Source organism: Bidens hawaiensis, unplaced genomic scaffold (assembly GCF_021521415.1).
Source record: "Bidens hawaiensis isolate Kalapana, Puna unplaced genomic scaffold, B.hawaiensis_p1.1 tig00006961_1, whole genome shotgun sequence".
NCBI classification, from domain to species: Eukaryota; Viridiplantae; Streptophyta; class Magnoliopsida; order Asterales; family Asteraceae; genus Bidens; species Bidens hawaiensis.
In genome coordinates this window covers 197,023-269,111 of record NW_027491477.1, presented here as the reverse complement: position 1 = coordinate 269,111, position 72,089 = coordinate 197,023, and the positions used below count along the sequence as shown (strand labels likewise).

General features: G+C 36.4%; 4 protein-coding genes and 1 pseudogene across 4 annotated transcripts; 4 read left to right on the top strand and 1 right to left on the bottom strand.

Annotated features, from left to right (window-relative positions):
• Window positions 1-220: 220 nt before the first annotated feature.
• Window positions 221-6,452, top strand: LOC143633985 (kinesin-like protein KIN-5D). The gene is made up of 24 exons (XM_077102185.1): window positions 221-353; window positions 481-539; window positions 722-889; window positions 980-1,109; window positions 1,564-1,719; window positions 1,810-2,286; window positions 2,378-2,475; window positions 2,555-2,711; window positions 2,800-2,869; window positions 2,960-3,036; window positions 3,101-3,154; window positions 3,238-3,318; window positions 3,400-3,511; window positions 3,604-3,690; window positions 3,772-3,947; window positions 4,037-4,198; window positions 4,305-4,412; window positions 4,480-4,638; window positions 4,976-5,059; window positions 5,144-5,349; window positions 5,417-5,518; window positions 5,614-5,723; window positions 5,807-5,958; window positions 6,043-6,452. The coding sequence occupies exons 3-24, from the start codon at window positions 732-734 to the stop codon at window positions 6,193-6,195; spliced, it is 3,069 nt and encodes a 1,022-aa protein (XP_076958300.1). The 5' UTR covers window positions 221-353; window positions 481-539; window positions 722-731; the 3' UTR covers window positions 6,196-6,452.
• A 29,864-nt stretch (window positions 6,453-36,316) lies between these two features.
• Window positions 36,317-41,214, top strand: LOC143633959 (putative respiratory burst oxidase homolog protein H; annotated as a pseudogene).
• Window positions 41,215-42,257: 1,043 nt separating this feature from the next.
• LOC143633998 (uncharacterized) lies at window positions 42,258-45,471 on the top strand. The gene is made up of 3 exons (XM_077102194.1): window positions 42,258-43,076; window positions 43,781-44,323; window positions 44,439-45,471. Exons 1-3 carry the CDS (start codon window positions 42,258-42,260, stop codon window positions 44,538-44,540), a joined length of 1,464 nt encoding a protein of 487 aa, XP_076958309.1. The 3' UTR covers window positions 44,541-45,471.
• Window positions 45,472-48,740: 3,269 nt separating this feature from the next.
• Window positions 48,741-60,026, top strand: LOC143633984 (enoyl-[acyl-carrier-protein] reductase, mitochondrial-like). Its single transcript, XM_077102184.1, has 9 exons — window positions 48,741-48,835; window positions 58,515-58,646; window positions 58,742-58,885; window positions 58,956-59,058; window positions 59,151-59,250; window positions 59,337-59,413; window positions 59,502-59,580; window positions 59,649-59,767; window positions 59,847-60,026. Exons 1-9 carry the CDS (start codon window positions 48,790-48,792, stop codon window positions 59,938-59,940), a joined length of 894 nt encoding a protein of 297 aa, XP_076958299.1. The 5' UTR covers window positions 48,741-48,789; the 3' UTR covers window positions 59,941-60,026.
• A 1,427-nt stretch (window positions 60,027-61,453) lies between these two features.
• On the bottom strand, window positions 61,454-64,097 carry LOC143633982 (mitogen-activated protein kinase homolog NTF6-like). The gene is made up of 6 exons (XM_077102183.1): window positions 63,924-64,097; window positions 62,810-62,939; window positions 62,585-62,722; window positions 62,163-62,495; window positions 61,895-62,078; window positions 61,454-61,797 (listed from the first exon to the last, which is right to left on the bottom strand). The coding sequence occupies exons 1-6, from the start codon at window positions 64,094-64,096 to the stop codon at window positions 61,607-61,609; spliced, it is 1,149 nt and encodes a 382-aa protein (XP_076958298.1). The 5' UTR covers window position 64,097; the 3' UTR covers window positions 61,454-61,606.
• Window positions 64,098-72,089: the final 7,992 nt, after the last annotated feature.

The window sequence follows — 72,089 nt, the reverse complement described above, 5'->3', positions numbered from 1 at the left end:
CATAATTACACTATCTGATTCATACACTTAGCATGTTAATTTAACTTTCATGTTAGCTTTCTCTTACATACAAATTAGATTTTAAACATAAGAATAATAATAATATTAATTAACGTGTTAAGTCTAACGATCTCCGTCAATTTGGACGGCTGGAGCCTAAACTTGAAACGCTCCATTAACGGCATTATTATCTTTTGAACAGCTCTCTCTCTCTCACTCACTCACTCACTCACTGTGTGTTGTGTGTGTATATTCATCTTCACATTAAAGCATCACCATTTTTATTCAACAAATCGCTTCTATTACTCTCTCAGTCGGCAACATTTGGTCCAGTCAACGGCCGGCTATTCCAGGTTTCACGCACTCATTATTATTATTATTATTATTATTATTATTATTATTATTTTCACTTCTTTCATTCATTTATTCAATTCTTTCGATCCGAAGTCAATGCGATTCAATCGTGCCAAATGTTTTCAGATTTGAATCCAGTTGAGTTGACTCAGTGACTTCAACCGTAAACTCGCCGGTGAATAGAGGTATATTATTATTATTATTATTGATTATAAGCTTATTATGTTATTTATTATATATATACATTGCTTTTAGGTAAATAAAACCGATAGCGATACCGGATCTTTCTGATTATTATTATTATTATTATTATTATTATTAGTATTATTGTTATTGATTCATTCACATTCATGATTTGAGTGAGTAGGTTATTAGGTATGGAGAGAAGAGGGGGAAATGTGGTTCAAAACTCACCGTCAAACACGCCGAGGTCGGTTGACAAGGCATCGAGAGATATTAGGCCGGCGGAAGGAAATATGAATGGGAAGCATGATAAGGAGAAAGGAGTAAATGTTCAAGTTATTGTAAGATGCAGGTTTGTAAGTTTGAAGTGAAAGCGTGTTTGAGATTTGATTTTGATTGGTTTTACGAGAGTTGAATGATTGCGGTGTTTGATTATGTGTAGACCGTTGAATGAGGATGAGATGAAAGCGCACACGCCGGTGGTGATCACATGTACTGAGAACAGGAGAGAAGTTTGTGCGATTCAGAATATAGCTAATAAGCAGATTGATAGATCATTTGTGTTTGACAAGGTAATTCTATTTTCTCATCTCGTTTATGCTTATTCTCTTTGCTAGTTTAATATATTTACCCAAGAGGTTGTAAAGTTGGAGATGTGTCATATGTGTAGATTATGCATGTGCTGGCATTTAAATTTGGAGATGGTCAGATCATCTTATACCATAATTTTCTTTTGTAGTTTGTAACCTAGTTTTCATGTAAGAAAAATAAGAAATATACAGTGAAGTGTTCTGTCAATCCATATGATACAAATGTGGTCACTGGTCAAGGGTCAATGCAAACAATTTTTTGCTGTCAATGGTTAACGCTTGATTTACAATGTACCTATTAGGTGCATTGTTAACTGGGGATCAATTTTGTTTGAAGATGCAACAACCTCTGGACCTTATATTAATAACATTGCATGATAATTATGTCTCTGATAATGTTTCGAAGAGCTAATGTGGAAATTCTTGATCTCTATAGGTCTTTGGTCCAAACTCACAACAAAGGGACTTGTATCATGCAGCTGTGTCTCCCATAGTATTTGAAGTTCTTGAAGGATACAATTGCACTATATTTGCTTATGGCCAAACAGGAACCGGGAAAACATACACAATGGAGGGAGGCGGGAGGAAAAAGGTATTTTTATGTTCCAAATGAGATTAGAAAATCTATCAAATTTCTGGTCTTTGGATTTTACTGAACCGAACAACTTTATATTCTGTCTAGAATGGGGAATTCCCAAGTGATGCAGGTGTTATTCCTAGAGCCGTACGACAAATATTCGATATATTAGAAGCTCAAAAGGCAGAGTACAATATGAAAGTCACATTCTTAGAGCTGTACAATGAGGAGATAACTGATCTCTTAGCTCCTGAAGAAACTTCAAAGTTTCCTGACGATAAATCAAAGAAACCCATAGCACTTATGGAGGATGGAAAGGGTTGTGTTTTTGTAAGAGGTCTCGAAGAAGAGATGGTGTCTACTGCAGATGAAATTTATAAAATTTTGGAAAAAGGTTCTGCTAAAAGACGTACTGCAGAAACCCTTTTGAATAAACAAAGCAGTCGTTCTCACTCAATCTTTTCTATCACAATTCACATTAAGGAACGAACCCCAGAAGGTGAAGAAGTTATCAGATGTGGCAAGCTTAATCTTGTTGATCTCGCTGGTTCAGAGAATATATCTAGATCTGGTGCTAGAGAGGTATACACACACTTCACGATATTGTTCTTTGTTGTAATAATAATTATAATTACAGATAAATGCATCACATTATAATAATCTTTTGATTCAGGGCAGAGCAAGGGAAGCTGGTGAGATAAACAAGAGCTTGCTTACACTTGGCAGAGTCATAAATACATTAGTTGAGCACTCAGGTCATATACCCTACAGGTATTAACTCTGTTGGATATAATATCACAACAGTTGACAGAGACATTATTTATTTAAAAAAATATGTTTTTAATGACAGGGATAGTAAACTAACAAGGTTGTTGAGAGATTCTTTGGGAGGGAAAACAAAGACATGCATAATTGCCACCATCTCTCCCTCTATTCATTCTTTGGAGGAAACACTCAGTACTTTAGACTATGCACACCGAGCCAAAAATATTAAGAACAAACCAGAGGTTAGTGGTTTCGAGATTGGTTGTTTAATCAGTAGAAAGATTATGTTCCTTTAGCAAGTTTTGATCGTTTGTGTGATTCTTATTTCAGATTAATCAGAAAATGATGAAATCTGCAATGATGAAAGATCTGTACTCTGAAATTGAACGGCTCAAACAAGGTTGGAGCCCTCTACCTGTTCTTCTCTACTCTCTCATTAGGCTAATTTATGTTCTACACTCTTACGTGGTTTGACTTTTGAGTTGACCAGAGGTCTATGCTACTAGAGAGAAGAATGGAATCTACATACCAAAAGACAGATATCTACAGGAAGAAGAGGAGAAGAAGGTACACCCCCGTTAAGTTGTAATATTTATTATTATTATTTTTAATATCTAATTACTTTCTCTAGGCAATGGCTGAAAAAATAGAGCGGATGGAACTTGATGCTGAGTCAAGGAGCAAGGTACAATTAAGGCTAATTTAGTCATTTCCCCGTTTATATATTAATAAACATGACTGATAACTGTAATCTACTACTGTAAACAGCAATTTATGGAGCTTCAGGAACTTTATAATTCTCAGCAGCTAGTGAATGCAAATTTAACTGGGAAGCTTGAGAAGACAGAGGTATAATGCTATTTGAGTTTTCAATACATTAAATCTTCAGTTTTTAGGAATGAAATAATCATATTTTTACTACACCTTTAGATAAAGCTGCAAGAAACTGAAAACTCATTGTTGGATCTTGAAGAAAAGCATAGACAAGCAAATATAACAATCAAAGAAAAAGAATTCCTTATCATAAATCTTCTCAAATCTGGTAAGCATTTTCCAAAATCTCACTATACATCAGAGGTTTCTTAATAGACATGCATCTGAACAGAATTTAAACGGTTTTATAATGCTCATCAGAAAAAGCTCTTGTTGAGCGGGCATTTGACCTTCAAGCTGAGCTGGAGAACGCTTCATCAGACGTGTCTAAACTGTTCACCAAGATTGGTATGCAATACCCAAAATAAAATAAATATATCAATTTCGCCAAAAATAATCCTATTTTCTGTAACATGTTTGTTGTTTCAGAACATAAGGATAAAATAGAAGATGGAAACAGAATTCTTGTCCAACAGTTACAATTTCAGTTAACTAACCAGCTCGATATCTTGCATAAAAGTGTGGCAGCTTCTGTTACAAAACAAGAACAACAATTAAAGGGCATGCAGGAAGATATGAAATCTTTTGTATCAACCAAGGGCGAGGTATGTTTTTTTTTTCATTTCAGTTTACTACACAATAACTTATATATTTAATTATGTGATTGCGAATATTTAATTGTGTGATTGTACAGGCTACTGAAGAACTCCGACTTGGTCTAGAGAAGTTGAAATCATTATACAGTTCTGGTATCAAATCTCTGGATGATCTGGCAAATGAACTTGATGGAAATTCACAGTCAACACTTGGATGCCTTAATTCTCAAGTTTCCCAAAATTCTTCTGCTCTTGGGGATGTATGTTCTTATCTTGATTTAATCATTCTCCAAAATTGTGTTTTTTACTTTCTATAGATTTATTCTTTAATATATTGACCTGATGTCATCCACAAATTTTACACAGCTTTTCAAGGGCATTGCATCAGAAGCTGAGGAGTTGCTTACTGATCTCCAAAACATTCTCCGTATCCAAGAAAATAAACTAGCAACATACGCTCAACAACAACGAGAGGTTAGATTTTTATCTAACTAGCATAACAATAGGATTTTTTTAATCTGTTTTCTAAATTTCCATATAGGCACATAGCAGAACTGTTGAAACCTCGAGGGCGATATCTAATATCACAGCAAACTTTTTCGTAACCCTAGACATGCACGCAACCAAATTGACACAAATTATCGAAGAGGGCCAGACAGTCAATGAACGGAAGTTATCTGAACTAGAAAGAAAGTTTGAGGTAATGACTATCTTTGACATTCAGTTAAACAAACACCACTAAAACACTATTTAGACACCAGTGGCGTGTCATATAGGCCGTATGACATGGAGAAAATGGCCATATGGGCCGTATGACATGGCAAAAAATGATCATATGGGTTGCATGATGTTTTGACTAACAAAGAAATGACTGATTTGAGCACTGACAATCCCATATGACCATATTTTGCCCTGACATATGGCCTCCTTATGACCCGTATGGCCTGTGTGATGTGAGAGGTGGGCTGGTATATCTTAAATACTAGCTTTTTTTTTTTCTGAAAAATGTTTTCGTCTTCTCATTTATATACGCTCAGGAGTGTGCTGCAAATGAAGAAAGACAACTGCTAGAGAAAGTTGCAGAACTGCTTGCAGGTTCAAATGCCAGGAAGAAAGAACTGGTATACTTTTTTAGATTTTTTAGCATCTAAAGATCATTGAGCTTATCTATAATATTTTCTGGCATTATTTTGACCAAATTACAGGTCACAACAGCAGTAAACGGTCTAAGAGAAAGCGCAGCTAGCAAAACCAACAGATTCCAGCAGGAAATGGAAACCATGAAAGAATCAAGGTGTTCTGTGAGAGCTGAATGGTCAGATTACATTAAAAAGGCTGAAACCCATTATATTGAAGACACCACTGCAGTTAAAAATGGAAAGAAAAACCTTGACGAGACTCTTCAAAATTGGTACATCCCCTTATTAACACAATTGTTAACATTTCTAAACTTAATTATTAATTTTTCATTCTTGTAGTTTGCAAAAGGTGCAAATGGGGTCACAACAATGGAATAGTGCTCAAGAATCTTTACTCAGTTTAGAGAAAGCCAATGTAGCTTCAGTGGATGAAATAGTTAGGTAATAATAACATAAGTGCAAAAACACAAACTTTAAACCGTTTTTTTATCGTAAATTTTTACATCTTATTCGTATTTTTTTTTTACTTTTTGTAGCCGGGGACTAGAAACCAATCAAAATTTGCGTTCCCAGTATTCAGTTGCAGCATCATCGACACTTGAAGATACAAATGCTGCAAATAATAACCTTCTTTCCTCAATTGAACGTAAGTATAATAATCATATTTCTCCTGTTGAAACAAACTTTTACCTAGTTTTAAATTTTCATTTGTAATACAATAATTTGCAGACTCTTTACAACTCGACCATGATGCATATCGGAATCTTGATTCCATGATTGTTCCTTGTTGTGGAGAACTGAGGGAACTTAATGGCGGACATTATGATAAGATTGTAGAGATTACAGATCATGCAGGAAAAACCCTCCTAAACGACTACACCGTAAGTTTTTTTTACATTCTAGATGACTTCCATTTTTTAAAATAAATATATAGTAATATCATTGTGCTTTATGGTAACTTTCAGGTTGATGAACCATCATGTTCCACACCAAGAAAGAGATCATTCAATCTACCAACCACCACTTCCATTGAAGAGCTGCGGACCCCACCGTTTGATGAGCTTCTCAAATATTTTTGGTCAACTTCAAGGCTACCAAGCATCTTGAAGGTGGTGTGAATTCGACAAGAGACTCGCGGCACCCGCTCACTGCTGTTAACTGAGAGAAACAAAAAGAAACAAAGCAAAATAAGAATGGATTTCATAAACCTGGTATAGTGTACATATACATATTATTTATTAAAAAAATATTCATTGTTCATTGGATGAGATTTTAGAATAGATTTAGATTTAGGTTTGAATGTTGCGAGTTGCCGGGATGTTGTATTGTTTGTTACTTTAATACGGTTTTGGTATAAGTTACTGTAGTTTGAATATAACCATCTTTTAAGACTGTTATAAAATGTCTATTTATTTATTTATTATTTGATCTTCAATCAATTTCTTCTAAGCTGCTCCAAGCTCGAAACCCACTTGTTCGAAATCAACTTGGTTGTAAACAAATTGAGCTTGAGTCGTGGTAAGTTCTCTCATTGGCTTACTCGTTTCTTTGGCTTGTTTGTCTGAGTTTAAAGTAAGCACAAATTTTAATCTCTTATAACTAACATAGCCCGCTTTACAATCCAGTATCCAAATTTCAATGTTTAAGTTAAGCCTATCGACCATTCGGATGTTTGGTTTTATCATTAGTTGACATCAATCATGTCTTTTAATTGCATGTGAGCAGCGAGTTGCGACGAGCCGATGAGCATACACCACCTTCTTACTTCTCAGCCGTTGCTACAACAAGCAACCTTCTAGGGGTGGTGTAAAGATAAGCATCTGATTCCCTTCTTGGAGAGGTCTCAGGTTTGAATCTTGTTTCAACTGTTTTCCTACGATAACCTTTTGAAGACCACCTATTCAGTGTAAGCTGTGATTTACCTGATCTCGTTGATTATCAGGTTATTGATGGGGTCCTATGAGTTTTCTGGCAATGTTTCTCATGGTATTACCAAAAAACACTTGAGGTGGATCTTTTTCAGGTTATGCACTAACATATTACTTTTTCATACATGCCACGTATTTTTGTTGATGATGATGTTTGCTTGAACTTTTTGTTGATGTTGCTACTTGCTCAAACTTATTTTATTTTTTGTAATTGGTATGTTACTCTTGGACTCGGGTTTTATTCCTATTTTATACATGTTGGTTATAAAAATTGAGGCTGTTGAATTTTAATGTATATTGATGTTTTTATGGTCGGTGCTACACATGGAAGTTATTGATTTGTATAACCGTGATGACACTGCTTTTTTTGTTTAGTGAAATAATTACACATTATAGATTTATTAATTTGCAACTTATGGTTCTCACATAACTTATGATGTAAGGATGAAAAAATGTACTTTAAATGTTTTATATTGTGTGTTTTATTTGTTTATATATATCGAACACAAGTACTTTGATTAGTTTTATGTTTACAGATGATCGGAACTAAAAGGAGCTTAAATGAGCTAATTTGGAGCATTTAGGATGGAGTGAAAATGGAAGTAATGATATATGATATGATAGAGAATTGAAATACGAAGACGTGGTCGCAAACGGGGACGAAAACGGAGTCGAATGAAGATTTTATGAAGAAAACGGTGTTTTGTTGTTGTAGCCACCGTAAGGCAGTGACCAGACCCAGGCCGTAGGCTACGGTGGCCAGACCGTAGTCTACGGCCGGGTCTGACGAGAAATCGTCTTTATTCTTGTTTTTCTTCCATATTTAAGCCCAATTAAACCCTAGGTCGAAGATTCTTCGTACCTTAACATCTTTGGGCGATTTTGGGGTCATTCTCCACCATCCTAACACCTACCACTCACCACAATTATCCATGTTCTCATCATCTCAACCAAGAATCAATATTTCCAATATGCTTATGCTAGGCTAAAGCTTCTGTGACCATCTTCGGGTGTAGGGTTGTGTTTGTGGTTAGACTTTTGGTATTTTGAACCTCAATATTTGATTTGGATTTGGTTAATCATTCGGTTAGTTGAATCTTTACGTTTGTTTGTGTGCTTAAGTAGTTTTTCGTAATTGAATGCTTAAGATTGTATCAATTAATTGGTTCGAGGTTATCAACATTTAGGATTGAGTTCTTATCGTCATTGACCCGTTTATCATTAATCATAACATTGATTTCATTCATCAATACCTAAATCTGGTAATCAATTAGGTTATTATTCAGCTGTGCCAATTGTTCGGATTAAGTTTTGATAATCAACAGAGCCAAATATTTAGTCTTTTGCTTATTAATTCAAACAAAGAGATTTCCAAATAGGTTTAATTACTTGTCCAGCTTGCTTCACAACCTGAAACCTGGAGATTGGTTATTTTCTCATAATTGTTTACAAAATAAAGTAACATTGTTTTTGCTTAACAAACCTTTCAAACCGCTTGACATTGTCTGTCCACTTAGTTTAATATTTTATAAATTATGAATTTGATTAGCACGTTCCACTGATTCCTTATGGAGACGACCTTACTTGCCCTTGCTAGTAAATGTATGTTATAAATATTTTTGATTGACCTTTCGACATCGATCAACTTACTATTCATTTTTTATGTGATACAATCCATTGATGCAACTAGGTCTGTAAACGAACCGAACGTTCAGTGAACAGTTCGTGAACCGTTTGGCGGAAAGTTCGTTTATTTATTAAGCGAACGAACATGAACAAAAAATTTGTGTTTATTTAATTAAACGAAAGAACATGAACACATGTTCCGTTCGATCATTTATGTTCATAAACGTTCGTTTTTATTTATGCTTGTTTATTTATGTTCGTTTATGTGTTACTAGAAAATAATTAATTATTATTTGGTTGAGTCATCTAATTAAATGTTTTATATTTTTTAATTTGCATTCATTTTAAGTGTTTTCATTTATGTTCGTTTATCTTTGTTTAGTTCTGTTCCCTTAGATTATAAACAAACGAATATAAACGAACACAGATGTTCTTTTTTAAATAAACAAAAAGGAACATAAATATTTGTTCTTTTAAATGTTCGTATTCGTTTAAAGTTAAATGAGCGAACACGAATATGCCCTTGTTTGTGTTTGTTCGATTCATTTACAGACTTTCATTATTCACATTGATGAATACGCCGGTCTCAATATCTAGGCTTTGTTGATTGTATTTATATTCGCTTGTGTTCGTGAACCGTTCTTGAACACATTCATGTCCTTAATGAATGAACACGAACATAAAATATCGTTCGGTAAGTGTTCGTGAACACATTATTTCCTTAATGAACGAACACGAACACGAACAAGGCCTTGTTCGTGTTCGTTCGGTTCCTTTACAGCCCTAAATGCAACCTTCAAGCCACATAGCTGCTAATGTGTCGTTTATTGTTCCTTTTGTTTATCTTACCCTTGCTTCCGTCCCAAGCGTGTATCTGCGTCAATTCCAACAGGCAGTGTTGCAGGAGTCGCTAAATGCTAGTCGGGCTGTCGGCACCACCTAATGAATCGGATTGGAATTTTTATCACATCAATATAAATATAATACTTAAAAATAGTTTAAAATTCATACATTTTACCATTAATATAACAAATCTAGTACTTCAAAAATCAAGCATTAATATATTAATAAAAAACTTAAAATACTTCAATGATCAAATAGTTCAAAATTCATCATTTGGTGGTTGATTTGTTTAAAAAACATGATGGACTATTGAACCGATTGGGCTGACTTGGACCGATTTGACCTGATGAGACCCGATTTAAACTGCCTAGCGCTTAGAGGGTCTGACTAGCCAATATCCAAGCATTTGAGGACCGCCTACAATGCCAATCAATCATCAAATACTAGTTAATTCGTTTCATGAAGTTTTAGGCTTTTTCTTTAATTTTGCCTTTAGTTTAGAAATGTCTAATCTCTGTTTATAGCTTCTTATGTTTATGGAACATTGTATTATTTGTGTGTTGTACTGATATTATGTTCTACACTTGAATCAAAGATTTCTATGGTGATTGTAGAATTTAATGGGTTAAAATCATCCGATATCACGAGATTACTAAAAATGGGTGTTTTTGAGGTTTTGAATTCAAACTTCATTTTTGAAAATTGATGTTTAAGGTTGTATAAAATCATATATGAAGTTATTAGACTTTACTAATTACTAATGATGTGTATACTAACCAAATCAAGATTTTAGTTTTAAGGATTGCCAATTGGAATTTTGATTATTCAGTTTAAGTCCACAAGTTGCATTTGGAATTATACATTTTTCACCAAACAAACATTTGTTTGAAATATGGGTGAGTAGAAAACCAAATTAATCGAACTGAAACCAAATTAACTGAAAAAATCTAACCGAAGCATGAACTTACAGTGAGTTTTTTGTTTTTTTTGAAAACCCAAATTTTCGGTTTTGGTTCGGTTTTTTATTTTTAAAAAATTGACCAAACCGATTGATGGTGATGAAGATTATGAAGAGTGAGACTAAACTTTGATGATACATAAGATGATGATTGAAAATTAAGACTAAACTTTTAGCGTTTTTATTTATTAAGAATTTTGTTGAAATTTAAACTCTAATAACTTTGTATTCATATGGTTCCTTGTAACATACATCTATTTTTATTTTTTTAATTCAATATATTTTTGGTACTATAATAGGCTCTTGTAAGATTAAAATCATAATTTTTTTTCTTAATTATTTTGCAATGTCTACATATAATTCAACAAAAACAACCATAACCGAATCCAAACCGAAAATAACTGAAAACCGATCGGTTTGTATATTTGAAATACCGATGACTTCATTCCAATCCATCTTCTGTTCCTTCATGTCAAACGTTACCATAGTGATGTCAATTGCTTTCATTCTTCTATCACATAGTATCACTCCATGTTCATCAATGTAATTGGATATTTGTTGTATATGTATTGTTTGATCCAGTTGTGTATGTGTATGAAAGAAAGTTGAGAGGGAGTCACTTTTATTGTAATTGAATCACACATTATGCATTGAATGTTAATTGGTTATTGAATTCATTGTGTTCTTATTTATTAAGCACCTCAAATGCTATTATGTTAAATGATTGAATTCAATGTATTATTTTTAAATTACCATATTTAAAATAATATTTATTAGGCTAGTAAACCGGACATTGTGTTGCAACAGCGAGTTAAGGCGGATTCAGTGGGTATTGGCTACGTTAGTAAAAATATCTTAATAAAACCTAAAATATAAATTTTTTAATTAACATATAAAAAGATTAACTTACAAAAAAATCAAATTATTTAAAACGATGTTTATTTGGTCGGTAAAAGTCGGGTGTCGTTAAAATCTGAGCATTGAAGCATGGACATTGATAAACCCTAGTGTAACGACTGCGAGTTGACGTAAATTCCATTAACTTTTAACGGAAATTAAAGTTAGCACCTAACATTGTTACAAAATTAAAACCTTAGTACCCATACCTGGAACTTTCAAACCGTAGTACCTAATCTTGTTACTTTAAGAAAAAGTCAATGACTAAATTTGTAATTGTGTCTAAATTAAAATACAAAACTCGTCTCATTTTATATTGACATTCATGACACATGATATTAAAAGTTCGATAATACAAAATTTCCAGCAATTGATGTAATCCATCATGACCTAACTTAAATAAAAAAAATAGAAACATTATTATGTCACAACTCACAATCACATACATAATTTATCAAATTCTCAAAACCGGATCCTACACCGGACAAGAGTTAATAACTGGAGTACGTTTATATATTGTTATCTATGTAGTCATTTTGTTACCACATGCATGGCCGTGGAATTATTATTAGTTTCAAGAGACTCCGAGTTGTATTTGTTTGCCCATGTTCACTTGCTTCAACCTAAGTATTAGCCCATCTCAATAAACAAACATATTATATAACACTAAACATCATATCATGCATTTGTTAAAGCACTGCCGTCTTCTACATCCATGCAAACGGCAGACAACCATGATATGATGAAAATGCAATTGTGAGTCCGTCCATAATTAGCCACTCTGGCTCCTGTTGTTGTTTTTTAATCTTTCTTTGACGAAAAGAGATTAAAAAAACAAAAGGATACTATGGTCTTTTCTCAAGACACCAACTATTCTAGAAGTTTCTTCGTTTTGCTACGGCCCATGAGCAGGGTCACATGTTACATAACATAAATATGTAAGGACAAAACACGTCATCATTTATCATCTACACGTTTGCGCCTCCCAAAGTTGAATTCCTATTTTCTAACATACGCAGACAAATCCAATTCATATATAAATAAACTTGTCTTTGCTTAATGCTTTGTTATATACAATCTTTGCATATTTTCATTACAAGCCAAACCTAGCAATCGATATGGCATTGGATAACAGTTATAACTCATGGGCCGATCAGTGGGACACTAAATCGGAGTACACGTACCCGCAAAGTAACAAGAGTAGCACAGTCAAGAACAAGGTTGGAGATGGCTTCGATAAGACTAAAACGGTCGCTATGACCGGGATGAAGAAGGTTAAAAAGGGAACGAGTATCGGGATCAACTGGCTCAAACAAAAGTATAGCAAATCCGCTCAAAAACGTTAAGATTGATGATTCATCCGTCTTTTACGTTTTGGAACTTAATATTGTACTATATTTGACGATTAAGGTTTTGTATAGAATGATGGATTTGATTTATTCATGTGTTGTTGCCTTAATTCATAGTATTTGGTCAAGATGCTCTTCGAAACAAATATGATGGAGGGTGATATTTGTTATGTATATTTTGAAGTAAGTCTTCATGTAAATTTTCTATCTAATAATGCCATTCTTATATTTCTTTTGGAATGTCTACATATAATTGAACAAAAACGACCATAATCGAATCGAAACTGAAAATTACTGAAAACCGATCGGTTTGTATATTCAAAAAACCGATAGACTTCATTTCATTCCACCTTCCACTCTTTCATATCAAACGATACCGACGAAGTGCGTTCGTAAAAGTGAGGAGGCGACTGCGTTGCGTTAAATCTGTCCCCATCGAAATCTACTTTATTGTTATTCCAGCAATAAAATCGGATCTATGTTTACTATGCCGCTGGATTGACAACGACCGATGGTGGATGGTGATTGGATATGAATACAATTAAAGCTTAGGTATACCCTTAATTCTTTTTTAATATTATTATTGCATCTATATTATGTTATACTCCGCAGTAATTAACACAAGCTCCTAATATCTGCTTATATTTCTTTTTCATTTTATCTATTATAAATTAAGATCACTTGTAATTGTTAGGGGAAACGAAGCAATGGCCTCATCATCATACAAAACGGCGTTGTCTACAGAGTGATCCGGATGGGCGGTGTTGAGCTTGTTTCGAAGCCCACAGGCCATTACGTGTGGTCTAATAGTTTTTTGTGTATTATTTTTATTTACAATATAAATGTATATACAAACCAACTAAAAAAGGACATAACCAAAAAGAGTTGTTTGATACTTCTAAATAATCGTAAAAATACTAATATTTAATGGTATGAATGTTTCATATCATTCTTTAAAATGCATATCATTTTTAAATTACTTACAACTAGATTTTATACAAACCTTTACAATTTATCTAAAAGACTCAAAAACATTTTAAAGTTTTAATAGTTTATTTAAAGCTAATATGATTTAAAATTCATTTTAAAAGTAATAAAAAATAGTTAGCTAACATAAACTTTATGTCCGTATGACCGGTATGTATATACTAATATGCAAATAAACTAGCTTTAGAGCCCGTGTCACACACGCGATAATCTAAATTATAAAATTACAAGTAAAACAAATAATTACATAATGTATATGAAAAAAAATGTATTACATCTATGTTTGTATCTGTAGTATGTGTACATAAATTGAATTTATTTATATCACAAAATAATTTTTTTTAAATGAACTTAATAAAAAAATACACGTGCAAAAACGTACTTGAGAATGCTCTTTCTATTGAAAATTTCGTTCTTAGTGTCATATACGTATAATTGAAAAAATTCTGGTTATGAACCAATTTCGAAAATAAGACTTCTCATACGATAGTAGTTATAACAACTCAACCTACTTACAGAAGGAGTTTTACTTTTATTGGTATATTTATAAATTTACCACCCATCGAAGAAAAGGAGAACATTATATTGTTACGACATATGTTTTTCAAGAACTATGTTTTTCTATGCTAAATCATGAATTTTTTTTGGTAAGTTTCAGGGGCTTCCCGACTCTGTCATGACAACATAAAAATAACATGTTAGCCCATTCAGTTTTGTGAATATTTTGCTTCGTTTGAACATAGTTTTGCATGACATGTTTCCCATACAACGTTCTGATCATAATTGAAGGAAAACTTAATGTTTACGCAAGAATTTCAAATTTAATAAAAGTTACAACCATTGATAGGCCTGGGGGTGGTATGTCGAAAGTGTTCGCCATCTTTTCTTAAAATTTAATATTCGAAGGAAAAACAATCAATTTGCCAAATCCCGAACCTTTAGATTATTTTCAAAAATGCCATTGAAAATAAATTTGAAACCTGAATCATGTTTAAAATTCTAACTTTCATCCGTTTGACATTTTCAAGTCAACATTTGAACCCGTAACAAATTTGACGATAAGTCTATTTACACTCTTAAACTTTTAAAAATACACAGATTTCTATTTACACTCTTAAACTTTTAAAAATACTCAGATTTCACATTTTTTACCCGTAACAAATTTTGACCTAAATGAAGTTAACTTGTATCAAACAATTTATTTACCAACTTTTGACCCATAAAAATCAAATTTATGTTCGACAAGAAACACGAAACAATCATTGATAAAAAAACTAAGAAATTAAATATGATAAACTTTGTTATGTCTGAAAGTGATTGATATATACTATCATTACATTTTAACATATATATACATATTACTAAATTAAACAAAAAAATAAATGGATAGACTTAAAGCATATATTTATAATTTATAAATTTATATGACAATTTACAATAGTAATAATAATAATAATAATAATAATAGATAAATGAATCGACTTTTAAGCATATATTTATAATTTAATGATTAACAAAATTACTTTGTAAAATGAAAACATATTTGAGTTTTGTTTTTCTTTACAATCTCTACGATATACATAGTACAATATGTTAATGATAACATTTGAAATTGTATTTTTTTCAATCTTTGACAAACATAGTTTGTTGTTGATTTTTGGATTTCACCAAGTATTTTGGAATACATAGTAAAATTATATGTTAATATTTATTTTTATAAAAATGTGTAGTATAATATAAAGGGTTGAGTCATTCTATAAAGACAACAAAAATGAGAAATGTGAGAAACCATAATTAAATGACAAGTGTCAAGTATGGACCAAAGAAAAACTGGTATAAAAGTAATAGTACACATTTTCTCTCTCCACATACAAGTCACATGTTAATTTCTTCATCATTTTTAAATATTCATAACTTTTTCATATGATATTTTTTAAAAATAAAATTCACCATAATAACAAGCGTTTTTTATCTATGAATAATTTTGTTATATAAAAATTAAAAAAAATTGCGTCATTGTGTCTTTTTGCTTACGATTGTGTATTTTTTTTGTTATTGTGTTTTTTGTCTGTCAATGTGTTTTTTCGTCATTGTATCTTTCAAATAATTATTGTGTTTTTTAAAATACTAATAACATCGTTGTGTAATAATATGTAAATATAATGAAAAAATACCAACAAATTGTCTAATACATAAAACACACTGATGAATATATATTACACAATAATCGGAAACATGAAATACAATAATGAATACATATAACACAATGACCTGAAACGTAAGACACAATGGTAAATACATATAAAATAATGACCTGAAACGTAAAACACAATGGAATCTACATATTAATTACACAATGACTTGAACGTAATACATAATAAACATAATACTATTTTTCTCAAATTAAGTGAATGTTGAGCACAATGGCTAAAACACAATGACAAGTAGAAAGAAAAAATGTTGAGCATATATACACACACTGACGAACAAAAAGACACAATGATGTAATCTTTGTTTTACTTTTTATCTTTAATATGAGTACCAATTGCAAACACAATGACCAAAATCTATAACACAATGCATAGAAAAACTCTATTAAAAAACACAATGGACAACCAAATAAAAATTTTTAAAAAGACCACTAACTTGTTTTATTTTTATATAACAATATGATATTCATATTGAAGATAAAAAACGTTTGTTATTATGGTAAAAAAATTCTAAAAAAAAATGCCGTATGAAAAAGTTATAGACGTTTTAAAATAATGGAGGAATTGACATGTGTCTTGCATGTAGAGAGGTAAATTCATCATAAGTGGGTTATTATCTTAAAGACTTTCTCATCGATTTTTATCTTTAAATTAACCTCCACAATCCAAATTTAAGATCAATGGATTAGATTATTTCTTACCATTCTCATTTTTGTTGTACTTTGTATTTTAATCTAACCCTAATATAAATAGAGTGTAAAAGAAGGTGAATAGTTATTGATCTATTATATATATTATGGTTAATTAAGATATTAATTTTAGAGAGAAAAAATTTGTAAGAATTAGCCAAAAGATAACAAATATCCACAGTTATTTTACTTTATTAGAATAAGAAGATTTATACATCAATAATAATTAAAGTAATAAAAATAAATAACAACTCTTACGTTCAGTTTAAGAATCGAGGATATATGCAATCACCAGTCTTCCTCTAAAATTCTCCCCTTAAATCGGCCACCTAATCTAATCCATAACCTAAAAGAACCACCACCAGACACTAATCACCATCCACCACCGGCCGTCTTCAATCCAGCGGCATCGACACCACACCATCGCCAGTAAACATCACATATCCAATTTTATTGCCGAAATAACAATAAAGTCGGTTCCGACGAGGACAGATTTAACGCAACACAGTCACCTCATCACTTTTATGAACGCACTCCGTTGGATTTGCCATTAACATGGCTATATGTTGTTTGACCGTTGATTTAAAAAAATGTCGGATGTCGGAAAATAAGTATGGGACCGCCGGTGTTCATCGTGAAGTTTTCTAACAAGTTTTTTTTTTACCAATATAGGATGAGAGGGGCGTAGCGCCCTGCTCTTGAGTTTTTTTAAAGGAGTGAAATGAAAGGAAAACTAAGGACAGTTGAAAAATAGACGTTCTTGAGTTTTTTTCAAGATGGAAAAGAAAGGAGTAGAAGGAGTTAGGAGGGATTAAATTGATGTTTTTCCCAATTAATTAGTCTCTAAAAAATGGCTGATTATGTTATCCTTTTCTTTTCTTCCAACTCAAGAACACACGTATTAAAAAAATTCCCTTTCCTTTCTTATTGCCTCAAAAACTGAAAGTAAAGTCATGTAATGTTCTAGTTAAATAAAAGTTACTTATTCCAAAATGTAATTAAGCACTTTAATTTATTTTATTTAGTTAAACAACCATGTTACTATATATATATATATATATATATATATATATATATAGGGTTTGTATCATTTAAAAACTCTAAAAAAGTTAAAAACTTTTAGGAACCCTTAACAACCAAATAATTTTTTAATTTATTTTATATATTAACATTATTTAAGAGTAGTTTTATCATATTTTATATAAAAAAATTTGATTACATATATTAATCACAAGTTTACATATATGTAAAATTTATGTACTAACAAATTTACATAGGTGTAAAACAAAACATAGATATATATACAAATTAATTTTCAAAATTGTAATCGTAGTTATTGATATAGAAAATGATAAAACTACTCTCAAAGAACATTAACATACAAAAGTTTTTATAAAAAACGTTAGTTTTCAAGGGTTCCTTCAAATTCTTAAATAATTTAACAGTTCTGTAATGATACTCATCCTATATATATATATATATATACTTTCATACTTATAAATCTTTTTAGGTCGGCCATTAAAAATCATACTAGCTATTAAGAGATGTAAATAAATAAAAATACAAAACTCAGTCTCATTTTATATTAACACATGATATTAAAAATCATCATGACCTAACTTAAAATAAAAAAAATCGAAACATTACGTCACAATCACATATTTAATAAATAATATATCAAATAATATGTTTTTAAAACCAGATTGAATACCTGTCGTTTCTTTTTAAACAGCAAAAGGATACTACCGTCTTTTCACAAGATACCAACTATTCGAGAAGTTTTGCTTGACCCATGACCAGGAGTCATGCATACATATGAGGATAAATATATTGACTTTGAAAACACGTCATCATTTATCTAGAAATTTACGCCTCCTCAAGTTGAATTGCTAGCAAACGCAGACAAATCCAATTCATATATAAATATACTTGTCTTTGTTTAATGCTTAATTTGTTCACATATAATTTTTTCATATTTTCATTACAAACCAAACCTAGCAATCGATATGGCATTGGATAACAGTTATAACTCATGGGCCGATCAGTGGGACACTAAATCGGAGTACACGTACCCGCAAAGTAACAAGAGTAGCACAGTCAAGAACAAGGTTGGAGATGGCTTCGATAAGACTAAAACGGTCGCTATGACCGGGATGAAGAAGGTTAAAAAGGGAACGAGTATCGGAATCAACTGGCTCAAACAAAAGTATAGCAAATCCGCTCAAAATTGTTAACATGATTCATCGACCCGTCTTGTATCTTTTGGAACTTAATTTTGTAAGATATTTGACGATTAAGGTTTTGTATAGAATGATGGATTTGATTTCTTCATGTGTTGTTGCCTTCATAGTATTTGGTCAAGATGCTCTTTGAAACAAATATGATGGAGGGTGATATTTGTTATGTATATTTTGAAGTAGAGGCAGGTCTTCATGTAAATTTTCTATCTAATAATGCTATTCTTAATTATTATTATTATTATTTTTCAATGTCTACATATAATTGAACAAAAACAATAACCGAATCGAAACAAAACATAACCAAAAACCAATCGATCGGGATGTATATTCAAAAAACTGATGACGTCGTTCCATTTCACCTTCTATTCATTTATATCAAACACTATGTTAGTTGATTTCATTCTTCTATCACATAGTATCTACTCCGTGTTCATCGGTGTAATTGTATATTTGTCAAATGTATTAATTGTTTGATCGAGTTGTATATGCATGTGAAAGAAAGTTGAGAGTCACTTTTCGTTGTAATTGGATCACGTATTATGCATTAAATATTAATTGGCTATTGAATTCATTGTGTTCTTATTTATCAAGTACCTTATATGCTATATGTTAACTGATTTGATTTAGTTGTGATGTGGTTCCAACAATTAATCGTTGGCCAAAGAAAAAAGACGGAAACCAGATTATAAATTTAGAGAGAGAACCAGAATATTAATTCATATTTTTCATTCATAATATGTTACCATACAAACTAGGCTTTTCAAGAAAAAAAAAACCAAACATTTAACTAACTACCCACTACTTTAAAGAAATTGCCCACTAACAATACTATTAAACAAACTAGACCCACGTAAAGAAGTTAAGGTAATGATTGAGATAAACTAAATATCCCACGTTACAACTCCCGGCGGTGCATGGCGGCACGGTAGAATTAGGCACATATCAAGTTGTTAATTGAAGAACACCACTAGATCTTAACAAACTTCAACTAGGATAGGAAGCTAATAAACAATTACCATTAAAACCCTTTACTGAGCTTCATAATGAAACATAGCATTTTTCGCCTTGATACAACGACACCTATCCCCGTATAATTGAGATCCTCAACGTTAATAAAGGTAAAACCTCATCATCAACCATTCAACCTCGTGTGCCTCACAAACTGAAAGTAAAGTCATGTAATGTTAGCTAATTAAAAGTTACTTATTCCATAAAGTAATTAAGCACTTTAATTTTTTTTATTTAATTAAACACCCATGTTACTATATATATAGTTTTTTTTCATAGTTCTACATCTTTTTTGGTCGGCCATTAAAAATATTCATACTAGCTATTTAGAGATGTAAATAAATTAAAATATAAAACTCGTGTCTCATTTTATATTGACACATGATATTAATAAAGCTCGATTATATTATACAAATCTTTCAGCAATTGATCGATCCATCATCACCTAACTTTAAATAAAAAAACAGAAACAGTACGTCATAATCACATACATAATTTGTCAAATACTCCATTCGTGTTATTATAAATATTTTTATGTTCTTTTTTATTTGTCTAATTACAAATATTCACCTTCAAAATTTATTCATATTTTCAAGTTAACTCATTAAACACACACACTAGCATTTATAAACAATATAGATGGACCACATTTCCAAAGATATTAGTGTCATTTAGTAAGCAAAAAATATACTCATTCAATCTATCTTGAATTTTGTATTTTTCAAATCATAAGACTTTAAGAGGGAACACGGAAAATATAATATATTTTCAAAACCAGATCTAATACCTGTCGTTTCTTTTTTAATCTTTCTTTGACGAAAAGAGATTACTATTAGAGATTAATAAAAACAACAAAAGGATACTACGGTCTTTTCACAAGATACCAACTATTCTAGAAGTTTTGCTACGACCCATGACCAAGGGTCATGCATACATATAAGGATAAATAACTTGACTTTGAAAACACGTCATCATTTATCTAGCAATTTGCGCCTCCTAAACTTGAATTGCTAGCATACGCAGACAAATTAATCCAATTCATATATAAACTTGTCTTGGTTTGCTTAATCACATATAATCTTTTCATATTTTCATTACAAGCCAAACCTAGCTAGCATTCAATATGGCATTGGATAACAGTTATAACTCATGGGCCGATCAGTGGGACACCAAATCGGAGTACACGTACTCGCAAAGTAACAAGAGTAGCACAGTCAAGAACAAGGTTGGAGATGGCTTTGATAAGACTAAAACGGTCGCTATGACCGGGATGAAGAAGGTTAAAAAGGGAACGAGTATTGGGATCAACTGGCTCAAACAAAAGTATAGCAAATCCACTCAAAAACGTTAACATGATTCATCGATCCGTCTTGTATGTTTTGGAACTTAATTTTGTACTATATTAGATGATTAAGGTTTTGTATAGAATGATGGACTATTTGATTTCTTCATGTGTTGTAATTTGTTATGTATATTTTGAAGTAGAGGCATGCATGTCTTCATGTAAATTATTAAACTAATAATGGCATGGTGATGAGATTGAGCAAAATAGTTAACCCGAAGCAAATTCACTATTTTTAATACATGGTATGTTCTCACCCAAACCAAATTGATCAGTTTAAAGTGGTCCGTGTTGAGCCGTAAATGGTCATTTTTAAGGTATTTGTTAATATATAATACGCATATATATCGGATTTACACGCTACGTACCTACAACACAAAATATTTCCATCAATTTATGAGTTCATCAGTTAGTTAAGACCAACCATAAAAATTCCTTGAGGCGCAAATATTACCTTAAAATCATTAGCGACGTATTACCAAGTGTATGAGCGTCAAAAATAACCACAAAAATGTCGGGGATATAACGATATTAATTAAGGTTTTGTTATTCCTAGCTCTAATATGTATTGTTAACATCTACGTACGTAAGATATTTGTATAATTGTATAATTGTATTAGGTGTAACTAATCATCTTTATCTTTACTTTGTTTGGATAAAAAAAACATAAAAAAACAATGGAATCTTGAAACAACGTAGTTGTAAAGTTAATTAATTAATTATTTAATTAATTTAGAAAAGCATAAACTATTTGTAATTCAACAAAAACATGCGAATAAATAAAAGTTGGCACATGCACACCATTGTTGAATGTTGAACTTCTAGATATATATAGCCAAGACTAATTTGGCAATGACGTAATCACCCCCTTAAAATAAAAACACACACGCAAAGGAAATAAAAAGGAATGTGCATTGGGTATTATAAATAGATGCATCCGCATGGTTTATCTGACCAAAAACTGATTATCATCTTTCAATTCGTTCGTTTGAGTTATTATAATTTCTAGTGTAATCAAATCATATCAAATAGGATGTCAGGAACCGGTTCGTATGGGAGTTCATGGGCCGATCAGTGGGATCACAATCCAGATCCCATGCCGGTTTCCAGTTATGGAAAAAAAACAAAAGAAGGAAAGTATGGGAAGAAAGTCGGAGAAGGATTTGGGAAGACAAAAGAGGTGGCTATCACCGGAGCTAGAAAGGTGAAGCAGGGCACTTCCGTTGGTATTCGATGGATCAAAGACAAGTATCACAAAGCAACCCAAAAACACTAGTCATCTATCTAATATGCTTTTGTTTTTTCTATCTGATTTTTTATTTTGTTATGTATATGTATGATAACCTATTTGTTTGATTCATGTATAAATCACGATTGTTTTTCTTCCATTATATTAGATTTTCGTTTTAAGATGTAATTCATGTTTTGATTTTCCTTTTTTAACGATGTTTGGAACCATCTTTAAGACCTTAAGTGATTTGACTGTGTAGTGGCGGATCCCAGATAGGGTTGATTAAAATGGGAGGTTAAAGCATATCGGTAAAACAGGCCGGTTACAATGCACAGGTTAAAATTGCTCAAAATAATTACCCTAGTAATAAAAGTAACATTACAAATAAAAAATAAACATGTGAATTATTTCAATAAAAAAAAGTGTACAAATCTATTTCAGATATACATAGAACCGGTCAATAACTTTCACATTTCTTCAATTCACATATATGTGCTTGGGCTTCATCAAAGGAGCCTGATAATGGGCTTGTGATTCAACAATAGGGTGGCCGGTGGCATACAGTGTTGTAAAAATCGCTAGTCGCTAGTTGGGCGGTGGGGTGGTGACAAGCGATTAATCAGGATTAGTCGAGATTAATCGAGATTAATCGGATCGAACTTTAATGTATAATTTTTAGTTTTATATATACATGCACACATTTTTATATGTAGTTTTCAGTTTTATACATACACAAACATATTTTGGTTGGAATCTCACTTGAAACCGGGGGTTTTGCTGAAATCTCTCGCGGAAAACGGCCGATTTGGTCAGAATCTCACCGGAAACCGTTGTTTTTGGTCGGAATCTTGCCGGAAGCCGCCAATTTTGGCCTGATTTGACCGGAAATCGCTGATTTTGGCCGGATTTTACCATTGACCGATTAATTGGCCGACTAGCCCGAAATTAATCAGTGAAGTGGGAACTAGCGATTAATCGGGGATTAGTCGGTGACTAGTCGGGATTTTTGCAACACCGAGTGTGATTTAATAAAGATGCACTTATCGAATTTATAAGAACAACCCCTTTTAAGCGTTATTAATATGCATCTGGCCCTCTCTATATATCATAGTGATACAATACGTGTGAATAATGTGATTGTGAACAAACTAGTGCAAGACTAAAAATCTATGACTTATGAGACTAACAAATTGACTTTGATGGATAAAATCCACGTTATTTCTCGAATGTTACTAATTATCTATACTAAACTTATTTATTAACTTTAATACCAAAAATAAAATAGTATAGTGAATTAACCAAAAATAAATAAGTACCAAAAATAAATAAGTATAATGAATTAAAAAAAATCAGTACAATGAATCTAAGGGCCCTAAATATAATTATTAGATGCCCTTAACCTTTGATATATCATATACTAGTTTTTATACCTCGTATTACGGGGGCTGTGTTATATTATTCGTTTTTAATATTTTATACTTTTTTGGAGTTTAATTTTATTTATTGTAAGGAATTTATAATATATTTAGAGCTTGATGATAAAGGGCTTCATAAATAACTAAGATGTTATAACTCAGTTGAAAAGTTATCTTGATTTGGTGAGACCCAAGACCCGCTTATTTTTTTACTATAAATTTTTTTCTTAATTATAAATAATATCTTAATTTTAAAAAAAAATCATATAATAATTTTTAGTATATCCTATTTTATAGGATTTTCATATCAATAATTTGTTGAGAATAATTTTTAATTTAATGAGATGTTATAACTCGTTTAAGAAATATCTGGGTTTTGTAAGACACGTACCTGTGAATTCATGTCAAATGCATAAGAAGCCTCCATTTAAAAATCAAGCAAATCTGATGACTCCAAAAAAGGAGGGAACAACCACATCGCGACACATAGGACTTTTATGCTTTCGTTTATATATATTATAGATATTACTATTTATGTTTATTTTCAACTGTAGACCGTAATGTCCCATTTTTTTGAGTAACAAGTCCTCTAAATGCTCTAATCTATGCCTTTGTGACGATTTATAGAGTTCTTTTAGATCGACTATACATCAAATAATGTGGATAATTAACTAATAGAAAAATCATAGACGTGTAGAAGTTGACGGCTAGATATAGCGGGAGTCTGTTGGAAGAAACAACCACCTAGTCACGAACGGTAAACAAAAATTGCGGAATTAATCTTCATTTGGCTAAACTTTTTCCCGACCCGAATGAACCAACGAGGATGCAAACAAATAGGGTATACTAAAGTAAATATGACACAATAATTTTTAGCGTGGAAAACCTCTCAAGGCAAGAGTAAAAAACCACGGGACTACTAGAGCCGCTTCAAATCCACTATCACCAATAATGAGCAATACAAAAGTTCTTCTCTAGGTAAAACTAGAGGCATACACAAATCATCATATACTTGGTACAAACCAACATCAAGTATATGAAACCAAACTACAAAAGAGTAATGAATAAGAGGTATCACCAACGAGAGAATAATTCGATCTCTGAAACGTCTCTTGTCTTCACCAACACACCAAAACCTTGGAGCAATAATAACCTTCTCTTCGTAAATACTTGTTGTATCGACAGAAGAGGTATTCAAGAAACTCACAATTCTTTTTGGTATTGTTCACATATGTATGTATGTCGGCTGGAAAAATATCACAATCAAAGAATTCCCTTTTTATTCTTGTGATAAACTTGAGATCCACGAAAACAATATTTGTGGACATGGGCCTAAACCCATAACATCATTTTGGTGTAAAACTCAGACGGAGGGTTTTAAAGAACCATATATATTTTCTTTCTTTTCTTTATTAAAAAACTAATAATAATAATAGTAGTAGTAATAACCCATGTATGATAAAATATTTGTTGGGCTTTCTCATGGACAAAAAATACCCCAACATCTCCCCCTTTTGTCTATGTGAAAGAACTCACCACCCCGACGAGTGAGCAACAAATCTTCAATTTCTCTCTTGCCAAAACTTTGGTCAACATATCGGAACAATTATCATTGGTATGAACTTTATCAAGTTCAAGCAACTTATCTTCAATAGCATCTCTAATCCAATGATACCTCACATCAATATGTTTTGTTCTCTTATGAAACATAACATTCTTAGCAAGGTGAATAGCACTTTGATTATCACAAAGAACCACGTAGCGTTGTTGCATAAAGTCAAGCTCTTGCATAAATCTTTTCAACCACAATAATTCTTTGCAAGCTTCTGTTGTTGCCATATACTCTGCCTCAGTAGTAGACAAAGCAACACACTTTTGCAGTCTTGACTGCCATGACACGGCTCCCCCTGCAAATAACATCAAATATCCAGAAGTGGATTTCATGTTGTCCTTATTTCCTGCCATATCAGAATCCGTGTAACCCACAAGCATCGGCTCCCCATTTCCAAATGTTATACCCAATTTGAAAGTACCTCTTAAATATCTAAGTATCCACTTAACTGCTTCCCAATGCTTCCTACCCGGATTTGACAAGAACCGACTAACAACACCAACTGCATGGGTAATATCAGGCCGTGTACATACCATTGCATACATCAAGCTTCCAACCGCTGATGCATATAAAACACCATCCATCTCTTTAATCTCTTTCTCAGAAGTAGGACAATCCTTTTCAGTTAACTTAAAGTTGGGAGTAAGGGGTGTACTAACCACATTAACTTTAGACATCTTGAATCTGCTAAGCACATTTTCAATGTATTGCTCTTGTGACATGTGCAACTTCTTTGAAGCTCTATCTCTAGTAATCCGAATGCCAAGAATATTCTTAGCTGGCCCCAAGTCCTTCATAGAAAACAACTTGCTTAACTCTTTCTTCAGCTGGACAATTCTTTCTGCATTATTGCCAACAATCAACATATCATCAATATAAAGCAATAAAATGATGAAATCATCATCACCAAACCTCTTAAAGAAAACACAGTGATCAGACGCAGTCTTTCGGTAGCCTTGCTTCCCCATAACTGACTCAAATTTCTTGTACCACTGTCTCGGTGCTTGCTTCAAGCCATAAAGACTTTTATGAAGTTTACAAACATAATCTTCTTTACCTTTAACCTGAAAACCTTCAGGTTGCTCCATATAGATCTCCTTATCGAGATCACCATGAAGGAATGCTGTCTTGACATCCATTTGCTCAACCTCAAGATCAAGACTAGCAGCTAAACCAAGGATCACCCTGATGGAACTCATCTTCACAACTGGAGAAAAAATCTCATCAAAATCAATACCCTCTCTTTGACTGAACCCTTTGACCACCAATCTTGCCTTGTACCTAGGCCGTGAGGTATGTTCTTCAGTCTTCAACTTGTAGACCCACATGTTCTTCAATGCTCTTTTGCCCTTAGGCAACTTCACTAACTCAAAGGTATTGTTCTCATACAAGGAATTCATCTCATCTTACATGGCTTCAACCCACTCTCTTTTATGCTTATGTTCCATGGCCTCTTTATAATACTCGGGCTCTCCCCCATCAGTGAGTAAGATATACTCACCAGCCGAATAACGAGTCGAAGGTTGACGGTCTCTCGAAGACCGCCTGAGTGGGACAAATGCAGGAATATCTACAGGTAACTCGGGATGATTATCCTCGTCCAACTCTACCTGCTCTTGATTATCAACATTATCGATACCATGTTGTTCGTCATTTTGAATACCATCTTCGTGATGTGGCTCAGATTGCTGAGTAGGAATAGGATCCAAATCAAAGAGATCATCAATATACTGAGGAACTACCTGTGTCTTCTCAATATCTTTCAAACTCTCTTCTTCCACAAACACAACATCAATATTTCTAACAAGCTTCTTTGAAACCGGATCATATAGCCTGTATCCAAACTCATCTTGCCCATAACCAAGGAAAATACACTGTCTGGACTTCACATCAAGCTTTGATCTTTCATCTTCGAGAATATGCACAAATGCTTTGCATCCAAAGACCCGCAAATAACTATACGAAACATCTTTGCCACTTCAAACCCTGTTTGGAACATCATTATGCAAAGGAATACAAGGAGTAAGATTAATAACATGTACCGCTGTATGTAAAGCTTCTCCCCAAAAGGAATTAGGCAACCCTCCATGTGAGAGCAAACACTTAAACCTTTCAACCAAGGTTCGGTTCATCCGTTCTGCTAAACCATTCAACTGTGGTGTCTTAGGAGGTGGCCTTTGGTGTCGAATACCCTTCTCTCTACAATAAGCATTAAAAGGACCAATGTATTCACCTCCATAATCTGTACGAACACACTTGAGCTTCTTCCCAGACTGTCTCTCAACAAAAGCATGAAACTGCTTAAACACATCAAATACTTGATCTTTAGACTTTAAAGTATAAGCCTATACCTTCCTTGAATGATCGTCTTTATGTGACAAAATATAAGCAGCCCCCAAGTGTTCGAGTCTTCATAGGACCACATACGTCTGAATGCACCAAGTCAAGTATACTTTCTTTTCTATGAGGCGGATGACTATGAAAAAAAACTCTCTTTTGCTTACCATTCATACAATGAGAACACTTCTTCAAATGAACATCTTTCACACCGGACAAGACATCTTTCTTCAATAAAATAGACATCCTCTTTTCACTCATGTGAATAAGTCTCTTATGCCACATATCAGTCGCATCAGAATTCGTCAATGAATTAACCGAGTCTCTGAAAATCTTTGGATGTGCCATGTACAACTTTGAAGTTCTTTCACCTCTTGCCACGATCAACGAACCACAAGTGATTTTCCAAATTCCACCACCAAAGGTATTGTGGAAACCATCATCATCTAATGTGCCAGCGGAGATCAAATTAAGTCTAATATCCGGAACATGTTTCACATTGTGTAAAACCAAATCCATCCCAGTATCAAACTTCAAACAAACATCCCCAACACCAACGATCTTTGATAGCCCATTATTACCCATCTTGACATTCCCAAAATCACCAGGAGTATAAGACGAATAAAAATCCCTTTGTGATTATGATAGGGTGAACATTGCACGTGATGATTCGAGTTGGGTTGTTGACAGTGGTGCTACTTGTCACACTCATATTCTTCAAACTTCCCTTTGGACTTACTGCGGTGCTTTGCTCTATTACTCGGACCTCTGCTTTCGTTTATATATATTATAGATATTACTATTTATGTTTATTTTCAACTGTAGACCGTAATGTCCCATTTTTTTGAGTAACAAGTCCTCTAAATGCTCTAATCTATGCCTTTGTGACGATTTATAGAGTTCTTTTAGATCGACTATACATCAAATAATGTGGATAATTAACTAATAGAAAAATCATAGACGTGTAGAAGTTGACGGCTAGATATAGCGGGAGTCTGTTGGAAGACACAACCACCTAGTCACGAACGGTAAACAAAAATTGCGGAATTAATCTTCATTTGGCTAAACTTTTTCCCGACCCGAATGAACCAACGAGGATGCAAACAAATAGGGTATACTAAAAGTAAATATGACATAATAATTTTTAGCGTGGAATACCTCTCAAGGCGAGAGTAAAAAACCACGGGACTACTAGAGCCGCTTCAAATCCACTATCACCAATAATGAGCAATACAAAAGTTCTTCTCTAGGTAAAACTAGATGCATACACAAATCATCATATACTTGATACAAACCAACATCAAGTATATGGAACCAAACTACAAAAGAGTAATGAATAAGAGGTATCACCAACGAGAGAATAACTCGATCTCCGAAACGTCTCTTGTCTTCACCAACACACCAAAACCTTGGAGCAATAATAACCTTCTCTTCGTGCCTACTTGTATCGACAGAAGAGGTATTCAAGAAACTCACAATTCTTTTTGGTATTGTTCACATATGTATGTATGTCGGCTGGAAAAATATCACAATCAAAGAATTCCCTTTTTATTCTTGTGATAAACTTGAGATCCACGAAAACAATATTTGTGGACATGGGCCTAAACCCATAACACCATTTTGGTGTAAAACTCATACGGAGGGTTTTAAAGAACCATATATATTTTCTTTCTTTTCTTTATTAAAAAACTAATAATAATAATAATAGTAATAACCCATGTACGATAAAAAATTTGTTGGGCTTTCTCATGGAAAAAAAATACCCCAACAAAGTCTTACACATATTAAGTATTTAATTACGTCTTCCAGGTAGATTTTGACTTTAGAGCCAAAACCCAGTAAAAATACCTTTTGCAATAATCGGGTAATATGATATGTTTTCCAATCTCTAGGTGATACAAAAACAAATAGTTAGCTTTTTGCATGTAGTTTCTTTCTTTCAAAATATTCGACTAAAGCTCTCTAAATTTTCAGCAATGGCAACTATGTGCCCCTCATTTTTCTTAAAAGCAATCTTGTTTCTTGTTATCCTTTTACAAATAAATGTTGGATCTGGTTTGAATCTTTCTACCGATCCTGTTGCATTACTGAAAATCAAATCCGGGATTACAGACGACCCTCATGGTGTTCTCAAACCGCTGAATGATTCTCTTCCTTTTTGCATGCGGCAAGGAGTGATGTGTGGTCGACTACTCCAAAGAGTCACATGCTTGAATCTAACATGCAAAGCTTTAGAAAGGTTCTTTAATATCACCTTTAACCTCAGTTTCCTCAAGTTCATCATCTTAGATGACAACCAACTTTATGGAAGTATCCCACATGAAATAAGTCGTTTATCTCGACTATTAACTCTTTCCCTTTGGGGTAATTCTTTCACTGGAGACATCCCGACCAACTTATCAAGTTACTCAAAACTACAATTAATTAACTTATTTTCAAATAAGTTATATGAGAAAATTCCAAATATTTTTAGTTCCATGCATATGTTGAAGACTTACACAAAAATAACTTCACTAGTGGGATACCACATTCCATAACATATCTTGAAAGCCACAGTCTCAATAAAAATATGTTACAAGGGAGCATTTCTGAATCCATCAGTCAATTGAAAAAATTGAGAGAATTAGGCCTTTTAGAAATTGGCATCATCGGAGAGGTTCCATGGTTTTTCTTTAACCTTTCAAAGTTAGAACTTATATTTATTCTACAAAACCAGCTTCATGGCAATCTACCAAAAAACTTATGTGTGAGGTCAATCTCATCTCTAGGTACTAAATATAGATATTAATCACTTCAGTGGATTCATTCCACCCTCGATATCAAATTGTACAACATTGGAACACTTTGATGCTTCTATGAATAATCTTAATGGAAGAATAAAGATTGATCTTGGAAAATTACATAAACCTAAGTTTTTGGGTTTGGGTTCCAATTTTGAAAGCAACCCTTTTGATTGCAAGAACCTTTTTGATTCTTTTCCAATTGTAGCAATTTAGAGGTTTTGTCACTTTATGAAAACAATTTAGTTAGAGTGTTATCAAATTCGCTTGGGAACTTCTCATCCAAACTGAATTACATAGCCCTTGCTGAGAATTATTTATCAATCCGTCTCCCTTCATCTATAAGAAATTTGTTTTGCTCGAGTGAAATTATCTAGAACTACACAACTTCACAGACATGATTCCTGAAAGCATTGGAAAGCTAGGAAACCCAGAAAGACTATATATTACGTAGAGAAAATTACTATTATCCCTGTGGTGGTTTCAGGACGGATGCATAATGAGTCCCCAAAAGAAAATTTGAACTGGTTGAGTCCATGTGGGTTCAAAAATGAACCATTTGTCTCTGCCAAATGTGGAATTACTAGTTTACCCTTTTTTATAATCTATATGAGTCCTTGTGGTTAAGTGATTGCTCAGTTTTAGTCTCTCTTTAAAAATTACCTTCAAACTATAACCAATCAAGCTATAATCAACTAACAAAACCATAATCAACCAAAAATAAATAAACCGAACTTTTTTTTAATAAAAATTAAAAACCAAACTTTTTCTTAACAAAAATAAACGAACTGAACTATTCTGTTTAACAAAAATAGATGAACCAGACTTTTTTTAACAAAAATATGAGCCGAGTATTTTTTTTTAATAAATATAAACAAACCGAACTACTTTTTAATAAAAATAAATAAACCATGCTACTTTTTTAACAAAAATAAACGATCGAACTAACTTTTTAGTGAAAATAAACGAACTATTTTTTTAATAAACTAAATAAACGTAACTACTTCTAAAATAAGCAATCAAATCGCACTCCACCCTAACTTCTTTTTAGTTAAAAAAAATAGTTCAGTTAGTTTATTTTTGTCAAGAAAGTAGTTTTGTTAGTTTATTTTTTCAAAAATAAGTTTGATTCGCTTTTTTTTTCAAATGTAGTTGGATTCGTTTATTTTTGTTAAATGAAATGAACCAAACTGCTTGTTAAAAAAAGTGGCTCGGTTCGTTTAGTTTAGTAGAAAAAATAGTAGTTCGATTCGTTTATTTTTGTTAAAAGATAAGTGTGGTTTGTTTATTTTTGTTAAAGAAATAAGTTTGATTCGTTTATTTTTGGTAGAAAGATGGTATGATTTGTTTATTTTTGTTAAAAAACAAGTTCGAGTCGCTTATTTTTATTAAAAAAGAAGTTTGATTCGTTTATTTTTTTTTTAAAAAAAACAAGGTCGGGTCACTTATTTTTGTTAAAAAAGAAGTTTGATTCGTTTATTTTTGTTAAACGAAATGAACTACTTGTTAAAAACAGTGATTCGGTTCGTTTTTAGTTTGCTTAAAAAATTAGTTTGGTCAGATTTTTTTATTAAAAAGTAGTTCGGTCCGTTAATTTTTTGTTGAAAAGGTGGTTTGGTTTGTTTATCTTTGTTAAAAAAAATGGTCAAGTTTATTTATTTTTGTTAAAAGGTGAAAGGGACTTAAGGTGATCAATTATGAAAATTCAATGACTCAGAGTGACAATGTATATATATAGAAGTGAAATGACAAATCTACCCTTGAAGGTAACATAGTTAAGTAACAACAGGGACTCAAATAGTTCATTTTTGAAACCACAGGAACTCAATCAGTTTAAAATTTCTTTTGGAGACTCATTATGCATCGATCCTGAAATTACAGGGATGCAAACATTAATTTTCTCTATTACCTATAATGCTTTAGTTTGGATTATTCCACCATCTATATGAAATTTGTCATTTCTAATCGAACTAACTTTGGATGCCAACAAACTGGAAGGCGCTATACCATCGCTTTAAGTAGCTACAAAAAGTTGTTAACTCTAAACCGTTATGTAAATAACTTCAGAGGAAGTGTACCCAAATAAATATTCCATCTGTCTTCGCTTTCCCTCTAACTAGATCTTCTTAGTCAAAACAAATTGTCTGGGGTGCTTCCACAAGAAATCGGCAAGCTGAAGATGCTAGGATATATTGATTTGTCACGTAATCATATCAGGTGAACTTCCAAGTAGTTTAACAAGTTGCATCAGCCTACAAGCATTAAATCTTTCCAGAAATTTCTTCCATGGATCGATGCCTATAGCATTGAGTTCTTTGAGAGGCCTTGAATATTTTAACTTGTCTTGTAATAACTTTTCAGGGCCTATTCTGACATGTATGCAAGAAATGGATTTAAAGTATCTAGATCTTTCATATAATAACTTTAAAGGAAGGGTCCTTGTAAAAGGTGTTTTTGTCAACACAAGTATGATATCAATCACCGGAACCAAAGACTTTGTGATGGCATACAAGAGTTTCACCTACCCTGCAGATGCACACTTAACGACTCCAAAAAAAAATTCGTGTTGGTGTTGTTATGGCGATCTTACTATCATCTGCTGTTGTAGCTTTAGCTTTGGCGTCATTTCTCTTGTTTTACTGCTGTATAAAAAGAAATAAAGATAAACCAATAGATGCAATATTGACTGAATCGTTTGAGAATATTCATATAAAAGAATTTTTAAAGCTACCCAAGGGTTCTCTACAAAAAATCTGATTGGTACAGCTAACTTTGCTTGAGTCTACAAAGGAGTTCTTGATAAAAGTGGCTTCACTATGGCAATCAAAGCATTGAGCCTTAATCAGCAAAAAGGTTTTAGGAGTTTTATTACCAAGTGTGATGCATTGAAAAATATTAGCCATCGCAACCTGGTAAAGGTAATAACTTCTTGTTCAAGTATCGATTACCAAGGCAATGATTTCAAAGCTTTAATTTATGAATTCATGCCAAATGGGAGCTTGGAGAGTTGGTTGCATTCAGTATACCAAATGCTAGATTTTTTGTCAAAGAATCAGCATTATCAAGGATGTGGCGTGTGCACTTGATTATCTACATTGTCACTGTGGAAATGTTGTTGTTCATTGTGATTTGAAGCTAAGCAACATTTTAATGGATACTGATATGGTCGCTCATGTTGGAGATTTTGGGCTCGTAAAAATTCTTTCCCTTGAAGGAGTTTCTAATGCAAACAACAATTGCTCAAGTGAATTATAAGGAACCATTGGGTATGCACATCCAGGTAAGCTAATGATCAACAGTCATTTTTAATGTTTTCTTTTAGTCTACATTATGTTATGTTACATGATTAACTCTCCATAAGTTGCAGAATATGGACTTGGAAGTGCAATCTCAACCAGCAGGGATATATATAGCTATGGAATCCTTTTGTTGGAGATGATGACATGTAAGAAGCCTATTGATCCAATGGTTTTGTGCTTCAGATTATGGATCCAATGCTTCTGAAATGAGGATGTGGATGAAAAGTGTTTGATTTCGTTAGTGGAAACAGGAGTGCAGTGCTCTTCCGAGTCTCCACAATATCGAATGGATATTAAGACCATTGTTCACGAGCTCTTCTCTAAAAACGATTGCAACTAGATCTTGATTTGTGAATGTCGACATATCAAGTTCCGCAACCACCAAAAAGTATAGTATGTTATCGTGTTATAATGTTTGTCTATAAATGTATGTTCTTATGTCTATCATAATATGGGTACGATTATGTTGAGTGTTTTCTGGAATGTATTACATTTGAATCTTTTGTTTTAAATTTTGGAATTACATTTGATTGTTGACTCTTTAGAACTTTCGGTACTAACTAGATGATAATAAATGTTATATAATAGTTTTTGTTTATTTTATATGAAAATTAGTATTATCTTTCTAATACATAACATATTTTAAAATTTTAATTCAAGTGCACTTTTTTTCTTAGTTCATCACGTTCTTTGCGGCTAGGCCCAATGAGAGTCCTATACGCCTACGGCGTAGGACCTTTGATAACGATGGATGTAATATACTAGCAGTTGACAGAGACATTATTTATTTTGACAACAAAAATATGTTTTTAATGACAGGGTTAGTAAACTAACAAGGTTGTTAAGCGAGATTCTTTGGAAGAGAAAACAAATGCATGCATAATTGCCACTATCTCTCCCTCATTGGCTCACTCGACACGCGTAGCCAATATCCAAATTTTAATGTTTTAAATTAAGCCCATCGACCATCTGGGCATTTCGTTTTAACTTCGGTCGACACCACTAAGTTATTTTCATCCTATGTCAGTAGTGAATGAATTGTGACAAGTAGACACCACATTCTCACCAGTCACTTCTCAGGCTCTCAGTTGTCAACTACAACATGTACCTTTTAGAGGTGGTGTAGTGGTAAGTATTTGATTCTCTCTTGGAGCGGTATCCTGTTAGAATCTTGTTTCACTGGCTTCCTATCATAACCTACAAAGGCCACTTACATAGCATAAGCAGTGATTTATATGATCTTGTTGGTTAGCAATGTATTAATGTGTCCCGTGAATTTTTTGGCAAAGCTTCTCATGATTACCAAAAGAAAACACTAATGTTGGATTTTTGTTTTATTATTTTCAAGTTATGCACTAATTAGCATACTGTTTTTCACTAACATATTAGTTTTCACATTTAGTGGCCCGCAATCCCGCATTATTATTTCTATTAATTGATTGCAAAATAGAAAGAATACAAAATAAGTTGTTAATTTAATGGAAACTGGGTAGCAAATCCACCGGCGTTGCGGTGGCGGGCACGAATTCGTTTAGTATCAGTATTGTTCGTACTGTTACAAACACTAAGCCCAAAACACAAATTAGAAAACACCCAAAACAATCGTATAGCATATGAGACAAACAAAATTAACATATTTAAAACAACGTTTATTCAGTCGGTAAAACTCAGTTGTCGTAGCAGCGAGCCAACACGAATTTTGTTAGTATTGGATACGATTGTTATGGTTCAGAACTAAACCCAAAAAAAAGTTCCGTCAAGTTAACATACTTAAAACAAAAAAAAAATGGACGTTATGATGGCGAGTCGACACGAATTTAGTCGGTGCCGGTTAGGTTTATTACGAGTCGACATAATTTCATCATATTAAAAAACAATAAATAAATAAAACATACTTCAAAAAACTAATAAAAGAACCTAATACAACACACGTTTTATCCTAACTGATTAAAAAAAAGTATGTTGTTGCCTTGGAGTCTCAAACTCGAGCATAACATAATGCAAGCAGTCTAGAAGGGTAACTATAGCCACTAAACCAAGTAAGCTGGTTGTGTAATACTTGAAAGTAATTGTATAAAATGTCAAAATAATAGCTTTAAAAAGCTTTTGTGGCACCAACCACTGCTTTTTTATCTATATATATAATGTGACAGAAGTAGGTCGTTATTTTTCAAACATTTGAACATTTGAATGTCTTTACGGTCAATAAAACACATGGATGATCCGTCACTATTTCAGAAAATGTAAAGACAAGAAGTCTTTGTACTCCAGCATCGTCTTGTTTCCATATTTGAGAATCTAAGTACAGGCTTTGATCCATATTTTTCTCAAACACTAATTATAAGCACTATTTTCCCCTCATTACTAGTGACTATTTCCCACTCATGTCCATAAACTTGTCTCACTCATTTTAACCAAAAGAGTTGTTAAAAAACCTATTTCCACAACAAACTAAAATGAAACAATCATTTTCCTTTGCATCCTAACTAAAGATATAACAAAGATGGAACGTGATGGAAGCGCAGTTTTGTCCATTGACCGATCAAACCATACATTTCTGAAGCAGGAAGTGAACTTGTCAGCCTCGGGCAGGCTAAGCAGGAACGCTAGCAAGTCGGGTTCTAGCCGACGAAGACTCCTGCCTAATGGCGGGCCAAGGTTTGAAAGACAAGTTACTTCAAGTGCCACTAGAGGCCTTGATGGCTTGCGGTTTGTTGATAGAGTCATGACCGGGAAAGAAGCCGATGCGTGGATGGCTATCGAGAAACGTTTCCAACAATTTTCTATAGATGGAAAACTGCCTAGAGAAAAATTTTTAATATGTATTGGTTAGTTTTTCGGACGTTGAATGATTTGTTAACAAACCAAGGGTGTAAATGAGTCAAGTTCAAGCTTAGCCAAGCTCGGCTTGACTTGTTTACACCCCTAACTTACAAAACTAATTGTTTTTTTATAATGTTTTGGTTTGTTTTTTCAGGAAGGGGCGACGGTGGCGAGTTCTCGGGCGAATTGTTTGATGCGCTTGCGAGGCGGAAGGGGATCGACAGATCTAGAGGGATCACATTAGAGCAAATGAAAGTATACTGGGAAGATTTAACGAATGAGGATCTAGATACTCGAATTCATATTTTCTTCGATATGTAAAATCAACATTCATTTTATATTTTTGCATACCGACAAACTAGAACTCGCAGGTTGCAACTTATAATGAAAATTCTATTTAGGTGTGACAAAAATGGAGACGGGTTGCTATCAGAGGAAGAAGTAAAAGAGGTACACCGCACCCTATGGTTAAAATGGTTAAAACAAGCTTAATGTTATACAGACCGTCGTAAAACTAACATAAAGTTTTATAATACGAATCGTTTAAGTTGGTCTCCAAAAGTTATGCGTGTGTATAACTTCTCTGAAAATGCGACATTATTGTGATGTTGAAAGTTATGCTTCACGTATAACATGTTGGGGTGGTGTATCTATAACAACACCCCTAACAAAAGGTCAAAAACATCCAAGTTAAAAGTGCTCTTACAACAACTATTAAATCATTGACTACTATCATTTCAGCCAGATCCCAACCTGTTTAATTGAGCGAGCATTTAAGCACTTTTGCAGGCCCTCTTCGACCTGTTTGGAAGCGCTGTTTTGCCTAATTTCACTAGAATGATTAACTAAAAAAGCCCGAAAACCAATTGTCTCGTTTTCTAGTTTCTTTTCCGTTGACTGTTTCAGATTTCCATGTATTTAAGGTCCTGATAATGAGTGCATCAGCGAACAAGCTTTCAACTTTCAAGAAACAAGCCGGTACATATGCAGCTCTAATCATGGAAAGACTTGACCCTGATCACTATGGTTACATAGAGGTAAATAACAAACAAATACTCGACAGTCGACACATCACACATTTCTTTAACAAATAACTAACCGACAGATGTGGCAACTCGAGACATTGCTTAAAAGCATTGCAACACCAAAAGAAGCCACTGTGAACTCTGATGACACAACTGATCTAGCCAAAACAATGATCCCAGAAATTTTCAGAAACCTGTGGAGAAAATACATGACAAGATTTTTTGAATCTGGACTCGAGAACTGGAAAGTATATTGGGTATTATTTCTATTTTGGGAAATGAATGTCGCGCTGTTTTTATGGAAATTCCACCAATACACAATGATGCCTTCGTTCCAAGTGTTGGGGTATTGTAGTTGCACCGCGAAGGGAGCAGGCGAGACTCTAAAGTTTAATATGGCCCTCATTCTCCTTCCGGTATGCAGAAGAACACTTACAGCCATTAGAGAAACTTATGTTGCAAAAGTATCACCGGTCGATGAAATATTAATTTCCATAAAATCATCGCAAGCGCGATAGTGATGGGGACAGTGGTTCACACTATTGCACACTTGGCTTGCAATTTTGTAAGGCTGTCACATTGTCCTTTGAACCAATTTATGGCCGTCTTTGGGGGTTTATTTAAAAGACAACCGAGTTACATGGATTTAGTACTAAGCATCCCAGGTTATACTGGGATTATTATGATTATTCTGATGGCGATCTGCTTCACCTTTACGATGAGTTCTTTTAGGAGAAACGTTGTTAAGCTGCCTCCACCGTTTAACAACTTGGCGGGTTTTACTTCCTTTTGGTACACTCATCATCTGCTAATCATTGTCTACTTCTTGTTCATCATTCATGGCTACTTCTTAATCCTCACCGTAGGATGGTACAGGAAAACCGTACGTCACTTGACAACCTTGACTTATATTCCCACACAATGACAAATACGCAATCTTCACAAAAAGTGCGAAAATTGCGTATTTTATGGAATTTTTGTATTTATATTTGGTGTAGAGCGTGAAACATAAGTTGACCAACTTTTGTCAAAACGACATGTTTTCAGACATGGATGTATCTGTTGCTTCCAATGTTGTGTTATGCGAGTGAGAGGCTCCTTACAACGGACCATACATTGCATGTTGACACCATTAAGGTGACCCTACGATGAGCTCCTTAGTTGTTATTATCCCTTTTCATTGTTAAGACAAATCCTTGATTATCAGTTTGTGTTATGCAAATCCAGGCTATAATATATTCTGGAAATGTGTTAGGTCTCTACATGACCAAACCTACAGGATTCAAGTACAAGAGTGGCATGTACCTCTTTGTGCAGTGTCCAAAAATATCTCGATTTGAATGGCATGCGTGTTATTTAAATATTTAATGATGAATATATATTAATTCGATTATTAACTGTATATAGATATTGGTTTACTATAATAGGCATCCTTTTACCATCACTTCTGCACCCGGAGATGATTATCTAAGTGTACATATTCGTAGCTTGGGAGACTGGACAAAAGCCTTACGGGAAGAATTTGCAAAGGTCGAACACTGTTTTCTAGCGAACGGGTTTCAATCGGGCTAAGGTTGAAATAAGCCAGACCGGGTTGGATTGATCCACTAACACTTCTTTTCCATTTTAGAACATGTGATACATGATGAAAGGGTTGATAATCACTCCAGAAACAATACCATATAGAAATTTATACAGGGAAAGATTCATTACAAAACACTAATTATTGTGAGAACAAAAAAGAACAAATCCAAAAACTTTCAATATATTTACCAGTGGTTTATATTTTTAGAAAGTTTTACTTTTAACATACAAATGTGTTATGTACACAAAAAACCATAAAATCAATTTGTTTATATGTTTTTTCTAAAAAAATTTAAACGTTTACCTACACATGTGTAGGTAATATAACCTACACATGTGTAGGTTGACTAGGTTCTATAAATAAATGAAATTTGTTCTATTTTGTTTTTAATAACAGAAGAGATGAATAAACATTGCATTTCAACCATTTTCTTATATTTTAAAAAACTTCAAGGTTGAAAAAACGAATGATTTAGCTTGTTCTTTCTCTTCTCGTAAACAAATGTGTTCGTCCTAGAACTCTCCCCTGTATGTATGTATGTATATTTGAAAGGCACCAAAAACAATATTATTACAATACAAATTGAAATGTATCCATTTTACCTAAATCTTCTATTTTGACCCGTCCCATGTAAAACACAACCTAGATCGACACTTTCATAAGTAAAAGGGTTGAGATTGCCATCTCAACTCCATACCAACCTTTCCATCTTAATCTAAATTCTGAAACGCAGAAATGCAGGCCTGTGAGCCTCAGCAGAAGCACCCAACAGAAGGAAGTCTAGCCAGAATGGAAACTAAAACGAACTTGACCGTTATGGAATCACAAGCAATGTGAGTGCCACATAATATAAGCCCATATCACCCACTTTTTACATAATTTCTAATTAAATTTCATGATATTATATTATTATTCGTTTTGGCAGCTATCCTAAAATCTACATCAAAGGACCATACGGCGCGCCAGCACAAAATTACCAGAAGTACAATGTCACATTACTGATCGGTTTGGGTATTGGAGCCACCCCGTTTATCAGCGTATTAAATGACATCTTATACAACCTAAAACATTCAGTAAGTAATAAACTTTTTAGATATTTAAGGTAATCTAACCAGTTATCAATCAAAATGATGATGTGGCAGCTGATGTGTCGACAACTTTGACCATGTTGACTTACTTTTCCTCATTTCTATTGCAGAAACCAGGCGAAAGCTTTGATAAAAGAGCTTACTTTTATTGGGTAACAAGGGAGCAGGGTTCATTCGAGTGGTTCAAAGGTGTACTAGATGATATCGCAGAAAATGATCACGATGTGAGTCATTAACCGTAACTAAAAGTTTTATTGTACTATTTACTTAACTAAAACCAACTTTCTTAAACCTTTACGTTCTCATGAGGATTTCACATGTGAATATCAGCACTAATAGAAATGCATAACTACCTCACGAGTGTATTCGAGCAAGGTGATATGAGATCTGCACTTATATCCATGGTGCAGTCACTGCAACATGCCAAAGATGGAGTTGATGTTGTCTCACAGAGTCGGGTATAAACTTTCTTCAAATATATGATCAGTCAAAACCTAATTCAAGAATCCATTTTCTAATAACAAACTAATTATTGCAGATTAAAACGCATTTTGCAAGACCTAATTGGAGAAAAGTATTCTGCAACTTGGCAACTATACATGAAGGTGGCAAAATAGGTAAAGTTTAAACATCACTCATCTTAACACCTTTGTTTGTGATGGATTAATATCTTGAAACCTTGGTTTCCAATTAATTGCAGGTGTTTTCTATTGTGGAGCCCGAGCACTCACAAGACAGTTAAAAAAACTCTGCAAAGAATTTAGCCAACCAATTGGGACTCATTTTGATTTCCACAAGGAGAATTTCTAAAAGGAGGTGAAAATATGCAAGTGGTTTTCGTTCTGGCGTAATGGCATAATCATCATGCATACCAGTGTTTGTCGAAGTCTCAATATGAAACGGTTTTGGGTGATTCCGTTTACCACAAAGGATACACTCTACTCCAATGGATGGCCACATATTCTTTTATTTGCTTCCAATAATTAGTGCACATGCATATGCTGCAGTATATGTGCGTGACTCCACCAGTTTTTGGTGAAATTTTATATGATGCCAGAGAGTCCAAGTCGTGGCGTGCCTCAGTTCTCATCTCGTGTTGCCACAAGGGAAAAGAAGCCACACTATTTTAGAATTTTTGTAGTTTGAAAGCTTATTTCTTTGTGATCAGTATTTACTTATGCTTTGCAAGTTCAGCTTTATGTAGGGTATATGTATGGAGGCTTAGTTTTGTAACGACAATTTTGATGATATGAGAAGATTAAAAGAAAAATCTACCTGTTGGATCATCCTATAACTGAAAACTCACCTCCTAAATGCACAGTCGCGTATCAAACAAGCGTTAAGCGCACTACATCTGCCAAGTCTAAACTCCAACATCAAGAAGACCCCAAATTTGCTGATCATAAAAGTAGAACCTAACTAAAAACAGATTCTGCTGTAAGATGAACAATAACAATTAAGCATATAAGCAGGCGATCGTAGTTTAAATTACCAATCAAAAAGCTAGCAACTCTTAGACGTCTTAAATTACATTTACACAAAAGTTGATTGATTCTAGCCTTTTCAATTGGAGGATGAGATTAACAAATTGACGTAACAAGAAGTTCTCAGATGAATGAAACCACAGGCTGCGTTCACATGGAGTCAGACGGGTGGATCTTGGGTGGTGCAAACTTATTAGGTGTGGAATGAAATATATTATATGGATTTTTGTGAAAGGAGGCTAAATTCTTTTATTAGTAATAAGAAAATTCATAAGGAATTGTCTCCCTCACAATATTCCGAACATCACTCGCCTCATAAATCATTCTCTTCATCCAACCTTTTTTCTCCAAACATCACCATACCGTTGCACATTTGATATAACAATGGGTAAGCCATTGCCGCCCACACAAAACCACCACCCTAATGGCACCCTCCTCCTCAGCCACCACCCAACACCGCCACCATTCTCGTCTCCCCACCATCAGCTCTACCATCCCCTGGTTCTTCCTTTCGTTACTCTTCCTTTATGTCATCTATTGTTCCACCCTCCTCTTCGAACCTGCCCCTACCTTCACCACCACCAAATGCCTAGCCACCACTCAAAACCTCCAAACCAACACCTCCCAAACACAGGCGTTTCGGTTTGACACCGAGCTCAAACACATTGCATTCGGCATTGCCGCCTCCGCCAACCTATGGCGAACCAGGAAGGAATATCTAAAGCTATGGTGGCGGCGTGGACAGACCCGAGGGGCTGTTTGGCTAGACAAGCAAATAAAAACCACCGAAAACGAAAACCTGCCCGACATGCACATATCTGAAGAGATTTCAGACTTTCCATACACAAATCCTGATGGGGACCAATCGGCCATACGGATATCGAGAATTGTATCGGAAACGCTGCGGTTGGGAATGAAGGACGTACGGTGGTTTGTGATGGGAGATGATGACACGGTGTTTATTGTGGAGAATTTAGTTAAGATTTTGTCTAAATATGATCATAATCAGTTTTATTATATTGGGACATCCTCAGAAAGTCATGTTCAGAACATGTTGTTTTCGTATGGGATGGCGTTTGGTGGTGGCGGGTTTGCCATTAGTTATCCGTTGGCGGTGGAGTTGGAAAAGATGCAGGATAGGTGTCTTCAAAGATATGCTGGTTATTACGGGAGTGATGATAGAATTCATGCTTGTATGTCTGAACTTAACGTCCCCCTCACCAAAGAACCAGGGTTTCATCAGGTTAGTTTTAAACACATTCAACTGCCATGAGTTTTTGACATGAGACGAACCTAACACAAAGTTGACCAGTTTGGTTTTAATGTAAACGAGTAATGGTCAGTTTTGGGTCGAGCACTCGATCCTATGAACATGTTTGACTAACCAAGCTTAAGTCAGTTTTGGGTTGACCCATGAACACATTTTTGCTAAATGGGCTGGGTTCAGGTTGATCCATTTAACCCGATCATTTTTCTATTTTTTTAAAAATATGTTGTTAAGTCGTAAGCTTAAATGTAGGTATATTATGTCAAAATTTTAAAAGTAAAAAAAGAAATTGACAAAACTTCAATAACTTAAACATATTTTTTATATAAATGTTTGTATTTTGTTCCTAACTGCTTATAATCTGTAACTTAAAAAAAACAAAATAAAAATAAAAAATCAGGTTGAATGGGTTCGTGTCATGTTCAAGTTCACATGTCGGACATGATTTTCAGGTTCGTGTCTAACTTTTGGGTGTGTGTCGAGTTCGACCCGCCAAACTACAAACATGGCCTGCTTAGTGTTTAGCACCTCTAGTTTACAGAATTTGAATGGTAAGTGTTTGTACAACCCGACTCAACCCATTTTGAGCCACTAACCAACCACCCATTTTGTCATCTCTAATGTTTACCTTCCAACCCTTAGCTCCAACATTTAATAATGATGTTTTACCGAATGTGCAGTATGATGTGCATGGGAATCTATTGGGCCTGTTAGTAGCCCATCCAGTAACTCCATTAGTCTCACTACATCATCTTGATGTAGTAGACCCGTTATTCCCGGGGATGCGTAGAGTACAAAGCATCCAACACTTGCTAGAATCGGCTAAATATGATTCAGCTAGCATCATACAACAGTCCATTTGCTATGACAAGAAAAGAGAATGGACCATTTTAGTGTCATGGGGTTATGCAATACAAATCATAAGGGGATTTTTGTCTCCAAGAGAGCTCGAGGCACCCGCTCGCACATTCCTAAACTGGCACAAAAGGCTTGATTATACTGCATACGCGTTTAATACTAGACCTGTTACAAGGAACCCGTGCCAAAAGCCTTCTGTGTATTACATGAGTTCAACCAGGTATGCTAAAGCTAAACAGGAGATTATTGGGATTTATTGTCTTCACAAAGAACGTTACCCTTATTGCAAATGGAAAATGGATTCTCCTGAAGATATTGATACTATTGTGGCCTTAAAGAAGGAAGACAGTAGTCGGTGGACAAAGGTAACCCTTTTTCCTTTCAAATTCATTCAGTAAATGTAAAAGAGTAGTAGAATACTTAAAGATTTTAATGTTTTATGATACTGCATTCATATTTTAACTGGTTTTCTTAATGCAGGCACCAAGAAGGGACTGTTGTAGGGTCTTGCCAGCTAATAAAACAGGAATTTTATACTTGTGGGTTGGTAATTGTAGAACAGATGAGGTTATTGAGTTGTAGACTACTACAAAGGTACCTAGTTTCCCATAGATTCATAAACAAAAACAAACAGTGTAATCATTGTAACAAAATGTTAGGAATTTTCTAGATTTCCTTTGGTATACATCTTATGTGTAAATTCTATATCAACCCGTGTATTGTACCTTTGATTATGCAGTCAATATACCATTGATTATATCATTTAGTTTCAAAGTATAACAATGAACTTGTCTATTATAGTACTATATCTTCTTCTCCGTATACTCCAACTTTAGTCTAATTATAGCAAGAAATGAATCGTATCAAAAGAGTTAGCAGTTAACGGTTCCCATACAACACATATGGGAAAAAACAGAGGAAGATCATTACCTCATCAGCCTTCTTCACTAGCCTGCTGTAAACCTTTGTCGAGTCTTGGTTCATCAGAAACCGTGAATGATGCATTTGACTCGTGTAAATCAACAGACAACTCATTGAGCTCATGCAAATCAGAGAATGTGGCACTTGGCTCGTGAGAAATTGAGAATGGGGCTTTTAGGTCATGAACAACTGATAATGAGGCATTGTGATCACGAGACACATTAGGCTGATTAACAAGAGCTACCGAAGCATGCGGCCCATCAGAAACTGACAAGAAACCATCTGGTGGACTTTCTAATGCCAATACAGTTAGATCAAGATCTGTAGATTCACTGGTATGTGGCGACTTCTTGTTCTTGGCTCTTGGAACAAATATAGTTCTCCCATCCTTAGTTTCCATGTGCACTAAGATAACAAACAATAGTTATCAGATATGAACTTCGAATTTCAACAATTCCTATATGTCACAAACCCTATAGCAGAAATATTCAAATTAATTTTATTATCACCATATATAAAATCGACCAAACAGACCACACTTTAAAAATTCCAAGATAAATTTCGCACAAATTGTGACTCAATTCAGCAGATTACCAAGACACGAGATCGATCAAACACTTTATTACTCAAAAACGCTTACAATAATTCTTTATTGATCACACATATAAATCCTCTAACCAAGCCCTAAAATATAATCTAACCCTAACTTGGTGACCATACATCACCATACTAAATTATAAATCATATTATAATCAGCAAACTAAAGCAACTTGACCTACTTATCAACTTAAGTCCTTCCATATTCACCGACTTATGAATACAGTCAGGAATTACCAACAGATTAAACCTAATTCTGCAAGATAATGTCATACAGTCATACGTATTGCCAGAGTAACCTAGGGTTTAAATAATCGCTTCGTAATCAAACTATTCTCAATATTACAGTAACAATTAACAGCAATCAAATGATTAATCACCACTTATTAAGGCATAACTATCTCGAATTGAAACTAAAACAGAAAACGCACAAATGTAGAGACACGTAAACGAATTTAACTACTAACACAATTAGGAAGATGAAAAGTTAACCGAATTGTTAACGTAATAGATACCGGGAGAACTGAAGCACCATAAGATGAAGAAGCAAGCCATGACAACAAGCGGAATGAGATGAATCAGTTTGTACGTCACTTCTGAACTCGAGCTCGACTCTCTCCGGCCAGCAGCGGAAGCCGGATTGAATATAGGAAGATCGCCGCCGGTGAGGTCCGCCGCAGACATCGACCTCTTCCGCCATGAGTGTTTGTTCATTTGAAACTGCCGCATTTGATCGAGAGTAAGGGTTTTACGATCAGAGTTGTGTGTGTGTTGATTTTAGGCGCCAAACTTCGTTGCACGTGATAGCACGTGACCGGATGAAGCAAGCTAGTGAGTTAAGCTGGTGTTGGTGTAAGTTTTAATTCCAGCCGTCCGATTTGTTTTGAGGGTTCAGATGAACGAGAATCGTGTAGACAAGGTGTTTGTTGAAATGTTAATATTACTATTCGACTAATCCCTTTCTCATTATAAGTTTTTCTTAAATAACATATGGTATCTAATATATTTTAAAAGTCTAAATGCAAATCTATCTACATATGAGCCGAGCTCGCTATCACTCAAGTTAGATAAGCCGAGTTTGAGCATAGGCAAGATCAAGCCCGGCTTAGCTCACCTCAACCTAATTACACACCTTTTTTTTAACAACAAATATTATTCATACTCTATTACATCAATGAATCTAAACTACACATTTACCTAGGTTTAAACATGGGACCTCCCTTTTAAAAGACAAGTGTTTCTGTCAAGTGAGTTAGCTTCACGTTATACATGATTACACACCAAAAATGATTAATTCATTTGTTTGAAATATAATAATAAAATTAAATATATAAATAACTTAAAAAAACAAATGAAAATGAAATGCATTATAAGAACGTTATATAAAATCGTATCTAAATAAAATAAATAAATAAGTTGATTAGTTAACTCTAAAATAGACATTCAAAATCAAATTTTCAAAACTATACATCAAGAGTGGAAAATAGATGTGTAATCTCTTTAGACACCACTAGCATCAAGTCTAACATTTAATAAATCTTATGAAAAAAACTTGAGACAAATCAAAAACTGACATATGATACGTTGATGCGCGACATATTAGACAAATTGTCGACTCATATCTAAACCGATGGAAATGTGAAAGAAGTGTGGTAAAGGGGGCCAATAACTCAATAAATAAATAAATAAATAACGTAGAGTATATTTTTAATAATTTGGTTTAAATTTGAATAGTTTAAATTACTTGGTCTAGCTAAATTGTATAACACTGATCGAAATTAAAACTTTGGTTATGTTCTTTGTCATTTATGTAATTATGTCTTTAATTATTACAACCGTTTACTTTTAAGAGAGTGTAATGTGTAAGGGGGGAGGGGTGGTGCAAATCTCCTCACACACCCCACTCAATCAAATTGGGCCACATCATCAACCCCAAATCCATCACATTTTGATGGAATTTGGTAGGGGTGGTGGTGTGGTGTGATGGACCTTTTTCCGACCACCTTCATCCCACCTTCACCGGACCTTTTTCCGGCCACCTTCATCCCACCTTCACCGGTTTCACTCAAATGAATCCAACCAAAACCCACTTCCTAAGCACCCTCAAAACCCTAAATCCACCTTCACCCCATATCACCAGACCTTTTTCCGGCCAAACACCAACCAACCAACCACCAGATCCGTACCCGACGACACCACCAACCACCAGATCTGTTCATCATGCACCAGATTCGTTCATCACCGGAGCTCCGGTAAGAAAAAATCACTGGAACAGACCTTTTTTCCGACCAAACACTAACCAACCAACCATTTTTTTCGGCCAAACACTCTCCCCTCCAACGGCTCCTCCCCTCTAACGTTCCATTTTCCTCAATTTCCACCCCCTCACTTGTGTGATGGTTATCAGCAACCAACCCCTTCCACGCGTGAGCAATGACCGGTGGCGGTGTGCGGTGAGCCATCACGCGTGATGGGAGCTCCTCACGATGTGCCCGCCCCCTCTAAGCTAGTAGTATAACCTATAAATAAAGACCAGTATGAAATAATTAAGACAACTATTTATATATCATAATAATATTTTTCCCACATTGGTCTTATCTAAACATTTGCTAGAAATATTTAATTTTTGATGGCACATGATGTTGGAGTGAATTAACCTCAATGTTGTTGCATTGGAGATCCTCGAGTTGATAGCTTGTGGCGTGCGTTGGATGGCCTCAATGCTAAGACAGACAAACTCGACACAATCATTGTAGAAGTTCATGACATGATCGTAGGTGGCGAAAACAGGGGTAAAAATCATAAGGGTGGTTACTCTGGTGTTATTAGAGGCATGCCATTATGAGCAAATGAGGTGATGGTAAGTTGGCATACCTATAAAAAAAAGTAGTTAACCGAGTACTCAATAATAAAATAAAATAAGATGTCAACGGCCAATGGCATAGTCAGTCATAAACCAAAACAAAAAGTCAACGGCAAAGCGTATCGATCGGAAACCTGAATACAGAATAGTGACAAGCTGAGCTCGACAGCAATGGCGTGTGCGAGGCTTCTCACTCTAAAACCCATTCATTCTCTCCGGCAAGGTCAGGGCTTTCTCCGCCCTCATGTCACCGCCGTCCACGGCGGTCTTCTACGAGAACCACGGCTCTCCAGATACCGTCACCAAGTCATACTCGCTCTCTGTTTTCTTAAATCTTAATCTACTTGCTATTAAAATTACAATTAACAGTTACTGAGTTTTGTTAAACTTGTTTGCAGAATAATCGAGCTTCCGCCAGTTGAAATTAAAGCAAACAACGTTTGTGTTAAAATGCTTGCTTCTCCGATCAATCCGTCCGATATTAACCGAATTCAAGGTTTGTTTTAAATCACATCTATTGATCTCATCCTTTGGAATTGTGTGTGTAAATTTACTTAATTACTCATTATCATATGATAAATTGATAATACATATACTATAAATCTCATTGATCAAATGAATCTATACAAAACAATATCTCTAAGGCTGTGTCGCGTGAGATAACTAGCAACGCACCACATTACTAACACTGAAGAAACACTAACCAGACCCCAGACAGATTACTGGTAACCTGGGGGTTGGAGAGATGTTTCCCACGAGGGGTTAGACCCTTGGAAGATGGTTCTTCTGATAACCTGCAAAACAGACACCGTGAGCTCGTCACTGAGAAGGGGGGGGGGGGTTCCTCCTTGTGACCATCCTCCGGTGTGAGAATCAGACTAGATTGCTCTTTAAATATAAAAGTATATTAAGAGATTGCTAGAGCAGATATCAGGTATAATATGATGATAATGTAGTAAGATATGATCATACCATTTGTGGTATTTATAGCCGAAGGTAGGTTTCCAAGGGGTTTAGCCGGCCCAACACGCTACCAACTGTAACCTATGCACGTGCCCTGCCTGTGAGTGGTGGATAGGTAGCGGCTGACACAGAGCAGGCGTGTCGTGCACTCTTCCTCTTCTGCCAACTACAGGCTAGGCACGTGGTATGGCAGGAGTTGGTGGGTAGGCGGCGGCTATTGGTCACAGTGCTGTGGCGTGCTGTCTGCCATGCTGCTGTCAGTGAGCTGTCGCATTCTTGGTCAGATCTTTTGTCTGTACCTCGTCAGGTATCACACAAAAGATCCTCCATCATACGGACTGGCTCATTTAGGCGGGAGTTTTCCCCCTCCCGCCTTTGCTCATTCCTTCAGGTGACACTGGGGAGAGTTAAGTGCCTAGTGCGTGTAGCCATGCTGCGCGGGTGGCCTTCCCTCATGGCTTGTATCCGAGGCTGCGGGAACAGGCGGAGTCCTTCACCATGGGAGGCATTTCCTGCGGGACCAGCTTGCATACTGCGCGTAAGGACGTCACTTCTCTGAGCATGGTTGGTCCTGCGGATCCAGTTGGTCTCTGCGCAGACGTCCCTGTTTAAGGTGAGTCTTGCGGGTCCAACTGGGCTCTGCTGGGACCTACCTCTTCAAGTCCCCCCAGTCCAATGTTCTTCTCATGCGTGTTTAATAAAGTGAGGTGAACTTTTGGACTTAAAAGGGTTTTGAAAAGGGTTTTGTAAGGTTTTCCATGGGAAGTCCTTGTCACTTGCAGAAATGCCCGAGTTTCCTGCTTGGTCTTTGGGTATGATGCGGGTAGGTCTGTAACCTCCTCGCAGGTCAGGAGCATTGAGTCCCAGTTGTGTGGATTCTCCATGAGGTTTTGGTAGTTTTGAACATAGTGATCAATTATGTTAAAACCACCAATTCCATCCTGGAGCTTCAAACAACGTAGTTCTCGACGTTCCCGCTATGCGGGGATGTTATTTCCTTTTCCGCAAGCATTGCCCAGAAGATCCTTCTTGGTTTCAATTCCCAGCGGAGCGCTAGGTATGTGAAGGGTTTTGCCTTAACACTGTACCTGCGCTCGTCTTACGGTTACTTTACTTCCAAGGTATTCCTGGCGTCAATTCCCTGCGGGTGCTAGGTATGTGAAGGGTTTTGCCTTTACACTGTACCCGCACCTGTCTTATAGTTACTTGGTTGCCGAGGTACTTGGCTTCAATTCCCTGCGGGTGCTAGGTATGTGAAGGGTTTTGCCTTAACACTGTACCCGCATCCGTCTTATGGTTACTTGTTCGCCAAGGTTTTCTTGGCTTCAATTCCCTGCGGGTGCTAGGTATGTGAAGGGTTTTGCCTTAACACTGTACCCGCATCCGTCTTATGGTTACTTGTTCGCCAAGGTTTTCTTGGCTTCAATTCCCTGCGGGTGCTAGGTATGTGAAGGGTTTTGCCTTAACACTGTACCCGCATCCGTCTTATGGTTACTTGTTCGCCAAGGAAAGGGGGTATTTTCCCGCTTCTTTTTTTTTTAAATTTTGAATTTTGAAATTCGAAAGGTTGGTGGAAAGATAGGAACAGTCCAAACCTCTGAAACGTCGCGCGACGGTTTCTTCTGACTGTGTCAGGACGTGCAGGAAGTTATGGTGACGTGACATTATATGGTCATTCCAGACGCTTTTTCAGGCGCGTGGGCGCGATTTTTCGGGCGCGTGGCCGCGAAATTACTGGCACACGTCCTGTCAACAGCTGTTGCCAGTCTGCTTTTTGCCACGTGTCATAGTTTCATTGCACATTTGATTTCTCTCTCCTCCGCATTAAATTCACCGCATTAATTGCGATTACTATATAAAGGGGGGGAGGGTTATTTGCAATCCACACTTTCCACTTTCATCTCTTCTTCTCAAGTAATTTCCGGCGAATTTTTCTGTTCAGTAAAGCATTACCCTGAAATCTCTTTTTCGTCTTTCTTCCACCATGTCTTCTCATGATGCTGATGACCAGAGGACTGCTGGCGAATGCCAGTGCTCTCTTCCTGTCGATCTGTACCAGTATATCGTCAGGAAGTTCATGCTCGAGTCTCTCGAGCCTGAGTTTCCTGGACCCCACCATACTGTGTACGATGCCCCTAGTGGCAAGATCGGGGTTTATGCTGCATTCTTTGTCTACGGAAACCTTAGGTTTCCGTTGACAAAGTTTGTGTACCGTGTACTAGAGAGGCACGGTGTGCACCTGACAGAGGTGCACCCCATGGCCATTGCCAAGGTCCGGCACTTTGAGTGGGTGTGCCGGATACTGGGCCTTGAGCCCCTCGTTGACCGCCTGATGACCTTCTATACATGGAGGTGCATCCAAGGGTGGTACACTCTTACAACCCGTATCAAGGGTTTAAAGATTTGTACCACCGAGCGGAGTCTTCGCTCATGGAGAAGAGAGTTCTTCTTCATATCCGCTCGCGCCATCCCCATCGCCATGAAGTTCAAGAATGGCCAGGCGCTTCCGAACCTTCCCGCCCTCAACTACGAGGAGGCGGAATGGTTCTCGAAGATTTCCCGGGTCCAGTCCCCGGTTTTCCGTTTTCCGGAGTCGGCGATGGTGATGTTGGGGATGAGCCGGGTGTGGAAGGCGGCGAATGCGGATAAGGTTCCGATCGTCCTTGAATATGGTTCGAACTCTGTCCCTTATGGTACGTCTTGTTTCATTTTGCTGACTTCGATTTTTACTAACTTTCTTGTTGATTTCAGAGGGGAACGATCTTCAGTCGCTCCTGAACCCGCGGGAGGAAGATGGTCCCGCGCGGATGGGTACTCGTGCTCTGGACGAGAACGAGTTGCCCATCTTAGAGCAGACCGCGGGTCGGTTCGTGGAGGTTTACCCGCCAGGCCAAGAGATCCTGAACCACCGACGGCCAGGTAAGCCTATCTTCTACCCTGAACCTCTCAATGCTGTGCCTGCTGCTGGAGTTGACATTTCTTCTTCTGAGGAATCCGCAGAAGGTCCTCCACTGGTGCGGAAGAAAAAGGCTGCCGTCGGGAAAGGCAAGGAGAGGGTGGCCTCTACGGCCGACCCGGTAGTCCTATCTGACTCGGAGTCAGATAATGCAGAGGTGGCGGGGAAGCCCGGTGGTGAGGAGACCACCGTTCCGGAGGCTGTAGCTGTTACCTCCGGGGAGGCAGTGACGACGACGGTTGCCGGTGTCAAGAGGCCGGCACCATCGGGTTCGCCCCCGCTCGTCCGTGCGTTCAAGCTCAAGAAACCCCGTGAGTACCCCCATAATTCTTGTCTAGATTTGTTGTTTCAAATAAATTTCTAACACTTTTGCTTGTGCAGGTGTGGATGTTGACGCATTCCAGGGTGGAGTTGGAGCAAGTATTCCCCCGCCAATGACGGTAGGCTCGGTCAGCCTTCCCGAGGCGTCGACCCAGGCGTCTACGCCTGCTTCCGCTGGTTCCAGCCTTCCTGAGGCTGTTCCAGCTGAGGTGTCTCCGCCGGCCGTGAGTGCAATTTTTACAGCATCTTTCACGGAGCCGGCGGTTACTGTTGCTGAGGAGGTGGCGCCAACCATTGCTGCCACAGCGGCTGCCACTATACCTGCGCCACCGGCACCGACGGCCGGACCATCAGGTATGCGCCAGGCTTCCCGCCGATCTATGCCACCTTCCCGTCTGCCTGACCTGTTGGATGGATTTCCTTTAGGTTCAGGTGATGGGTTTGGCGGCTATCGGCCTGTTATTGACCCTACAGGTACGTAGGGTTCTTTTTCCCTTACATATTTTTATCATCTTTTCCTAACTGCTTTTGTTTCTTTTGCAGTGTCGGATTCCAATGAAGTGTATGTTCCAAGATGGAACATACGCCGAGGAACAACCCTTCGCACCCCTGTGGAGTGCGTGGACTGGGCTCGCCACGCTGCTCCTCATGGTGCGTTGGGGGAAGCCATGGCTAGCTACCAAGAGGGTAGGCTAACCAATGAGCTTCGGGTTCTCCAGGCCCGAACGCAGCCCCGCGTCGAGCTGCTTTGTCGTGAAAACGACAAGTTAAAACCAGCTCGCGCCAAAGATATATCTGAAGCGCGGGCTCTTCGGGAGGAGAACCGGCAGTTGGCCGCTGCCGCAGCCGAGAAGGAGAAGGCATTCAAGGCCCTCGAGGTTGAAGTCCAGGCGCGACTCGAGGCCCGTTCCAAGGCTGCCCAAGCTGTGAATGAACAGCTTCGGCTGGCCAAGGAGACTGCGCGAAACTCAACTGAGAGGGCTGCCAAGGCTGAAGCTGTTGCTGAGCCACTTCGCGAAGAGAATGAGCAGCTTAAATGCAAATTAAAGGCTCTTCAGCATGCTCATGACGCCTTGGCAATGGAAGATGCCAAGAAGCTGCAGGAGATCCTTGACCAGAGGGGGGTGCTTGACCGTACTGAAAGGAAACTCAAAAGCGTCGAAGAAGCTGCCGCCAAGGAAGTTCAACTTGCCAACCTTGATAAAAGCGGAGCCGAACGTGCTTACAAAGAAAGTCAAGCTACCCTCCAATGGCTGCTTCGAGAAGCGTTGCCTCAGGTATCCCTTTTTTTTTTTTTTTTTTTTTTTTTTTTTTTTTTTTTTTTTACTCTTTCTGCTTGTTAATTAGAAAATGTTCTAACTTGTAATTTTCTTTTGTAGGTTGTGCGTCGGGTCCTTTCAGAGACCTCTTATGACGATGCGATGAGCGCAGCCCTCAACGCTTCTCATGAGGATGGGGAGAAGACTGGCTTCCTGCTTGGTCTAGGGTTTGCTGAGAGAGGCTTTCCGCCCTCCAACTTCCCTTTATTCAATGTTAATACTGAAGCTGCTTATGACCAAGCTGTGAACCAGTATGCTGCCTTCCCGCATCCAGTGGTGGAGAAGGTGAATGAAGCTGCTGCTGCTGATGATGGGCTCAACATCCTTAAGGCTTTCCTTGGGCAGCCGCACTCTGACGGTGCTGGTCCAAGCGGAGGTGGCCCTGAAGCCTGATCCTGAAGATCTCTTCCCACCGCTAGGATAGACTTAGCTTTGTATAGATTTCTTTTAGGCGGGTAGTTACCCGGCCACTGTTGTAATATATCATTGAAATATTAATCTTTTTGCGTATAAGATTGTTATTTCCTTATTTGGGTTCCTTGCTTTATAAACTTATGACTTGCATACTTAGTTTAAATTAGCAATTTTCCAAGTGTTCAGAATAATAACCTTTGAACGTGGTTGATAATAGGTGTGAAGTTTTGCTTCCTCTTTCGTGATTGTGCGGGTAGAACCGTCACTTGTACTTAGTAGGATGACAAGACTTTACCCTTATCTGACCTGCGTGTAGGTTTCTCTTACCTTTTGAGGATAAGTTAACCTTTGAACGTGGTTGATAATAGGTGTGAAGTTTTGCTTCCCCTTTCGTGATTGTGCGGGTAAAACCGTCACTTGCACTTAGTAGGATGGCAAAACTTTACCCTTATCTGACCTGCGTGTAGGTTTCTCTTACCTTTTGAGGATAAGTTAACCTTTGAACGTGGTTGATAATAGGTGTGAAGTTTTGCTTCCCCTTTCGTGATTGTGCGGGTAGAACCGTCACTTGCACTTAGTAGGATGGCAAGACTTTACCCTTATCTGACCTGCGTGTAGGTTTTTCTCATCTTTTTAAGAATTTTGTTTTGAACCGTTCGACGCGCGGTTGTTGGTGCAGTTCCCTCGAATGATTCATGCGGGATAGACCGGCACTTTCATTTAATGGGATGAACTCCTTCAACTGACCTGCGTGAAGGTTTGCCACGTTATTGGGTTCGTGCGGGTAAGACCGCCTTCCCACGCAACGACTTCACGTAATGTGAATGTCGTCCAGTGTTGGATAGTTTTAACCGTTCGACGCGCGGTTGTTGACAGGTTATTATTCAGTTTCCTTAATGATTCATGCGGATAGACCGGCACTTTCATTTTTGGGTGCTGAACTTTTTCCCCTTCAACTGACCTGCGTGAAGGTTTGTCACGTTATTGGGTTCGTGCGGGTAGGACCGCCTTCCCATGCAATGACTTCACGTAATTATGCGGTGAAAACCGGCATATTAGTGTCCAGAAAAGTATAAATGTAAAATCATCAGCTTCGATGTTCTAGAGAGAATCATTTCCATTAGAAGTGGCTCTTGGCCTTTTCTTTACAAATTGGAATTGATTTACATGCAAACTGTGTAAATGAGCTCCCTTCCATGTTGTTGGGATGGGAGCGCCATCGAGCCGACACGCACCTGTTTCGGGATCTCGTTCTTTACGCAGCATGTAGTCTCTATTGAAGCTGATTTTTTATTCGTGTTTACCCCAGCCGTGGTTCCACACGCACCTGCCTGCCTGCTTAGCTTTTATTTCGCCACGAGGTGCGCGAGCGTCCCATCTCTGACGAATGTTTCGACCATGTCTTTTACGTCTATGCATTCTTCAGTGTTGTGGCCTTTTGTTCTGTGATAGTCACAGTACTTGCTCCGATCAGCATCGTGACGATGTCGGATTTCTGGAGGCTTTGGCCATGGGAGCTCTTCAGTAGCAAATATGTCAGTGACGCTTTTGGTAAGTGGCGTCCATCTGGGGTTCCGGTGCGGCTTTACATTATCCCTTTCACCCAATCGGTGCTGTAAGCCGGATGAGGTGTCAAAGTTTACCCTTGACTGCCAAATGCCTTGCTTCCGTTTTTTGTTCAATCGGGCGGTGAGGACGTTGTCCTCTCTCGTCCTCTGGGTGTAAAGGTTTGTGCTCTGCGGAAGGTCTCTACCCAGTTGCTTCTCCGTTTCCGCATAGCGTTTGGCTGCTGTCATGATGCCATCCCATGTGGATGGCATTCCATCTTTACCCGTTAGGGTCCGGATAAGCTCTGGGTCCTGCGCGCCCTGGATGAAGGCTGCGCGAACAAGATCCTCGCTGATATTGCCCAAACTTAACTTCTTTGAGTTGAAGCGAGTGATGAAGTTTGGCAGAGATTCATCTTCTTCCCGTGTGCATTTGAGGATTGTCCATTGCTCCTCGGTATACTTTCGCTGCTGGCTGAAGTGTTGGCTAAACTTCTGCTGGAAGTCTGCCCAGTCGTAAATGTGGTTAACCGGTAAACGATCAAACCAAGCCCTAGCAGCCCCCACCAGCGTCATTTGGAACATGTAACACCACGTGGGTTCCGTCCAATTGCTAACGGTTGCCCCCGCTATGAACCTGTTCAAATGGTCGTCTGGATCAGATAGGCCGTCATATGTGCCTATGTTAGGCATTTGTTTAGCACTCTTCGGGGCAATTGCTTCAGCAATGTCCCGTGCAAATTTGGACGTTCCTGCATTTGTAACGTTTGGTCTGAACGTTTTAGAGAAGTCTCGTGGACTTCCATCTATGCTTTTTGGTTTGAAGGCTTGTCCAAAATGCCTTTTCGGTTGGGTTTCCGTTTCTTTACGCTTCCCTTTTGCCTTATGACGAGGGTTCGCGTCGGAGTCGGATTCCTCCGAGTCATCCTCCCAGTATTCGAATTCGTCGGCCTGTTGCACGGAACGCAAGCGTTCGTTCAACTCAGCCTGGAATTCCTTTTGTCGTGCCTCCGCCCATGCCTTGACTTCGTCGAGAGTCTGGCGGGGGAGTCTTCGTTTTTCAAACTGGGTATCGGTGGATCCCAGTAGGCGGTCATTTACTGCACTTGCCCCTGCTTTAGTAAGTGGGGTAGTGTTCGTAAAATTTACTTCACTTGCTCCGGCTTCGGTAGCCGGAGTAGTGTTTGTAAAAACTGTGTTGCCGGTATTCCCCCCAATAGCTGGGGTTGTGGTTACCGGAATTTCTCTAACCATCTTTTGTATAAAGTTTTGAAAAAACTGGAGAAAATTGTAGTTCTAGCTTTATGCACGGATGGCGCCAATGAAGAAACACTAACCAGACCCCAGACAGATTACTGGTAACCTGGGGGTTGGAGAGATGTTTCCCACGAGGGGTTAGACCCTTGGAAGATGGTTCTTCTGATAACCTGCAAAACAGACACCGTGAGCTCGTCACTGAGAAGGGGGGGGGTTCCTCCTTGTGACCACCCTCCGGTGTGAGAATCAGACTAGATTGCTCTTTAAATATAAAAGTATATTAAGAGATTGCTAGAGCAGATATCAGGTATAATATGATGATAATGTAGTAAGATATGATCATACCATTTGTGGTATTTATAGCCGAAGGTAGGTTTCCAAGGGGTTTAGCCGGCCCAACACGCTACCAACTGTAACCTATGCACGTGCCCTGCCTGTGAGTGGTGGATAGGTAGCGGCTGACACAGAGCAGGCGTGTCGTGCACTCTTCCTCTTCTGCCAACTACAGGCTAGGCACGTGGTATGGCAGGAGTTGGTGGGTAGGCGGCGGCTATTGGTCACAGTGCTGTGGCGTGCTGTCTGCCATGCTGCTGTCAGTGAGCTGTCGCATTCTTGGTCAGATCTTTTGTCTGTACCTCGTCAGGTATCACACAAAAGATCCTCCATCATACGGACTGGCTCATTTAGGCGGGAGTTTTCCCCCTCCCGCCTTTGCTCATTCCTTCAGGTGACACTGGGGAGAGTTAAGTGCCTAGTGCGTGTAGCCATGCTGCGCGGGTGGCCTTCCCTCATGGCTTGTATCCGAGGCTGCGGGAACAGGCGGAGTCCTTCACCATGGGAGGCATTTCCTGCGGGACCAGCTTGCATACTGCGCGTAAGGACGTCACTTCTCTGAGCATGGTTGGTCCTGCGGATCCAGTTGGTCTCTGCGCAGACGTCCCTGTTTAAGGTGAGTCTTGCGGGTCCAACTGGGCTCTGCTGGGACCTACCTCTTCAAACACGTAGGCATAGGCAGTGGGGCAATAACTAGCCACCTGCTAATTTACGCGTTGTGGGTTAACTAGGTTTAAATATGTATTTTTTAAAAAAAAAACAAAAGAAAAAAGGATTGATTGTTTGAAGTGGACCCACCTACCAAGAGGGCGCGCTGTCATTGGAATGGCGCTAGATGGCGAAAAATGGTTTGGCGCTGGAGTTATAATTCGAGCGTTGTGGTTTGGCACCCCTTTAACGAGTGAGGTGCTCGGATGGCGTCTCCCACTTGAGACCACAACGAGCAGCCTAACAAATTCTCTAACAAACTGTTTATACTAATGGACAATAATGCCCCTATATATAACTAACGGTCTAACACTCATAATTATGATTGTTGTAATGTATGTGCTTTTGTTTTTGTAGGCGTGTACCCTGTGAGGCCGCCGCTGCCTGCTGTTGCAGGATATGAGGGTGCCGGAATCGTACACTCTGTAGGCTCAGCAGTACATGCGCTTTCACCGGGCGATTTAGTGATGGTGTCTCCGCCATCACCTGGTGAATTCCATAATCTTTAGTTCTTGTTAACCTAGTTTATTAATTATTATCTATCATATTGTTATTATTTGATTTGTTATTTAATATCTTCCTAGGTACATGGCAGACACATGTTGTTAAAGACAAAACTTTGTGGCACAAACTTGATAAAGACACACCAGTGGAATACGCCGCCACGGTGACAATTAATCCTTTGACTGCTCTATGCATGTTAGAAGACTTTGTGGATCTTAAATCAGGTGCTAAAATGTCTAGTATGCTTTCACCTGAGAACTTGAATTTTGAAGTTTATAAAGTATAAATGAACAGGGGATTCAGTCGTGAAAAATGGAGCAACTAGTATGGTTGGCCAATGTGTCATTCAGCTCGCTAAACTTCGTGGCGTCCATACCATTAATATTATAAGGGACAGGTCAATAAATAATATATTTCTTTTTGTACCTAAAGTTAGATTCAGTTGTTACTTGTTAGTTTAACTTAATTATGGATTCTGTTGACTTGTAGGCCCGGCTCAGATGAAGCAAAAGAGAAACTCAAGAAACTTGGTGCTGATGAAGTGTATACCGAGAGCCAACTCGATGTTAAAAATGTGAAAAGTCTTTTGGTATGTTTTTATTTCAAACTAATTTGAAAGTTATTAGTCTACACATCTTGTTATATTATTTGTCACACTTACAATTCTTGTTGTAGGATAATATACCAGAACCTGCTCTAGGATTTAACTGCGTTGGTGGTAACGCTGCTTCACTGGTTCTAAAATTCTTAAGGTGGGATTAAGACATTAAGTGTTATACATACGTTACTATATCTCATTATAATGTGTTACTATAATTAGATCACTAATAATGGCTTCAGGCAGGGCGGAACGATGGTGACTTATGGTGGTATGGCTAAGAAGCCTGTAACTGTATCAACTTCATCCTTCATATTTAAAGTACGTATCCGATTTGTAAACAATTAAAATATAAAAAATGTTTATCCTCATAATTCATTTTCTTGCAGGAGCTTATTTTAACAGGATTCTACTTACAAAATTGGTTGGGTCCAGATAAAAATGAAGAGTGCAGAGAAATGTTGGATTATCTTTTGGGCTTGATTCTTGAAGGGAAATTGAAATACGAGTTAGTCACTTAACATTAAAAAAACACATATTTTAGTTGTGATTTGTACTTTGATACATGATTGTTTGTTTTTTTGCAGCATGGAGGTTGCTCCATTCAGTGAATTTCACACAGCATTAGACAAGTCACTTGGAAAGCTTGGAAGCCAGCCTAAGCAAGTCATTAAGTTCTAATTTCGGTTTGGCTTCATGTATGTGACTCTTTGTATCTTCTCTTCAGTATTTACAAAAGATATTATGAATGGTGATCAAACATAAATTTTATGGTAAGAAAGATAACATCACACAAACACAATGATATGATGTATACTCGATCTTGGTGTGCAACTAAAAGTTGATTTCATCCTTTTCTTCTCTCTAATATGGTATAAATCACTGTTCACTGCTATAATTAGTGCTTGAATCGATATTACATTTTTTTTTTCACGAAAGCCTTGTTTGCTGACATATGATCTTCAATCTAATGTAAATGTTGTGTTTTAAGAGTTTAGAGATTGTTGTGGACTTCTTGGTTTGGTTTGTAATAGATGAGTTAAACCTGTTAAAAGTGTTTATGCAACTGAAAGGGTTTCTTGAGAAAATCCGAAAATGTGGCCATTGGACGCACCATGGTCCGGCTGTGAACCGCCTGTTCTTCATCTTAAGTCTTTTTCGGCTTCTTCATAAAACTACACTCAAAACATCTTTTCTTATTTAAAATTACTTTAGTAAGATTAAGCATCTTATAAAGTTTAACTATACCATTTATATATGAATTTAAAGAAATTGCGGAAAGTTGATAAGTCAACATGTAAATGTTTTCCTCAAATGGTTTTTGCAATTAAACAGTAAGTTTTCTTAGTAAAGTGATGTCATGCTCGGATTTTCCTTACATGGAAGATCGCCTCTAGTCATTTCTTGATCAAAAAACATATTATATGAATTTTATGTATAGTTTAGCATTTATATATAAAAGGGGTACTACTTTGTGTAGCTTAAAAACAAATTTATTCTGAAGTGATCATTCAAAACTTAAAAGGTCATATCATGTCATTATCCTTTTTCTTTAATGTTCAAGTATGATGTTAGGTGTTGACTGAAAAACGCTTTTTCTATAGTTGCTCTTTTTCGTTAATGTTCAAGGATGATCACGTTGGATGTTGATTGACAAATCGTTGAATTGTGTGCATCATTTTTCTTTTATTTAATATGTGATCTTTTGGAATTGGATTTCAGTTTTTGTAGGATTGCAAATATTGAAATATGTGCATTTTTAGATACTACACATGTCTAAACGTCATACTTGCATGCTACTAATTTTGTTTATCAAAACTTGCATTATAATTTATAAACGTGTATATATTTTTTTTACTTACAAAGATGATAAATTTATTACGCATAAAAACATATATTGAACACAAGGATAGTAAAACTGAAGAAAAATCATATAGATCATTAAATTAAAATATTAAAAAAATACACTGTTGCTATACACAAACAGAATCAGATAATTCGATGAAAAATTGATAACTTTGTTTTTATGAGCCTATTTGTCAAACAAATAAAGATAAGTAAAAAAATCTCATAATCATATGATCAAACACAAGCAACCTTCAGTTATTCGTTAACGTTCATTTATGTTTTCTAATGTTCAAATGTTATACACAATTTAACAACATAGTTACATAAGTTAAACAAATACTTGTTCTTGGATTATTAACAAATATGAATATGGATCATGTAACTTGTTCTATATAGATGTCATATATTATATGTAACACACTTTCCAAACCAAGAAAATACACACTCCAAACGGATATACAACTCATAATGCACAACTTACTAGCATTCCAAATCAAAATTACTCCACCACCCCACCATCACCATCATTGTCTGGATTAAACTTCAAAGCTTCCTTCCAAATAAGCTCCTTTACATCTTCCTCACTTAAGGCTGTTTGCTCAAAATCAAACACAAATGGTGATGAACAAATGGGCTCCTCATTTATCTCGTGTAGACTTAGCAAGAACGGGTGATTAAGAGCATCTTCAACTGTAATAAACACGTCAACAAAGTGTAAACCATATTAGAATATTAGTAACCAAAATATCCTTTTAACCACTATCCCAATTAAAAAAAAAACATTTACCAGTAATGCGTTTAGACGGATCAAAAACTAACATCTTCTCTGCAAGATCCAACACTAACGGTGACACATCTGGAAACTTTTCTTGAAAAGATTTAGTTGGTACACGAGGTAGTTGTTTAACGTACTTTCTAGCATTATCACTTCTTAAAAATCCAAGATCCGAGTCATCTGGTGAACCTAGAAGCTGTATGCATTAAAAACATACGTTCAACTATTACAATAATAATAATAATCAACTCTTTGAATAAAATGGTTATAAAACCAGTACCTCAGTTATAAGCACCAATTGCTGGACATAATCTTTACCAGGAAACAAAGGTTCCCTCAAAGAAATCTCCATTAAAATGCAACCAACTGACCAGATATCAATGGCTGTAGTATACTCAGTACAATTAAGCAACAACTCAGGGGCTCTATACCACCGGGTGACCACATATTCAGTCATGAAATCTGACTCAGATGTTGTCCTTGCAAGCCCAAAATCGCAAATCTTTAAATCACAATTTGCATTCAGAAGCAAGTTGCTTGGCTTTAGATCGCGGTGCAAAACATTTGCAGAGTGTATGTACTTTAGTCCGCGAAGCAACTGGTACAAAAAGTACTGCCAAGTGCCAAGTGCAATGCGATTATCAGAAAACACTTGCATATCATATAATGTTTACTAAAGATTAAAAAAATGCATAAGCTCACTTGAGAGTGGTCATCTGTTAATGCCTGAGATGAGCATATAATCTGATGAAGATCTGTATCCAGTAACTCATACACAATGTAAACATCCTTGAACTTCTTTTTACTTGGTGGTCGAATGATATCCTTGATTTGGATGATCTATGAAATATGAGTATTAGATAATATGAATACATAAAATTATGGGATCAAATAAAGAAAAAGTAATGAATGTGAAGATGTAAATACATTCTCATGATCCATATGGGTTAGGAGTTTGATTTCCCTTAAAGTCCTCTTGGCATCAATATTGTTATCAAATGCATTCCCGATTTTCTTGATTGCAACATCTTCTTTTGTGTCAGAGTTTTTAGCACAACTACAATAACAGTAACACGCGGTTACATCTTGTCAATAGAGAACAGAAAATAAGTTCAGTGATTTAAATGAAAAGCCTTCATCATGTCAGTATACTCAACAATCATCATTTCACAATTAACAGAACCAAAATAAGATAAACATCAATAGGGGCGTAAACGAGCCAAACCGAGCCCGAGCTCGGCTCGTTTTGACTTACGTGGGCTTGGGCTCGAGCTCAGCTCGATAGCTGTTTTTGAAGATCGGGTTTGGATCGTTTGTTATTTATTTATTAATTTAAATACATTTTTTTTATTATTTTGTATATATTGATAAAAACCTTTAACGAGCCTAACTCTGAAGCTCAGCTTGAGCTCGTTTAGTACCTTAAACGATCCAAATCTCGACTCAAGCTCGGTTGTGAAGTGTTAACTTAATACCTAGAACTTCTAGCCTAGAAGTCCAAAAGAGGAAAAACTGAAAATACACAAGGCTCGTTAAGGCATGACGAGCCTAAACAAGCTTCTCATACAAGGCTCGAGCTTGAACTCGATAACTAAATGAGCCTCATTCGGGCTTGGCTCATTTCAAGCTTTTTATCGACCCAAGTAGCTCGCGAGCAGCGGTGCTCGTTTGCACCCGTAAACATCAACTTATGACAATTATCAAAGAAGGTTTTTATAGTAATTTACAAGATATAAGTTTTAAGCATTAGACTAATGGTCAACCTCAGATTAAACCATATGTCCCAAAGGGCCTAAATGCTGTTAATTAGTTTCAGCTGATAAAATAATCAAGCTGGTATAAACCTAATTATACAATGCTGATAATTACAAAACAAAACAAACCTAATCAAATGATATCATATCTTTTAATCTAATTATATAATTGACATAATTACAAGCCCTAACTAATACATACACTAATAATCTAGTAATGTGAACATCAATCGTTAATAATAAAGTTATTAAAAGAAACAGATGAGGTAATAAATAAAAGCGATTACCAGACGACGCCGTAAGCACCACGGCCAAGAGGTTGAATAGGAGGAGCGTATTTGGAAGAGACCTCAAATAGGTTACCGAGTACGTTGTAATGAATGTATTTGCCGCCGTACGCCGGAAGGCCTTTTGACACTACTCCTCCTGGTTCACCTTTAGATTCATCTCCTTCTTCCATTGATTCTTCTGTTAATTAATATTCGATCAGAATAATCGAAGCTCAGAGTGGAGGGTTTTTTATTTTGAATTGGGAGTGCAAACAAAACCTTTTTTGATAAATTATAAATTTGGTCCTTATATTTTTTTTATCTGTTTTTGATTTTCATCAAAAGTAAATCTGGTTACTATAAACTTTTATAAACAACCAAAATCAGCCAAGAACACCACACCCACGAGCTGCCTCCACAACCTGGAAGCAACCTCAAAAGAAAGAAATTACATGAAAATGAATCTACACCAATTTAAGCATTCTATCGAGCTATGCTTTGGCTTATGCTTAAACCAAAGAAAACCAAAGGCTTTAATGTCTCCAGTTATCTCTTTCACTTTAACCTTGTTTCTTTCAAACACTTTTTCATTTCTCGCTTTCCAAATTCTCCAACAAGCAATTATGATTATCCCATGAAACGCCTCTTTTTCAACAACTCCAAGCTTGAAAGTCTTATGGAGCTCAAAAAGGTCTCTAACCGAAAACCCAAAAATCGGGGGAACTTTGCACCAACGGCTAATATGCTCCCACACCACCGCCGCAACCCCACAACCCGTCATGATATGGTCGGCCGACTCTCCCCCCGTATCACACAAAACACACACGTTATCCTTAACCCTGATGTTCCTTTGTTCCAACGCCCCCTCGAGTCAGAATCCATCTCCGCCCTCCAAACATGCATATTACACTTAGCAAGAACCCACTTACTCCACTTCATGATATAATCATTTCCTACTTTTTTTATTTTCAACAATTAACCTTTTAACCGAGCTAACAGAGAACACACCTTCTTTATCTCCAAGCCACTCCCACCGATCCGACCGTGCTTCCCAAGGCGTTGCATTCATTAATTGGATACATTTCTCCCATTCTCTCAACTCTTGAACTGTACATGGATTTATTTTCCATTGCCAACCCCAACAAATACTTCCATCCTGCCTTCAAAACCTATCTTTGACTCTACGTATTTTATCCCTTTCCAACTTAAATAAATCCGGGCAAGCTTCCTTTAAACTTGCATTCCCCACCCAATTGTCATACCAAAAACTCAGCTTCAACCCGTCGCCTAATTTCCCTTTTATCCATTCAACCAATTCAACTCGTCGCCTAATTTCCCTTTTATCCATTCAACCACTCTGCTCCCTTCCCATTTCAGCTTGTTTATTGTCAAGGCAATATTGAACTGTCACACCCCCATCTAAGGCCTAGGAGTATGACCCAACAGTTGGTACCATAATTGTAAATAAATCAGAGTTGTGTAAATTTGCGGAAGACTTATAAAACTTTAAGGATCAAAGGTGTAACATTTATATATACATTCAAAACACGGGATTATAAAATATTCGTTTGAGATAACAAAACATTACTTGTTTATAATTACAAACCATTATTTAATATATTAAGTTTACAAAATGAATCCAAGCCATCGGATATTCAAAGCACTTCGTCATTCCAAGTGCTAAACTTGTTCACCTGCAAAATGTAAGAAAATACGTCAGCAACGAATGCTGGTGAACACGCTGACGCAAAATAATTTCTTTTACTTTGTTACCCCTTGAGACTACGTCTGCCTCGGCCCATCGTGGCTTAGGAATAACAAGGTCAAATAACACAGTATAAATTCGAGCCTCTACTCTAGGTCACCTCAATAAACACCGCATCGTTCGACTTATTTAAGTACCCGTAAATATACACATAAGGTCGTACTCCCTGCAGGAGAGCGTCCTACGACCAAGGGTGGTGCGATGTGCCCATTCATCGCGTAGTACCACCTATGTAAGGATCCAGACATACGTATACCACAGCCTGAGGGCTAGGTTTATACCCTAATTTATAACGGTTTTAGGAACACGTAGTTCCTTGTAAACAATTTCACATAACATGTTTGACTCATTTGAAAACAAGTTTATAAAAGTTTGGGGGCGTATTCACCTTTTTCTCTTTAGGATAGGCTTCACACACCTTCCAAGGGTCTTTCCCTTCTTTATCTCGCACCTATAGTACGAGTATAAATATTTGTTAGTCGGATACACGATCCGGGTTAAGAGCTTTAGTCTTATTTCATATCTCAACCTCGATGAACCTTTAGTTCATTTTCTTTTACTTAAAAACCTTTAGTTTAAAAGTAATTATAAACCTTTAGTTTATATAGAAACCCGACGTTTCTTCTTCTCCAAGAAACGTAATCATTTTCTTTTATTATTTAAGAATACTCATTATTCATTAAATAATATTTTCATAACAAAGAGCATACATATATCCTTACACACATATATACGTATTTAACAATATCCAATATTCAATCTTTCATTCATTTCTTTGTTATGTTTTCTCTTCTTTTCTTTTATCGAGGTATCAAGTATAATCTCGACTTAAGGCTTAAGCCTTTAATATAATGTTATATTATATTGAATTGTTGTTACGCCTAACCTTATTGGCGTATTGGAAACCCTACGAAATCGAGCAGCACTCCGACGCCGCTTTACTTCTTGATCAACTTTGATATGCCAACCTCAACACTCGTCGTTACTTCTTCCGAGACTCCTCGCCATTACAACAACGCCTTCTTGATCGTATGTGGGTGGAGGGTGGCACGAACTTCGAGGAAACGTTGACACGGAAATCGAGGTTCGGAACACGTTTAACGAGGAAATTATAGCACGTTTATCGAGGCGTATCGCGATGGGTCTCTCTGATGATCCATCGCGTTGCGCGATGGGTCGAAAAATCAGAATTTTCATTTTTAACCTTGGAGTTTGAAACTTGGCAGAATTGATCCTTATACTTTGGAAAGTTGACATTTTGAACTCGAAATTTTCACGATGTTACATGAACCAAACTCCATAATTACCTTTCTTAATAGGAACCACCTCCTTGTCTCTAATTTGATTATGCATTGAGTCTATAACCCTTCTCCATAGCCCCGTCTTTCCTGTTTTATATCTCCACCCCACTTCGTTAGCAAAGCGTTATTAATAACTTTAAGCCTCGAAATACCTAAACCACCCTTTTATTTTGGGATCGCCACCCTCTTCCAAGCCACCCAATGAATCTTTTGAGTATTGTTCGAACCTCCCCTCAAAAATCTCTTCATAATACTTTCAAGATTCTCAAAAACTTTAGTCGGCACCTTGAACATAGAAAAATAATACACCGGTAAACTTTCGAGAACCGCTTTAATTAGAACTACCCTTCCTCCTATTGATAGAGAATGCGCTTTCCATATCGCCAACCTTTTTTCAAAAATATCCATAATTCCATTCCAGCTGTGAATTTTATTCATATTAGCTCCCACCAATATGCCTAAATGAATAAACGGAATCCTCCCAGACTTGCACCCGAGCACCCCAGCCATCTTTTTAATCTCCATACCACTAGTATTGCAGCCAAATAAGTTTGATTTTTTTAAATTGATCTTAAGTCCAGAACACATATGAAAGCATCTCAAAATTCTATTCACATTTTCAATATTCGCCATAGTCCATTCTCCAATAATCATAGCATCGTCCGCAAATAAGAGGTGAGACAACTTAGGACCCTTATTTGGGGTTTGGAAACCTGTCAAAATCCCTGCCTCCACCGTCGTATTCACCATATTTGAAAACGCCTCCATAACCACCAGAAACAAAAATGGGGATAAAGGATCTCCTTGTCTCTTACCTTTGAAGAATTGAAACTCGAAAGTTGGTGACCCGCTAACGAGAACCGAGGATCTAGCAGAGGAAAGAATACCAAGAATCCATTCACACCACACTGACGGGAACCCCATTTGAACCAAGATCAAAACTAAGAATTTCCGGTTCACATTATCATATGCTTTCTCAAAGTCAATATTTAGGAAGAAAGCTTTACACTTGGATTTGTTGGCCCATGAAATAAGCTCGTTAACAATCAGAGGCCCATCAAGAATAGACTTTCCTCTAAGAAACGCCGATTGTGTGTTGCGTGCGGTTATGAAATATAATGGATTGGAGATTTAGCTTTTGCACAAGATCATGTTTTAATTTTATAAAAGTGACTTCTACTGAGACTAAACACACAAAAAAATAGTCAAGTGTACCTATTGTATATGTAGAATAGTATTTGTAAGAACCAAGTATCGATCCGTGGACACAAATGTTTCTAATAATGAATCTTCGTTTTAGTTTAATCGAAGAGTTTTAATTATTTTGAGGTTGATTTTTAAACTTTTAATAAAAATACTTATATATATATATATAATATAGGTGACAGGAAGAAAAATTCTAAATGAGTAATTCAATTATATGAAGGTTACCATCTAAGATCAAGAATTCACGCCATTCTTCCTTGATGATTATTAAATAAACATGTGATAAACTTGTCCTAATAATATATGATAGAATAGTCCATCATTTCTAAGTGAACATATTCTATGGCATAAAGAAAGTAGTATGTGTATCTTCAAGTCCATCCTTTTCTTAATATCATACTACTACGAGAATGTCAATTTAAGTAGACAAGCAGTTTGGTAAAGTAGAACGATTAGGATTGACTTCGATTTCTCAAATACCAATCCTAACAAATTCGAGTTATTGTAGTTAACTCACACAACCCCCCCTGGTTGATTTAAGTAGGTTATAGTTACACATTCCATTAACATATGATTTCTTTAACTAGCATGATAACCTAAGCAATCGTGTTAACAATGTTATTTTAGAATTATCAAGACTAGAGAAATAGATCATAACCTATATCTCATCATTTCTAAGTACAATATAAGGATCCATGTTTTATCTTAAATAAGTTATCAAGGTATTCTTTTTACCATTTCTAGTTTCCAAGAACATGAGTGAACATGAATGATTATTAATCATCAATCTTGATGTATTGAGTTAAGGTGATAAAACATTTCTTCATCAAAGGATAATTGCAAAATAACCATGTACCTTACAAAACTAAATCATGTTTTCAACATAATCATCAAGTAAAATAAAGCTTCTTCATAGATTTTAGATGGTAAATGGAGTTTAGCTCATAATGAGCATGGTTATGAACATTGAAAGAGATGACGATAATAAACATATGATCAAACTTAGAACAATCTAACCAAATGTTGGATGAATCTTCCGTCTTCAATGGTGATGGATGATGATGATGGTGGATGATGGTAATGATAACCTTTAAGCCTTCAAACTCTCCACAAAGCCTTCAATATGAGTGTAAAGTGGGTGTTTTTATAAGAGAAACCCGTATAGAAGTTTTCTTCAAGCACACTTGATCAATGCAACATGCACTTCTAAATATAGGCAATCTGAAGATGCAGGCATGACCCCGTGCTTCATGAGGCACGCCCCCGTGTCCAGCTGTCATCTCGCATTTAATGCTCTGTCAGATCGTACATGCTGACTCACCACGGGGACGTGCTTCCTGAGGCACGGCCCCGTGTTTTGGTGATCTCTTATATTTCTTTTATCTTTTATGAAAGGTGACCACGGTCCCATGCCTTCTGAGGCACGACCCCATGCTTCTGTGTCCAGTATTTTGTCTTTTCTTGCAGATTTTTGTCTTTTCTTGCATCTAAAGGCATGGGGGTGTGTCCAGAGGGCACAAGGGCGTGTCAGGTGTTTTCTTGGATTTTCTTTCATTATTCTTTGTTTTTTCGCCTGTTTCTTCGTTTGAGGCTTGGGTTTACCTGAAAATACATTTTAATAAGATAAGTAGCTATTTGTGCTATATTATTTGATAGAAGTTGCAGTTTTTAGAGATTATTTTATGCTAAAAAGATGTATATTTTTATATACATCATCTGACTTCTTATTCCCAACCTCTATGGGCCTTCTTTCTTTGTTAAAAATATCCACTTTCTCCTTTGTCAAGCCCAAAAGCTCATCCAAGCCAAACGGGTTATCGTTTCTGGGCCTTTTTCTTGCTCTCAGCCTATCCACTATTGGGCTTATCTTATCCAAAACCCCACTCGTAAAGCTTTGTTTAACCCCAATTTCTTTTTTCCCCAATGTAGAGTTAAAAACAAATTCTGCTATTGGAGCATCCTCAACCTCATCATTACTCTCTTGCCTCATCTGTTCCATTTGCCGACATTCCCCCTCAGGACTTGTCCTTTTTTCGTTTCCAATCTTCCATTAATTACAACATTGCTTCCCTACGAATCTTCCGTCTTCTCGTCCGACTGTTCCACATCACCTTTCTTAGTCGGGCTCTGGTCGGTAGAGTCTATATTTTCCGACAGCCCATCTGACCTATCGCCGATTTCCATCTCATAATTTTTAATAGTCTCCACCCTCCCAACACATTTATCCCTCCAATTCATTTTGATCTCTTCAGCTATTCTCTTCCCGTCCCCAACCAACACACCGATTCACTCAATTGACAAATCTCTATTATTACATGAAATCTGAGATTTGTGTACCACATTTCCTATTAAGGCTCCGACGACATTGAAAACTTCCTCGTCTGATAGGTGTAAGGGCACTCCAATCACTTGAAGGCAAGCGATCCTTTGGAATGGTAACGATTGCCCACTCCATTCCGATAATTTATAAAACTAGCTTTCCCACATAACTGTGTTATTCAGGAAAGCCCCCGCATCACTTAACTTTGGTGTAAGTTGTTAATAATATTAATAAATAAAAGGATAGAAGACAAGTCTTTATAACCTTTCTCACTACCAGATTAGACAAACATAAGAACGCTTTTATGGGTGATCTAGTATTGGGTTGGTCAGCAATAAAACAAAAGGTTATAAGTAACTTAAAAAATCAACAAAAAAATCACATCAATCTACGTTGGCAACCTGATTGGTGGAGCAACCTGGGTTGCAACCCAAACTTGAGTGTTTCATGTCACATGTCATAAAATAATTTGTTGTAACCCAAAACTTAACTATTTTAATTATTTAAAATTTTAATATTAAACTTCAAAATAAAATATAAATACACTGTAGATCTTAACTTCTTTTTATGAACATCTCGATATACAAATTATTAAAAACTGACTTATTTCAAATATGTATGATTTTTTAATATCGTTACAATACAAAATATTGGTTCTCAAACTTATTGTTTTTAAAATGTATTTTTTTTCATTTTTAAGAATCACAATCATATTTATTAAATAAAAAAATCGGTTTAGTTTGGGTTGTGAATGAGAGCGAAATTCTAGATTAGGTTAGGTTGTGTGGGTTAAAGAGAGAGAAAATAATTTTTATATTAAAGGTTGGGTTGGGTAAGTTGTTAAGGCTGGTCGCTATGGTGAGGGGCTTCGAAGCCCCTCCACCGTGCCACGTCAACGCCACGTAAGCACCGAGGGCATCGAAGCCCCACCCAAAGATGCCCCACTATGGTGTAATGCCCCAAGGGCGCCCCTACTATACATATATATGCATATGTATAAATGTGTGTGTGAGAGAGATGTCAACGGCGCCGGCCATTGAAACGGCCATTTCTTCGTCGCCCTTGGTTGGACCGCGCCCCACGGCGGTGTTCCGCGCCCACCGCGCCCCTACAACCCACCCAACCCCGCCCCATAGCGAATGGTCTAATAAACATGGACAAGATCACCACCTTTTAATGTATCTAATTTAACAAATGTCATCCTTTTATTGGGTGATAATTTAATTTTTTCTTTTCTTTACAAACAAACTTATATTTTGAATTTTGTCTAATAACTTGTAATAACTATTTTTCTTCTAAAAAAATATACAAACTTGTTTTATTACACTTTGATATAAATTTTATTGAAATCAAACTTATTTTAAAAAGTTATATTTTTAACATGCATCTGATATGATATTATTGGTTCGTAAACTTATTATCTCAAATATATTTATATTTTATATTTTAGTTAATAACAACTCAAATTTATTTAATAAAAAATCTGCTTTAGGTTGGGTTCTGAATGGTAGTGACAATTATTGATTTTAAATAATCACAACTATCACATTTTGGTTGTTACCGGTTCAACTATCGAAATAGCTAGTGACAGT

Excerpts from the sequence above, each read along its gene's own strand:
- LOC143633985 (XM_077102185.1), top strand. The coding sequence starts at position 732 with ATGGAGAGAAGAGGGGGAAATGTGGTTCAAAACTCACCGTCAAACACG. Across the intron at positions 1,720-1,809 it reads AGGGAGGCGGGAGGAAAAAG|AATGGGGAATTCCCAAGTGA; the intron begins GTATTTTTATGT and ends TATTCTGTCTAG. Across the intron at positions 4,639-4,975 it reads AACTAGAAAGAAAGTTTGAG|GAGTGTGCTGCAAATGAAGA; the intron begins GTAATGACTATC and ends ATATACGCTCAG.
- LOC143633998 (XM_077102194.1), top strand. The coding sequence starts at position 42,258 with ATGGCACCCTCCTCCTCAGCCACCACCCAACACCGCCACCATTCTCGT. Across the intron at positions 43,077-43,780 it reads AAGAACCAGGGTTTCATCAG|TATGATGTGCATGGGAATCT; the intron begins GTTAGTTTTAAA and ends CCGAATGTGCAG. Across the intron at positions 44,324-44,438 it reads ACAGTAGTCGGTGGACAAAG|GCACCAAGAAGGGACTGTTG; the intron begins GTAACCCTTTTT and ends TTCTTAATGCAG.
- LOC143633984 (XM_077102184.1), top strand. The coding sequence starts at position 48,790 with ATGCTTGCTTCTCCGATCAATCCGTCCGATATTAACCGAATTCAAG. Across the intron at positions 59,251-59,336 it reads AAAATGTGAAAAGTCTTTTG|GATAATATACCAGAACCTGC; the intron begins GTATGTTTTTAT and ends TTCTTGTTGTAG. Across the intron at positions 59,414-59,501 it reads CTGGTTCTAAAATTCTTAAG|GCAGGGCGGAACGATGGTGA; the intron begins GTGGGATTAAGA and ends TAATGGCTTCAG.
- LOC143633982 (XM_077102183.1), bottom strand. The coding sequence starts at position 64,096 with ATGGAAGAAGGAGATGAATCTAAAGGTGAACCAGGAGGAGTAGTGTCA. Across the intron at positions 62,723-62,809 it reads CCCATATGGATCATGAGAAT|ATCATCCAAATCAAGGATAT; the intron begins GTATTTACATCT and ends CATATTTCATAG. Across the intron at positions 62,496-62,584 it reads TAACAGATGACCACTCTCAA|TACTTTTTGTACCAGTTGCT; the intron begins GTGAGCTTATGC and ends GGCACTTGGCAG.